This window comes from Saccopteryx leptura, chromosome 4 (assembly GCF_036850995.1).
Source record: "Saccopteryx leptura isolate mSacLep1 chromosome 4, mSacLep1_pri_phased_curated, whole genome shotgun sequence".
Taxonomy (NCBI): Eukaryota; Metazoa; Chordata; class Mammalia; order Chiroptera; family Emballonuridae; genus Saccopteryx; species Saccopteryx leptura.
Genome location: NC_089506.1, coordinates 5304882 through 5376970, shown reverse-complemented (window position 1 = coordinate 5376970; position 72089 = coordinate 5304882). Strand labels below are relative to the sequence as shown.

Genomic DNA, 72089 nt, shown 5'->3' with positions numbered 1-72089 from the left:
TGTGTTTATCCAGATAGACTCCCTCGATCTCGGAGCCAAAAAGAGGATGAGGGGAGGCACCCCTGCTGGTGTGACACTGAATGGGGGTACCCCAAATCCCATAACAGTAACAAAGGCACTCTGCAATATTTTTTATTGAAAATTTAATCCCATGACCACCCAGGATGCATCTGCCAGCTTCCTCTGCCTCAGAGGGTCCTGGGCTCAGTGTCATGTGAAAGCTCCCATTTCATGATTGCACTTGGGGTGCACTGGGCTCAGATCACCCCTCAGGCTGGGGATAGGGGGCACCATCTGTGTTCTATGAGGATTTCTGCCCTACTGTGCGCCTCCCCACACAATTGAACAAGAGTGAGTGACAGCATTGAATTCCGTTCCTGTCTGTCCCATGGGTGATGTTGTCACCAGTCTCTTCCTTACCACAAAGATGATTCTGTGGTCGCTTCAAAGAGATTTTACAGGTCATATTTTCAAGCATGAGTCTTCTCAACTACTTTAATAGTTTTCCTTAGCCCAGAAATTCAACCAACACTGTAGCATGTTATCTGTTTCCCAGTATCTATGCTTTTCCTAAATTTCCAAAAAATTATTAGTCTACTTCTAGTTTGTTTGTTTGTTTTTTCACGATCTTTCTTGTCCTGAATTCATTTTTATTAACAATACACTCTTTCCGTTGTGTAACTGCCTTTTCATCTCAATGCTTTTACTTCCTTTTTAATTTTCACTTAAATGTATTAGGATGACATTGGTTAATAAAATTATAGAAGTTTCAGGTGTACAATTCTATTGTATACATCATCCCTATATTGTATTGTGTGCCCACCATCCTCCGTGAAGTCTCCTTCCTTCACCATATGTTTGAACCCCGTTAACAATCAGTAACGCCCCAACCTCCTTTTCTCTCTGGTCACCGCCATATTGTTCCTTATTTATGAGATTTTTTTCTCATTAGTTGCTCTCACTTTTCCATCCCCCATACAAGTGACATCCATCTCACTGGTTTATTTACTATTATATCTCATACTCCCTATCTCATGTCCCACTTTGTACTTATTTTAAGTTTATTTTATTATCACATAATAGTTGTTTGAATTCAATTATAATTCGGTTAAGCCATTTATCTTACTTTTATCATCTTTTTCTTGGGGACTTTAATTGTTTCCAAACCCTAACATTTTACTCTGTAAAAGTCTGATCATGGCATCCCATGCCTGAGTGCTTTATACTGACCCCTGCCTGGGAGACATGCTCTCCTGAGTTCAGTCACAAGGATGGGACGGCTTTTCCACGTGAATCATGAACAAATGGGCTCATGCTGCAGCCTAAGGGCCACCTTCCTCTGAGTCCTGCTCCCTCCTTTACTGACTCATGGACTCTCACCTGCTCTTGATAAAAAGTAAAACGCCTTTTCTTTGACTCTATGTCATTAATAAGCCTTTCCTTCTTGTCTTGGCTTTGTTTTTGTTTCATCCCTGGAGACAGACCACAGCAAACCCAAAGTGAATTTTATAAGTTTTATTGCAAACCTGCACAGGGACTGCAGGCAACCCATGCAAGGGAACACTGTAGCCCCGAGCTTCTAAAATGGCTCCTTTTTATAGGGTGGCTATCTAGGTTGAGCAAGCAAGCAGTGTTTACAAGGGCGGGAGGGGTGCGATTAGCTGACCTTATTCTTGGCTAAGTCTCTAGGGTAGGGCTTCCTGGATGTTGGGGACATAGAGTTCTGTGGAAAATATTGCTACATTTCTAACGGTTGTTTGTCTTTTTTCCTCCAGCCATGTACTGGATGTACTCAGTTTTCATGGCTGGTGGTCTGCACAGCTTGTCCTAAGATGTCACAGTTTTGTCTCTTTAGGTTGTTGGGGTTTTTTCTTTGTTTGATTTGTTTTGAGCAAAACCTTTTGGAAGGAGAGTCTACACAGTCCCCACTTCCTGCTATTCTTCCCTTGGGGCAGAAAGGGCCAAAGGGGTTCGCAATCCAATGATGCCCCGAAATACGTGAGAAGTGATGAAGAGCACCCCTGACGGAAGCCCCGCGTGCACGGCGCACTCGCTTCACCAATAAGGAGGGAGACGCTCACAGAAATTATACAGGTTTTCCCAAGGTCGTCCTCCAGAACCAGGTGATAATAAGCCTGTAACTAGAAATGCTGACAGATAACATGTACAGGGGACGTCATAGCTTATGAACGACACATAATAATAGCAAACAATATCGACCTTGTTCTCTTAACCCAACGTCACCACAGAAGCTTTAACCTACTACCCACCTGTTCTCATCACAATATGGACAGGTACGGGGCAGATGTTCTTAGCCCTGTCTCACACCTGAGAATAAGAACAGAAGTAACTTGCTCCAACTCATGAGGACTATATGTAGGAAAGCCGTTCACTCAATTTCAAGTGGCTATAGATCCAAACGGCGAGTTTTTATTAACTATTCAACAATCTTCGAAAATAAATGTAACTTATTAAATTAAATATACACAACACATGCTTCTTAGTATGACTATGAAGCATGCAATACCTGGAACATACTTATACAGAAAGATTTTTCGTTGCTTATCTGAAAGTTCAAATTTAACGGAGTGTCCCATGTCCCGCCTGGCAACCATGTGTATCGTGAGCGTGTGCCAGGTTGTGCGGTGGTGACAGCCACGTCAGAATCATGAAAGAGCAAAGTGGACATGGTTGCTCATCCATATTGACTGTGGCCACAGGCGCTTTGCTCCCTGTAACTGCTGAGGTCCGGCCGACAGAGCCCCAAGCACTATGAATGTGGCTGGTCCTTGTGTTGAAGGACATTTTGGGGGGAGTTCCACTCTGGTAATGAAGGAGTCTGGCAGGATATGTCCCATCTGCTCAAACTTCATTCAGCAAGTAAGCCTTCCAGCCCCGCCCATCCACACAGCAGGTCAGTCCTACATTGTGTCATGAAAATAGACAGCTGGATGGACCTGGTGAACAGCCTGGTGGAAGTGGACACACAAGAGATATAAGTATGGATAGATAGATAGATGTAGATATCAGTGTAGGTGTGGAGGTACACAAATACATATTCATATTAATATAACCTAAATGATATATCATCTACAAATAGATATGAATATCACAATATCACATACTCATATATCCATATCAATATATATGAATCACATGTATAATGAGTAATTACCTTTATCTTTCCTTCTTATAAGAAATTAGGAGCCTCCGGGCTTCCAGGGGAAACTCTGGTTGTGGAGGAGGAGGAATCAGAAGCCGGGTCTCCTACCTCCTGGTGGAGGATGCTGACGTCACAACACGGTGCCTTCACAAGCGAATTCCGAAGGAAACTTCACAGTCCCCTCATGGCTGCCTGTCTTTGTCCCCTTCACTCTCTGTAGACCCTCCCTGCACCCACGGTGCTGTCAGAGTTGCTGGTGCCAACCTCCCTGACCTGTCACCTTCTGTGCGGCTTGTCTCACACGTGCTCACCAGAGCCGTGGCTGCGGCACTTGAGACAGATGACAATTTCTGAGCCAGCTCTCACTGCGTGGGTTGCGGGAGGCGCCGTGTGCAGGGGCAGAATGCTCAGGCCCACACCCACTGTCTCCCTGGTGCCATGTGCTTGGGACGTGCTGCCCTCTGACAAAGAAGAGGGCACTCACTTTCAGGAAGCTTTGATGACACACACGTAAATAATATGTGTCATCTGTGGTCCCACCACGTCGCAGGCTCTGTCTGAGGTAAAGTTTCTTCTTCTGTAAAGGACAGCACACTGTCCTGCAGAGGTCAAGCAGCTTTTTTGGGAAAGGGCCTGGTAATTAATATTTTATTCTTTGTGGACACAATCCTCTGTCATGTAAACTCACCTCTGCCGCAAACAACACGGGGACGAAGGGACCTGCTTGTCCTCCTATAAAACCAATAGTTATGGACACTCACATTCGAATCCAGATGATTCTCATAAATCACCCAATATGTTTATTCTTCTGGGTTTTTATTATTTGTCTAAATTTAAAAAAATGTGAACTATTCTACCCCCGCAGGTCCCAACAAAGCGGTGCTGGGCTGATTTTGTCCCGGGGACAGTAACTGCCAGAGTCTCGCTGTACAAGATGAACATGGGCTGATTTGGTTAAAATTACCTTTAGATTCCTTGTTTGTTTTTTTCTTTTTTTCCACCATACTTCCTGCACGGGAAATGAAAAAATAGAGAGAAACCTGGAATCTAAAATTATAGAAGGCGCCTGCAGGCACCAGAGAACCCACGGGTGCTCCGTCCTGCCCGAGGACTGCAGGAGTCGGTACAGACACTGCTGCAGACTCCGGGCACAGCTGAGGGTCCCCTGAAGTGAGGGAGACACACCAATGCTGAAGTCTGCAGAATAAACATGTTGCCACCACTCACACAGGTCCTGTGTCTGGTCCTTTCCAAGGTGTGCTTAAGTAACAGGTCACTGAACTGAGGGGCAGGGACCTTTCAGTCCTGAGTCTGCTCACATCACTAAGTAGCTGCCTGACACCCAGCGAGGTGTCTCCTTTTCTAAACCTCAGTGTCTGCACCTGCCACGGCTGAAACTGCTGTTCTCTGAGCCACCTGGAGCCTGTCTGCCCGTGTCCATAAACCGATGGACTGAGGAGAAGAGCTTTGAGAGTGTGTGTGTGTATGTGTGTGTGTGTGTGTGTGTGTGATTGTAGATTATTTGTTGAAAAGTCATTGAGAGTTTGTTGTTGTTTCCATGTCCCTGAGGGCTCCTGTGTACCCAGCAGTGGCTCTCGATTGATTAGTGAACAGCCTGGGAAGCCAGTTAGTCAGGGGCCACGAGGAGCAGGAAGATTTCAGCTGTCACTCAGACATCAACCTACAGAACCAGAACTCAGGGATTACAGAACCCAGCCCACTGTTTCACAGAGAGCCAAGACTCACAGACATGGGGATGACTTCTTCTCTCCAGAGGCACCTTCACAAATAGCCGGAGTCCTTGACAACCATTTCCTTAGAACCCATGGAATCATTTCCAGCACAGATGAAAGTTTAAATGACAAAGCGAAAGCCTGCTGACTAGACGACTGGGAAAGGTGTCTCAGCAGTAAAGGAGTAGCCCCCAGTTTGAAATAGTCAGGGTACAGGTTCTTAGTCACCTTTCTGCTGAGTGACTTTCTTCTTCTATCAGATCAAACTCCCATACACTGTTACTAGGAATGCAAAACAGTAAGTCTGCTTTGGAAGAGAGCTGAGCAAGTTAAATCTATGTTTGTAAAAGTGACACACATGCTGACGGCATGATTTATTAACCCCACTCCTGGGTAGTCACCCTGGGGAAGTTAAAATATATGTTCACATTAAAAGCCTGTATGAAAATGTTTATAGCAGCTTTACACATAATTGCCACAAAATGGGAAACAATACAGATGTCCTTCAATTAGTGAATTTATGGTGGTACTATTATTCTATCCTATTATTCTATTCTATAATAGAATACCATGCAGCAATGAAAAGGAACAAATGATTGATTCATGCACTAACCCTTGGAACACTACACCACAAAGGTTGGATTTTAGAGTACGTAAATTTTTAAAAATTTTAACTTGATGTGGATTGAAAAATGGGATGCAGACTGTGACATATAAAATTTGGAGATCATTAATCATATGACCACACTAAAGGCATTGGGGAAGAAAGAACTGACATAACTTTGAAAACTTGTTAAATATTTTCCAGTAAATGGAACCAGGGATTCTTGAACAACTGACTGACTTCTGGAAAGGGGGAGGAAAAAGCAGGATGAGTCTGGAGCATCTTCTAGAGCCAGAAAGTAAAAAAGTAGTCCCCCAAAATGTAGCATACTGTGATGAAAGTTCATAACAGAAATCTGAAAGAGCCCCCAATGACCAAAGTTGAAGCAATTTCCTTTTTATGTGAGAGGAATGAAGATTGTGAGACAGACTCCCACTTGTGCCCCCACGTGGGATCCACTGGGCTACCCTATCTGGAGCCAATACTTGAGTACTAAGGTATTTTTAGTGCCTAAGGCCAATGCTCAGATCAACTGAGCTGTTCTCAGTGCCTGGCCCATCCCTCAAACAAATCAAGGCACTTGCTGCAGGAATTAAAGGGAGAAAGGAGGGGGAAATAGAAGGGAAGAAGCAGATGGTCACTCGCCTGTGTCTTGACACGGAGATGAACCCAGGACAGCTATATGCTGGGCTGATGCTCTATCTACTGAGCCACCAGCTAGGGCAGCCGAAACACTTTTATAAAAACAAGAAAAGTATGGAAGTCTAACCCAGAGATAAAAGAAAGAGCCATGTGTCTATATTGAGAGAGTAATGGAGAAGGGATGATTTTTCATTACAGCAAAATGGCAGTGAGCAGACACAGACATGTTGGGGAAATACAAAATCAACATCAGAACACCACACACATAATTGTGGGCAAGATTTGCCATATTTTTTTAAAGCAGAAATAAAATATCTGCATAATCTCAAAATATCTCCAAATTACTTAGTAATTTTAAAGAGAAACTATTGCTTTGTAGAGAAGAATTTAGCAGGAACCACCTCAGCCAATAGATCGGCCATCTTTCAAAAGTATTTGGCTGCCCTGGCCGGTTGGCTCAGCGGTAGAGCGTCCGCCTGGCGTGCGGGGTACCCGGGTTCCATTCCTGGCCAGGGCACATAGGAGAAGCGCCCATTTGCTTCTCCACCCCCCGCTCCTTCCACTCGGTCTCTCTCTTCCCCTCCCGTAGCCAAGGCTCCATTGGAGCAAAGATGTCCCGGGCGCTGGGGATGGCTTCTTGGCCTCTGCCCCAGGCGCTAGAGTGGCTCTGGTCGCAGCAGAGCGACGCCCCGGAGGGGCAGAGCATCGCCCCCTGGTGGGCAGAGCGTCACCCCTGGTGGCCGTGCCGGGTGGGTCCCGGTCGGGTGCATGCGGGAGTCTGTCTGACTGTCTCTCCCCGTTTCCAGCTTCAGAAAAATACAAAAAAAAAAAAAAAAGTATTTGGCTAAGATGCTAAAAAGTAGTAGAATGCACAAAAACATTGAGGGTAAGTGAAGGGGACACTGAGCCCACTGAAAGCTCCTCAATGTCCAACGCTGGAATAATTGGTGCAACAAATGACACAGTATTAGATGATCAGTTAATGTATAAAACATCTGTAAATCCATAGAGATAATACATGAAGGATTCAACAACTAGAACAAAGAAAACTCTCCTCTAAATAATGTCCATAGATGCTCCCCTTCAAGGAGGTGGAGGATAACTCTACTCCTGAGCTCATGACTTCCTTTCAAAGAGGACAGTATGCGTGAGGGAAGAGGACACCTGCCCAGTGGAGAAATACCACGTCCAGCTGGACAGTCAAGGATCCAGCGTCAGTAATAAGACATGCTGACAGCGTGTACTGTTCTCTCATCTTGATGTGGTGAGGAGGGCACTTCACCTCCATGATCTTCCTCCCAAAATCCTATCACCCAGACTTATTATATTTTATATATATATATATCGCAATCATAAATCACAGTTTATCCTATTAAATCTCTTAATGGTATTCCGCAAAATTGCCAAGGTCTTTGAAAACAAGGAAAGCCTGAGACAGAGCCCAAAGATTAAGGGAACATCATGACTAAATGTAACAGGGCAGCCTGGATGGGAGCTTAGGCCAGAAAAAATAAAAAAGGATATGGGTGAAAATGAATGAAATCCAAATAAAGTGTGGAGTTTAGTTCATAATGATGTATCAACGTTGCGTCATGAGTCAGGACATATATCATGGTCACATAGGATGGTAACAATAGGGGAAACTGGACGCAGGTGTGGAGAAACCCTGTACTAGTCACACATTATATAACAGGGACCAGCGAGCAGGGAGACAGTGTGGCTGAAATCACGTGGAAGGGACTGAGAGTCTGAACAAGGAGGAGTCTGACCCTGGGTTCCTTTCCTCAGTTCGCCCAGCTCTCTCCCCACCTCCATTGATGGTGGACAGTTTACTTTCAGAAAGGCTGCACCAGAAAGGTTGTGGACTTGGAACCCTGGGCAGGGCTAAGGTGTCAACGAGGCTCTGAGCTGAAAACAGATGAATTAAAGGAAAACCTATAAAGGGGAAATCTCCAGCTTCCTTCCTCCCCTCAGCCTCAGGACCCTGGTGCCCCATCCATTGCTCTCCTGGCCGAACAGAGTCGGGGAAACAGACAGCTTCTCTGTCGGCCACAACCGAAGGTCTTAATGCTCGTCATGGTGGAGTTTATGTTCCTGAAAGACTCGGCTCAACTCTTACTATGTAGACTGCTGATTTACAATCCAAGTGAGATTTATAGCCTTATCAAGTCCGATGTCAAACACACAGAGCTTATCAAGGAGGAATGGGACCTGAAGCTGGAATGGGGACACTTGGGTAAATTTTGATAGCACGTACATCATAGACCTCAGAAAGAAACCATGAGTCTGCATGACCAATGCAGAGTCACTGAGAGTCCCTGCGATTTACACAAACAAATGAAAATTGGCAGGTCATGTCTGCGGTGAGTAGACATGTCCTCTCTCACAAGATCTCCATGAGGTCAGAGGTACCTCTCCTCCCTGTGCCCATCCCCAATGTCCCTGATCCCTACTCTTCCCTCCACAGGTGTTCAGAGAATACACAGAAGGACGTTGTTCCCTGTACTCACTGAATGACAGCTCTAGTCCTTGTCCTCTTTGAACACTAGAAGGTAAATACCCCAGCAGATGGCACACAGAACACACACCAGGTCCTCATCATCACTATCAACACGAAACAATTGTGGGAACTCAGCCCGCGGACGCGTGCTGCCATGAGGGGTGGGGACAGGAGCATCAAAGAGGCTGAAAGCCCTGGTGGCCTTGGCCCCAGTCCAGCCAGAGGCCCCGCTGCCCTCACTGCTCTGTGGTCGCTGAGCCCTGCCCACCCCACTCTAAGTGCAGGCTGGCTCTGCCCTGGACTAGCCCAGGACCAGCCTGAGGCCAAAGACCAACACGTGGCCATCTCCTTCACAGAGGAGGAGCATGTCCCTTGGAAGCTTCAGATGACACCTCCTGCTCACGTGCTACAGGGTCTGACCCCATCAGAGGGCCTGTCAGAGGGGTGTGGAGTCGGGGCTCACAGTCGGGGGTGGGATGAGGGGGGAGAGAAGCAGGCACCAGGAGGGGAGAGGAGGATGGGGGCGGGGTAGAGAATGAACACGGACGTGATAGACTCGGGTCAGAGATGGTCATGGGTCTGTGTGACCAACGCTGAGTCAGCCAGTGCTTGTGATTTACACAGACACGTGACCTTTCACCCTAACTTGGCAGCTGTGGTCTCCCATAGTAGACATGTCTCCTCTGAGTAGATGTCCCTGATACTGGCTGTGCTTCTATGCCCTGTGTACATCCCCTCTGTGCCTGACCCTCCTCTTCCCTCCACAGCCCTTTGGAGAGTGTCCGTCTGCACGTGCAGAAATGGAAGATGCAATAGAAATGAGCGTCGCTTTGGGAGTAGAAAAAATGGCCGTCTATACAATATTTGCTGTCGCTGAGCTTTGTGGACCGAGACCCAGAGCACTGTGACATTCCACTGAGGACCTGAGAATGCATTTAATCTGTGTACCTGTCCCTTCTCTGCTTTCTCTCTCCAGAATAAACTTCAAGCATAAACTCCATTTTCCTATTTTTTTTCATTCCATTTTTCTTAAGTGTGTGGTTCACCTGTATTAAGAATTATGCCATGAATGGTCTACATTATGTTATCCAGCTTTTCCATCCCAATAATGAACAATTTGAGCATTTACACAGCAATAACAAAAACAGCAAAAATAAACATATTTAGAAGAAGCTTAACAGATAAAATTTAATCCATTCATAATAAAACTCAAAGGAGAAAGGTATCTGGAGTGAACCAAAAGATGTTGTTGACTTCAGGAAAGGCGTTTTCAATGGACTGTGTTACATGTTCTTTAATTTTAAGATGGGAGAGGGCAGTGATATGTATATTTTCTCAGGATAAGCAAGTGTTTCAGTCATATGTGCATAATCCTAGCTGTATAAACCAGTTCAAGTGATCTAACGCTTCATGGAGCCACCAACAGAATAAGGTAAGAATGACACCAAAACCGGAGTGCAGTGGTCCCTCGACACACGAGCTCTTTAAATCAGAAGCAGTTTGAGAGACGAGCAGTCACCCACTGGACCTCTAGCTTTCATTCAAGAGCAGATATTTGAATCACCAGTTTCCACCACCCTCCACTAGATAGCTGCGGAATATTCAGTTTCACAGGTTACAGGAGTGTGTAAGGTCAATTTTTCATTTAAAAGTAGCATTAAGTGTGTAGAGAGTAAGTTATGTTGTTATAGCACACAAAATGAAAATCTCCTCTGCCAGTCTCCTCCTCTTCTGCAAGTCTCTTCCCCCTCAGCTAGTCTCCTCCCCCTCTGCCAGTCTCCTCCCCTTCTGCAAGTCACTTCCCCCTCTGCCAGTCTCCTCCCCCTCAGCTAGTCTCCTCCCCCTCCACCAGTCTCCTCCCCTTCTGCAAGTCACTTCCCCCTCTGCCAGTCTCCTCCCCTTCTGCAAGTCTCTTCCCTCTCTGCCAGTCTCCTCCCCTTCTGCAAGTCTCTTCCCCCTCTGCCAATCTCCTCCCCTTCTGCAAGTCTCCTCCCCCTCAGCCAGTCTCCTCCCCCTCTGCCAGTCTCCTCCCCTTCTGCCAGTCTCCTCCCCCTCTGCCAGTCTCCTCCCCTTCTGCCAGTCTCCTCCCCCTCAGCTAGTCTCCTCCCCCCCAGTCTCCTCCCCTTCTTCCAGTCTCCTCCCCCTCTGCCAGTCTCCTCCCCTTCTGAAAGTCTCCTCCCCCTCAGCTAGTCTCCTCCCCCTCCACCAGTCTCCTCCCCCTCTGCCAGTCTCCTCCCCTCTGCCAATCTCCTCCCCTTCCACCAGTCTCCTCCTCCTCAACCAGCATCTTTGCCTGAATTTAAAGGTAAATAACATTTCATAAACCAGTTTATATCTTAACATTCTCTCTTATTATGTATATATATATATATATACACACTTGTTATTTATAAAGTACATATACTTATTTAAAGGCATATAGAATAATAAATTGGTGTTGTTTTTGTGGGCCTGAATGGATTATTGCATTCCCATTAATTTAAATGGAAAAATTGAATTTGACACAAGAGCAAATTGAGTCACAAGCTCGGCCATAAAATGAATTAAACTCGTGTGTCAAGGTACCACTGTATACTGACCAGCATCGGTGGTCTCAAATAATGCACTGAGAAAGGGGAGTCCCAGAGCCATTGGTAAATCTCAGATACCCAGTGTATGTGACCTCAATGGTCTTAGTTTGGACCACAAATCGTAAATTGGTCAATGTCAAAGGAAACAGTTGGTCTGAACACTCTGTCTCTCCTTGAAGAGATTCAGTCTATTAGTTACAATAAGCATGTACTTACTCTAATATAATCTAGCAAGTAAAGATACGTTTTTAGCAATGCCACGGACAGGCGCTCGGTTCTGAGCTGAGAGGGAGGCTGAGGGAAGCCACCAAGACAGAGAATCTTTATTTCCAGATGACAAGCACCTCTCTGTCCCCCTCTCCCTGTTTCCAGGTCACCGCACACATCCTAAAGCCACAACCTTGGGTTCCACCCTGAGGCTGTGTTGTACTCATAGAAGCTTCTATGTGCTCTTTGTTCTGTGGTCACTTCAACCTCAGGTGACCTTTCCCTGCAAACAGTCAAACCGGAACACTTTATTTCAACCTTTACCATCTGTCACCATGACCCCCTGTCAGCTCCCACTGCCAGGACAGGAGAGCACTGACACGTGGGAGACCAGGCGTTACAGACTATAATGAAAAAGAGAGAACACTCAGAATTTACCAAAGTTTTCAAAAACCACATAAAATGCAAATTATCTGTAGAGAAAGAGAAAGAGGCAGAGGGGAAATGATACACTCTAATGATCTGCAGTACTTGGGACAAGAGGACATTTCCTGAATATAAAAATGGATTCTAAGAATCTACTGAAATAAATGGGCCAATTATTTCATTTTTAAAAACACATGCCAAAGAGAAAAGATATTTGGAGAAAATAAACACAGGCACTTCCTAGACATGGGAACCTGTTGTCCCTGCTGACTCGTGACAGAAATAAAGTCCAGACCTCATTAGGGTGGGAGTTCTTTCGGATCACATTGGAAAAGACCCCAAACCTCACAGTCCAGGTGCAGACTGCTCTCAGCCACACCAGGGCCCCGGAATCCCAGCCCCCCAGGGCCAGCAGAAAGTAAGGAGTGTGTTTTTCCTGAGTCACTGGAATCTGCATGCAGGCAGAACAGCAAGTTGGTTTCATCTCTCAACTTGGTCTCAGGACGGACATCTTAGACTTCCTGTTCCGCCATCCATATCTGGTAACTGTCCTCTTTCTGGTCAGAATAGAGCTGCACAAGTCCAGGTACAGATATGGAGCAAAATATTAAACACTAGCACTGTACAACTACTGTCAATAAAAACACTTTATTTTATTGTATGAAAATAGTAAAATTCTGTCTGAGCCGTGGTGGCACAGTGGACAGAGTGTTGACCTGGAACACTGAGGTCCTAGGTTTGAAAACCCAAGGTCGGTGATGTGAGTGCTGACTCACCAGCTTCAGCATGGGGTCAACAGCTCAGCTGGACTCATAGAGGTGATCCCAAGATGCAGGCTTGAGCAAGGGTTCACAGTCTTGGATTAAGCCCCCCGGTCAATGCACGTATGAAAGAAATCAATGAACAACAGAAGTGCTACAACAAGATGATGCTTCGCATCTCTCTCTTCTTTCTCTCTCTCTCTCATTAAAAATAAATAAATAAATAAATTAATTAATTAATTAGTAATATCCATTTTATTACTTTCAGGAGTTACGTTTTATTGGTCAGAACTCTGTCTGTTGGTCACTCTGAGCTACAAAAAAGCCTGGGACATGCTGCCCAGATCCTGGTCAGTAGAAGGAATAAAGACATTGGGGAGTCACAGGGCCACTGTCAAAAAAAAAAAGATGATAAAAATGGGGAGGCAAAGGGACTTTTATACCTGCCCTGTGCATGGGCAGTATTGGGCTCCCTTTCCCAGCCCCTCTTTCTCCTTTCTTCTCTCTCTATATAAAAATAAAATTAAGCCCTGCCCCGACAGCTCAGGTGGTTGTAGTACCAGCATGGAGCACAGAGGTGGTCAGTTCATTCCCCAGTATGGGCACATACAAGAGCAGGCAAGGTTTCTATTTCTTTTCCCAGCCAAGGAAGGAAGGAAGGAAGGAAGGAAGGAAGGAAGGAAGGAAGGAAGGAAGGAAGGAAGGAAGGAAGGAAGGAAGGAAGGAAGTGAGGGAGAGAGGGAAGGGAAGGGAAGGGAAGGGAAATGAAGGGAAGGGAAGGGAAGGGAAGGGAAATGAAGGGAAGGGAAGGGAAGGGAAGGGAAAGAAGGAAGGAAGGAAGGAAGGAAGGAAGGAAGGAAGGAAGGAAGGAAGGAAGGAAGGACAGAAAGAAAGAAAGAAAGAAAGAAAGAAAGAAAGAAAGAAAGAAAGAAAGAAAGAGTTGTAAAGTAACCAGCAAGTTCCAGAAAGACACCAAAATTACAGAACAATTTAAAGGATTTTTATTTTAAACCTGCGACTGCAGGGGTAGACAGACCCAAATCATGCAGCCCTGAACACTTAGGGTCTAAGGTTTATAAAGACAAAAACCACAAGCGGCAGTTTACAGAAGCAGGTTAGCTTATCAGGAAGTTTCTGCTGCCCAATTTCTGACATGTTACAGTATCTTTGCTGACAGTATGACTTGTGGTTTGCTCAGTTTACAAGTTTGCTTTTGCAAAAGTACAAATATTTCAAAATGGTGATTACAGAAGGTATATGAAATGACGTTGCTCATGCTAACAGTTTTACAGTTTCTTGGCACATTGTTACATTCCCCACTGGTTTTATTTAAGTTTTCATCAAATCCTTATTTATCTTTTAACCCTGTACTATAAGGTCATAATGACTTCTGAGTGTCATTAATTTGATAGAGTTTACCTTTTCTCAAATGCCTACAACCTGCACAAACCTTCTACAACTTACATAACCCTTAACTTTTTATGAACTTTCTTATCTATTTAGAAATAACTAGCTTTCATAACAACATACTTTCTTCCTTTTTCTTTCAAAAATATCTCTATACCTTATGCTTTTCATTATTAAAACTATAAAATTCTTTTCTTACTGATCAGAACATTTAATTTCAGAGCTTTTAATCTTTAGTGAGAACCAAGTTTGCAACAAGTAATTTTCTTTAAAATATACTTATTTTAGAGGTGTCCTCCCTATTTGTAGCTAATATTTATAGGGGTAGCTATAAGTACATGTACTTTTATTTACATCATAGCTTCCATTCTAGTGAAGGAACTTATATTTCCCTTTTGTATGACCTACAGCAGCACACGTATCAGACCTTAAGATGACCTGCTCTGGCATCTCCCTGATTTTAGTTTCCCTCCCTTCCCAAAGTTCAATTATGAGGAGACCCATGGCAAGGTTCCTTAAGCTTCTGTCATACGTAGACTAGTCAGCTTCCGGTTTGTGGCTGGAGCAGGGCATGTGGTCCTTCTCAGGGTCCACTTACAGGGTTTGGTGGGATCCGTTTACACTTTCTTTGTGGGGGTCTGTAAGGGGACTGAGGGAGAAACACTTGGGGTGTTGCCCTGCCTAATACAATTCTATACGGGGTGAATTTTGGGTGCATTTAGCTTATAGCAGAATTATGTGGGTAAGCTAGACCAGTTTAAGCCAGTTTTTAGAATGAATTTGGTCAGGATTCTTTCAGAGTTCAGTTTAATTTTCCCGAACTGTGAGGTCTGTGATCACAATGTAATTTTTAATTAACATTGAATGCCTTCCTTACTAGCTGTGAGACCTTAAATATAAACACAAGCCCATTATTAGAACTAATATTAGCAGGCAAGCTAAATCTAGGAATCATTTTATATAGTAATTTCTTAACGACTGTTCCTGTGTTCTCATTTCAAGTAGAGAAAGTTTCTACATATCCTGAAAAGGTGTCAATAAAAACTTACAGGTACTTATATACCTGTGCAAGTGGCTTTACTTTAGTAAAGCCTATTTCTAAATATTTACCTGGGAAAGTTTCTCTTCTCCTATTTCTTAATATCCTTACATTGCTTAGTATTTACTTGGGCTCAGACTGAACACTTGGACACTATGCCTTCAGCAGTAGAATCTAAGCCTGGCAAGGAGTAATTTTCTTAAATAATTCTATTTGCGAATGGGTACCTAATTATTGTTGTGTTTGGTAAACCGGTTATTAAAATGGCATTTTGTAATCAGGGTTCTCTCTAAGGTGGGTGCCTGGGAAGCTCCCAATGTGGAAATCATAATTTTACATTCCTTATTCTTTTTAACATTCATCTGTGCAACTGCCCAGATTACTGGAATACTGAAGATGTACTTGTTCCATAGAAAGCAGCTGAAGAACAATTGCTTGTCTTTAATGATGTTTCTGTTTACTATATTGATAGTAATGACTTTCTAGATTTCATGGAAAATGTTTAAAGGAATTCCCAAAACTATGCAATTACTGAAAGTGTTTAAAGAGCTAAAATTATTGTCAGAAATATTGTCAGAAATGGGTTTTTCAAAGATGAACATAATATATTCAGAGAAGGGAAGTCACCTTTTTCTAATATATCAGAAACAATGATTATTAGCCTACTCAGCCTGCCTCTAAAGGAATGGGATCCTACTCCTACAGGAAAAAGATGGTTAAGGATAAATCACACAGTCAGTGATGCTGGAATTAAAGTGAAGAAATTAGCAAGTGAGGATGCCAAACAAGAAGCAATATGGGGCCCTGGCCAGTGTGCTCAGTGGTAGAGCATCAACCTCCCATGTGGATGTTCTGGGTTCAATTCCCAGTCAAGGCAGACAGTAGAAGTTTCCATCTGCTTCTTCACATCCCCCCTCTTTCTCTCTTCTCTATCTCTCTGTCTCTATCTCTATCTCTATCTCCATCTCTATCTCTATCTCCATCTCCATCTCTATCTCTATCTCCATCTCCATCTCCATCTCTATCTCTATCTCCATCTCCATCTCTATCTCTATCTCTATCTCCATCTCCATCTCCATCTCTATCTCTATCTCTGTCTCTGTCTCCATTTCTATCTCTATCTCTATCTCCATCTCTATCTCTATCTCTATCTCTATCTCTATCTCCATCTCCATCTCCATCTCCATCTCCATCTCCATCTCTATCTCCATCTCCATCTCCATCTCCATCTCCATTTCTATCTCTATCTCTGTCTGTCTCCATTTCTATCTCTATCTCTATCTCCATCTCTATCTCTATCTCTATCTCCATCTCTATCTCCATCTCCATCTCTATCTCTATCTCTGTCTCTGTCTCCATTTCTATCTCTATCTCTATCTCCATCTCTATCTCTATCTCTATCTCCATCTCCATCTCCATCTCCATCTCCGTCTCCGTCTCTGTCTCCGTCTCCGTCTCCGTCTCTGTCTCTATCTCCATCTCCATCTCTTTTTCTGTCTCTGTCTCTATCTCCATCCCTATCTCTATCTCTACCTCTATCTCCATCTCTATCTCTATTCCTATCTCTATCTCTATCTATATCTCTATCCCTATCCCTATCCCTATCCCTGTCTCTATCTCCATCTCCATCTCCATCTCTATCTCTATCTCTATCTCTATCTCCATCTCCATCTCTATCTCTATCTCCATCTCTATCTCCATCTCCATCTCCATCTCCATCTCCATCTCCATCTCCATCTCCGTCTCTGTCTCTATCTCCATCTCCATCTCTTTCTCTATCTCTGTCTCTGTCTCCATTTCTATCTCTATCTCTATCTCCATCTCTATCTCTATCCCTATCTCTATCTCTATCTATATCTCTATCTCTATCTCTATCTTCATCTCCATCTCCATCTCCATCTCCATCTCCATCCCTATCTCTATCTCTATCTCCATCTCCATCCCCATCTCCATCTCCATCTCCATCTCCATCTCATCTCTATCTCCATATCCATCTCCATCTCTCTATCTCTATCTCTATCTCTATCTCTATCTCCATCTCTATCCCCCTGCCCTTCAGCAGCCATGGCTCACATTGGAGCAAGCTGGTCCCAGGCACTGAGGATGGCTACATGGCCTGTGCCTCAGGCACTAAGAAGAGCTCATTACTGAGCAAGAGAACCACACCCCAGCTGGGCAGAGCATTGCCCCCAAGTGGGCTTGCTGGGTGGATCCTGGTCGAGACTCATTCAAGATTATGGCTCTCTGCCTCCCCTCCTCTCAGGGAATTAAAAAAAAATGTAGCAATATGGAAATATCTTACATTCCAATTTTATTGAAACAACTCTCTGTTATGACATGATGTAGTTTTATATATCAATACTTCTTTAATTGTTCTTATTTAAGTATTAAATGCATGAAATAATAAACTATCTTTTGGCATATCTTTTTTAATACTTAAAACAGTTATTAGGACAGAGAACCAGTTTGGAAATTACTTGAATCCCACCACTGCAGATTCCAAATGAATGTCACCATCCACGGGAACCTTGGGGGCTCAGGTCAGGCCCTCTGTGTCCCTTGTTCCTTGCAACGAGACAGGCCTGGCTCACAGCGTGGCTGAGACTGTCCCCATGTGCTCTGGAAACACAGCGTGGGCTTGTTCAAAGTGTGGGGTGGGCAGGTACGTTCCAGAAAATCTGTTCCCACGCGGAAACAGCCCAGCCCGACTTCCATCCACGCACACATGAGCCCAGCGGCACAGGGAGATGTGGCTGGTCCCAAGGAAGGGGACAGGTGCCCTGGGGTTTCCCCATCCCTATTTGCATTAGGATTACTCAGTGCACTTGGAGCCCCAGGGCCTTTGTCATGGCACATGAGAGACAGACAATTTAATTACTGTGAAGTCAGCAGAGGTACAGCCCACAGAGAACCCTACGGGAACTGGGGTCCTTTATAAGGAGCGAATCAGAGCTCACTGTCCACTCAGCTGTGCAGCTCACTGGTGTCACCATGAGGATCTACCAGCTCCTGTTTGCTTTGCTCCTCGTGTTCCTGTTCACTGTTCCAGGTAAGAGGGGCTGACACCAGGGCCAGACAGGTGGACAGGATGGGACAGTCTCCCTCTGTGCCCCAGCTCTCCACCCTCCTTCCCTGTCTCTCCTTCTCTCTGTCTCTCCCTCTCTCCTCCTCTCTCTCTCCTGCTCTCTTCTGTCGTCTACACACACCTTTAGACCAGATAGACTGTCTGAAGAGCTCAGGAGAGCCAAGCACCCTGTCCCTCACCACGGAGGAGGGTCAGGGCCTGACTGGGCAATTCCCAGCCTTTCCTGAGCCCCCTGAATGGACCCGTGAGATGGTAAATGCCACATACTCACCGTCCTCCAAGATGAGGGGCTGCTTACAACGGACGCCTCTTGTCACATGGCTTTTCTTACGTATAGAAAGATATCTGATTTGGTTTGAAAACAGAAGTGCACAGTGTCACTTACTGACTCTTTAAACTAAAGGGCGGGGTCTCCCGTGACCTAGAGAACTGTGGAGAACAGCAAGGCCAGCCTGGACTTGGGGACACTGTGTGGGGGACACCACTGTGCCTGTGTCTTTTCAGCAAGAAGGTGTAGAGGACACACTGCTGACCAGGCTCCTCTTGGTTCAGGGCTTGAAGAAGTGGCTGAAGTCTGATCCAGAGACCACAGGCCCGTGTGTGACCCTGACTCAGCAGGGATACATGGGGACTGTCTCTCACTCGGAGGACCTGAAGTGCCAGGGACTCTCGACCAGCCTGTCCCTGTTCATGGCTCAGACCCTTTAATGTGCTGGTTCTAGAAACATACGGATCCTCTCGAACCTCAGCCATTCTAGTCTCTGTCCAAAATCTGGATCCTCATATTACATACTCATCTCTTATCATTGTCACGGAGCACGCGTGGCCTTGGGGGTGTGTCCAGGGGACACTGACCCGGTGCATACTTCTGCCACAGGGCTCTGATTTCTGAACATGTTTCTACCTTCTCTGTTTTCTCTGTAGGTCTTGCATTTAAGACCTGTTTCGACCGAGGAGGCCAGTGCTCACCCTTCCGTTGCTTTGGAGACAGAAGTCCGATAAGCAAGTGTGTCGTGCCCGGAATGATTTGCTGCAAATAAAAGCAATACACAAGCAAAGGGTCCTGTCACCAAGAGGACTAGAGACTTACCCTTCACGAAGACATAAAATGTAAATCAAATTAAATTCCGTGTTTCAAAGACCAGGAATATTGGCCTCTGGTCATTGTGGTTACTGTGCAGTGATTGACCTGACAGGTCTCTCTCTGAAATCCTTGAGGACCCCTTTCAAGCTCCTGACTAACCTTCAGGGACATCATGCCAGGGACCCTCCTGTGCTTTCCAGGGTAATGGTTCCCTCTGAGTCCCTTGTGCTCCCTGACGGCTCCCCGCACTCTCCTATGACACTCACTGTGCTCCTACTTCTTCCTGCCCTGCGTCACCTGCCCGCCCCACACCACCCCTCCCACGAGGCTCATTTACCCGGTCCCCACAGGAGCCCCTGCACCTCAGGGACACCACCTCCGGTCCCCACAGGAAGGGCGGGACCCCTCCCTCCTCTGCTCCGCCCGAGTCCTCACTCCCTTTAGCATCATGCTTCTCACTCTGTCCTGCCTGGTTAACACGAGGTCACCTGCTAATTCTCCGTCTGGCCCATAAAACCTCTACGGGAGTGGACTTGGTCCCGTTCCTTTATGAACTGGCCTGCGAGGGGAAACACGGCCTCGTTAATGGTTACCCTCTGGGTGGCACAGCTGAGCAGGATGAAGTGACTCCCTCCAGTGGACGTGGTGGAGCCAAGTCAGAGGTGTACAGAGCAGCCCTTTGTGAAAGGACAAGTAAACAGGACAGAGTAGCATGGACACAGGAGGAGGGCACTGACCACCAGAAGGAGGACAACATAGCCGGCAGGGGGCGTGCCGATGCTGACCCCGCCTGCTGTCTCTTTCCTGGGAGGCTCTGGGACTTAAACTCAGAGCTCTGTGGGGTGCCCTGTCCAAGTCAGCAGGGCTCTGTTTCTCTACATGAGCCCCTCACACAACACACATAGGGTTCCCCTCTGGGTAGATGCACTTTAGCTCTGAAACCTTCCCCTGAGGGTCCCAGAGCCTCCCGGTTGAAAAGGGAAGTTGAAGACTATTCCATTGAGCATGTGTTTATCCAGATAAACTCCCTCGATCTCGGAGCCAAGACAAGAATGAGGGGAGGCACCCCTGCTGGTGCGACACTGAAGGGGGTACCCCAAATCCCATAACAGAGACAAAGGGCACTCTGCAATATTGTTCATTGAAAATTTATTTAATCACATGACCACCGATGGTGCATCTGCCAGCTTCCTCTGCCTCAGAGGGTCCTGGCCTCAGGGTCATGTGACAGCTCCCATTTCATGATTGCACTTGGGGTGTACTGGGCTCAGGTCATCCCTCAGGCTGAGGAGAGAGGGTGCCGTCTGTGTTCTATGAAAATTTCTGCCTCACTGTGGCCTCCCCACACAACTGAATGGGAGTGAGTGACAGCATTGAATTCTGTTCCTGTCTGTCCCATGGGTCGTGTTACCACTAGTCTCTTCCTTATCCACCCAGAGAATTCTGTGGCCGCTTCAAAGAGATCTTACAGGTCTTATTTTCAAGCATGAATCTTCTCAAATCCTTCAATAGTTGTTCTTAGATCAGAAATCCAAGGAAAACTGTAGCATGTTATCTGTTTCCCGGCATCTAAGCTTTGCCTTGACTTCCAAAACTTATTAATATTATTCTAATTCTAGTTTAATGATTTTTTTTCATGATCCTCTCAGTTCTGTATTTCTTTAGGTTAACAAATGACTCATTCTGTTTTGCACTTACCTTTTCATCTCACTGGTTTTATTTACTTTTTAAATTTTTACTCAAATGTATTAGTGCCGCGGACCAGCGCAGCTCCAAATAACGGTGCGGAATTAAGGAAACACACTTGTCAAAACAAAACCGATGGGACCGGGAGGACTCTTCAAACTGCCTGGCAGTATCTGAGTGCCTCACAGCCCCAGTTCGCTTTATTATATGGACCTATGCAAATCAAGGACCCTGACACAAAGTTGCACATCAAAGGCTAAGACAGGAACTCTCCCAAGGCAAAACCAGGATACATTAGTGAAATTTACAAACATCTGAAACAAACAAAGAGTCAGAGGAAGGGCATGTATATTGCTTCCTGCAACCCAAGGAAGCAAGTGGAGTTGGTGCAAACACTCAGCATCAAAGCCAAATATGGAGATGGAGGGGGGAGAACTTAGCCCCCTGCCAAGCCTCGAATCTATAATGGCTTTTTGCCATTAATGGTCCACAACATATTAGGTTGACATTGGTTAATAAAATTAGAGAGGTTTCAGGTGGGCTATTGTTATTATTATTTTTTTACAGAGATAGAGATAGAGAGTCAGAGTCAGAGAAATGGATAGATAGGGACAGACAGACAGGAAAGGAGAGAGATGAGAAGCATCAATCATCAGTGTTTTGTTGCGACACCTTAGTTGTTCATTGATTGCTTTATCACATGTGCCTTGACCGGGGGGCTACAACCAACTGAGTAACCCCTTGCTCAAGCCAGCGTTCTTGGGGCCAAGCTGGTGAGCTTTGCTCAAACCAGATGAGCCTGCACTCAAGCTGGCAACCTCAGGGTCTTGAACCTGGGTCCTCTGCATCATAGTCCGATGCTTTATCCACTGCTCCACCACCTGGTCAGGCTCAGGTGTGCAATTCTATTATAGATTATCTGTATATTGTATTGTGTGTCCACCACCCAAAGCCAAGTCTCATTCCTTCGCCATATATTTGACCCGTTAACTTACAGTAACTCCCCAATCTCCCTTTCCCTCTGGTCACTGCCATATTGTTCTGTCTCTATGAGATTTTGTCTCATTAGTTGCTCTCACTTTTCCATCCCATGAATGAGTGTCATCCATCTCACTGGTTTAATTACTATTATATCTCATATTTCAAATCTCAACTCCCATTTTCTCCTTATTTTTAGTTTATTTTATTATCAATTAACTTGTTTGATTTTAATTATAATTTGTTTCTGCCATTTATTTTACTTTTATCATCTTCTTCATGGGGATTTTAGTTTTTTCTAATCTCTCACATTTACTCTATAAAAATCTGATCGTGTTCTGCTGGCATCACCTGCCTGAGAGTCTTATACTGACCCTTGCCTGGGAGACATGCTCTCCTGAGTTCAGTCACAAGGAGAGGACGGCTTTTCCACGTAAATCATGAACAAATCTGCTCATGCTGCAGCCTAAGGGCCACCTTCCACTGAGTCCTGCTCCCTCCTTTACTGACTCACGGACAAGACTCTCACCTGCTCTCGATAAAAACTGAACACCTTTTCTTTGACTCTATGTCATTAATCAGCCTTTGCTTTGTTTTGTAGTTTTAGGATGTTGTTTGTTTATAATTTTTTTTTTTTAGCAAAACATTTTAGAAGGAGTATCTAACACAGTCCTGACTTCCTCTTAATCTTCTTTCAGATGGTTTGATGGCTCTGAGGTCTGACCCATTCCTATCTCTCCACCAAAATGGGTCCTGTCCTAAGGGATCATAACGCATCCTGTTAACCTCCTTCAGCCCTCATCTGTCCACTGTTGATCTGACCCCTCATTATGTAGCAATGGGCAGCTGCCCTTAGGTGTCCCTGTCTGAATGGACAGGCAGCAGACTGCCTGGGAGGCTGAAGGAACCAGCTGCACGGTAGGTGTTTCTTCTACCCTGTGTGGTAGAAGAAGGGGTGGGGATATATGCGTTATATTTAGAAAGTCAATAAAAATGATTGTTTTCAATATATAAGAATAAGAGATAGGAATGTAGACAAAAGCTTTCAATTTTGTACTTTCTCTTCTGTTATTATTTTATTAATATTATTGTTATTATTACATCTATTGAAGTACTACTGTTGGAGTCAAGGTGTAAAACCCTCACAGCTACTATGTAGCATTAAGTGTAATTTATTCAAACAGATTACCACATTTATTTTATTTTTAGGTGAGTATCACTAAAGTGAAGTAGGTCTCTATATAGTGAAAAATGAAAATGCTGATAAAAAGATTCAACCCTTTTTTAACAGACCTCAAAGATAATTGTTTACTTTGTGGCTCAGATGATTTATTTGAGGTCTGCATGTCGTTTATAATAAATCTTTCTAATCCTCAATATTGGTGGCCATTGTTAGAAAAGTTAAGAAGACTGGTTCCTTGTGTATCCTTCCCTTCCTTCCTTCCATCCTTTCTTTTTTTTTCCTTTCCTCCTTCCTTCCTTCTTTCCTCCCTCCCTTCCTTTCTTTCTTCCTTCCTTCCTTCATTCTTCTTTCCTTTCTTCCTTTTTTCCTTTCTGCATCCTTTTTTTCCTTCCATCCTTCCTCTCTTTTTTCCTTCCTTCCTTCCTTCCTTCCTTCCTTCCTTTCTTTCTTCCATCCTTCCTTCATTTGTTTCTTCCTTCCTTCCTTCCTTCCTTCCTTCCTTCCTTCCTTCCTTCCTTTTTTTATTTTTTTATTTTTTTGTAGTTTTCTGAAGCTGGAAACAGGGAGACAGTCAGACAGACTCCCGCATGCGCCCGACCAGGATCCACCCGGCACGCTCACCAGGGGGCGATGCTCTGCCCATCTGGGGCGTCGCTCTGTTGCGACCAGAGCCACTCTAGCGCCTGAGGCAGAGGCCACAGAGCCATCCTCAGTGCCCGGGCCAACTTTACTCCAATAGAGCCCCGGCTGCGGGAGGGGAAGAGAGAGACAGAGAGGAAGGAGAGGGGGTGGGGTGGAGAAGCAGATGGGCGCTTCTCCTGTGTGCCCTGGCCGGAAATCGAACCCAGGACTCCTGCACGCCAGGCCGACGCTCTACCACTGAGCCAACCAGCCAGGGCCTTCCTTCCTTTTTTCATCTTTATCCTTCCTCCCTCTCTTCCTCCACATGTCTTTTCATCCCCTATCCTTTTTTCCTTCATTCCTTCTTTTCTTCATTTCTTCCTCCTTCCTTCCTTCATCCTTCCTTCTTTTCTTCCATTCTTCCTCCATTTCTTTCCTTCCACCATCCTCTTTCCTTCATTCCTAACTCCCTTTCTTCCTTCATTGCTTCCTTTTTTTCTTTCTTCCTTCCTTTCTTGATCCTTTCTTTCCTTCCTTCATTTTTTTCTTCTTCCTTCCTTTCTTCCTTTCTTCCTCCCTCCCTCCCTCCCTTCCTTCCTTTCTTCCTCCCTCCCTCCCTTCCTTCCTTTCTTCCTTCTTTCCTTCCTTCTTTCTTTCCTTCCTTTCTTCCTTCTTTTCTTTCTTCATTCCTTCCTTCCTTTTTCCATTGATTCTTTCTTTCTTTCTTTCTTCCTTTTTTTATTCCTTCTTTCCTTCATGCATTCTTTTTTCCTTCCATCCTTTCTTTCTTCCTTTCTCCTTTCCTTCCTTTCTTTCTTCCTTCATCCATCCTTCCTTATTTCCTTCCTTTCTTCCCTTCCTTCCTTTTTTCTTTTCTTCCTTTTTTCTTTTCTTCCTTTCTTTGTTTCTTTTTTCTTCCATCCCTTTCTTCCTTTTTTTCTTTCATTCCTTCTTTTTTCCTTTTTTCTTCCTTCCTTCATCCTTCCTTCCTTTCTTCATTCCTTTTTTTCTACCCCTCCTCTTTTACCTTCCTTCTTTCATCCCTTCCTTCCTTTATTCCTTTTTTCTTCCTTCTTTTATCCTTTCTTCCTTTCTACCTTCCTTCCTTCCATCCTTCCTCATTTTTTCCTTTTTTCTATTCAGTTGTACATACACTGGTTGCGTCCCCTGTGTGCCCTGAATGGAGATCGAAATCACAACCTTGTCATTTTGGGAAGACACTCTTCAATGACTGAGCTAATGGTCAGGGCCTATTGCAGTCTATTATACTTCATCAGTTCACTATTTCTTATTGATCATTACGTTCTGACAACTGACCAGGCACCCTCTCAGGACCAGCCTGAGGCCAAGAACCTGGACATGGCGATCTCCTTCACAGAAAAGGAACGTATTTCTCAAAAAGCTTCAGGTGACACCTGCCCAAATGCTACAGGGTCAGACCCCATCAGAGGGCCTGTCAGAGGGGCCTAGAGTCCAGGCTCCCCATCTGGGATGGAATGAGGGGGGAGAGAAGCAGGCTCCATGAGGGGAGAGGAGGATGGGGGCGGGGCAGAGAATGAGCACGGACGTGATGGACTCGGGTCAGAGATGGTCATGGGTCTGTGTGACCAACGCAGAGTCAGCCAGTGCTTGTGATTTACACAGACACGTGACCTTTCACCCTAATCCAGCAGGTGTGGTCTCCCATAGTAGACACGTCTCCTCTGAGTAGATGTCCCTGATACTGGCTGTATCTCTTCTCTCTGTGCCCGTCTCCACCGTGCCTGACCCTCCTCTTCCCTCCACAGCACTTCAGAAAGTGCAGATCTGCACGTGCCAAAAAAGGCCTCAGTGCAAAGAGTCTGAGCATCCCACTGAGAGCTGTAACGTGTTTGGCACTGGATACAAGCTATGCTGTCACTGAGCATTGTGGTCCCAGATCCAAAGCACTGTGACAGTCCCCAGAAGACCTGGATAAGGCTATAATCTTTGTTCTGGTGTCTTTTCTCGTTGCCATCCATAATACACTTTGAGCACTAAACTCACTATTAGGCTCTTTTTCCATTATATTCACTTGTGTGGTTTTGTGTACATATGAGAATTCTGTCTTGAATGGTCTACGCTAAGTTAACTGGCCTTTAACCACTGTGATACACAATTTGAGTTTATAGGGCAATAAAAAAAATGACCAAAAATTAACATAATTCTTACTTAAGACAATCTTAATCAAAACCCCCAATTTGTTTCTAGTGAAACTCAAAGAAGAGAAGTTTCTATGGAGTGTACTAAACTGTACTAATAACTCCAGGAATGGTAGATTCAATGAGCATATTACTTGTTCTTTAATTTTAAGAGGAGAGAAGGCATTGGTATGTTTAGGTATTTTCTAGGATAAACAGGTGTTTCAGTCACATGTGCATATTTTAAGCTTTATCAATAAGATGGAGTGACCTAATGCTTCAGGTGCCACCAACAGAGAAAAGTAAGAACTACACCAATTCAGAGCAGACTGAGCAGTATTGGTCATCTCAAATAATAGCCAGAGGGAAGAGGAGGCCAGAGGTCCGTCACTATAGCTCATCATGCCCAGTGGCCAGGGAAATGATGTCTCCTATGAACCCTAAAAAGGTAGATTACTTCAGCCTGACCTGTAGTGGAGCAATGGGTAAAGCATCAACCTGGAATGCTGAGGTTGCTGGTTCAAAACCCTTGGGCTTGCCTAGTCAAGGCACATATGGGAGTTGATGCTTTCTGCTCCTCCTCCTTTCTCTCTCTCTGTCTCACTGTCTCTCTGTCTCCTTTCTCTAAAATGAATAAATAAAATCTAAAACAAATAAGTAAATAAATAAATAATAAACAGAAAAGCAGATTACTTCATTGTCCATTAAAAGAGTTGTTTCAACTCTCTTTTTAAAGAAATTGAGTCTACTATTTTTTTTAAAGAATTAGTTATTTTTTTTTGTTTAAAATTTTTTTTTTATTATTCATTTTAGAGAGAAGAGGGAGAGACAGAGGGAGAGAGAGAGAGGAGAGACAGAGAGAGAGAAGGGGGGAAGGAGCTGGAAGCATGAACTCCCATATGTGCCTTGACCAGGCAAGCCCAGGGTTTCGAACCGGAGACCTCAGCATTTCTAGGTCGATGCTTTATCCACTGCGCCACCACAGGTCAGGCGGAGTCTACTATTTTAATTACAATAATTCCACACTGAGTCTAATATAATCTAATATAACCTAGCAAGAAACGATATGTTTTTAGCAATGCCACGTACAGGCGCTCGGTCCTGAGCTGAGAGGGAGGCTGCAGGGAGACAGAGAAACCTTATTTCCAGAAGACAAGGAGCTCTCTGCCCCCTTCTTCCCATTCCACGGTCTCCACACACATCCTAAAGCCATGACCTTGAATTGCACCCTGAGGCTGTGTTTTACTCATGAAATCTTCTATGTGTTTTTTGTCCTGTGTCCACTTCTATTTTGATATATTTTTTCCATGTGACACTGAGAATTTGAATCTTTACTACTAATCACCCAGGGCCCCTCTCAGGTGACATGACCAGGACACAACAGCACGAACACAAAAAGAACCAAGCTTTCAGATTTACTGGAAAAGAGATAGAACTCAGAAATCAACAACAAAAAAAATTTCTTTTAAATAGATTAAAAAGCCAAAGTATCTGTGCAGACAAGAGGAAGACTGAACAGGGAAATGATATACCTTGGAAATAATATGTAGTACTTGGGACACAAAGATTATGTCCTGAAGTTAAAAATGCATCTTAAAAATCTAAGAAATGAATCCACCAAGTATTCCATTTTCCCAAACAGATGCCAAAACAGAAAGAACATTCAGTGAAAATTAACACAGGCACTTCTCAGACATGGAAACGTGTTGTCCCTGCTGGCTCACGAGAGAACAAAGCCCGGACTCCACTGGGGTGGCAGTTCTTAGCCACCAGTTTGGGAAAGGTCCCAAACCACACAGTCCAGGCAGCAGACAGACTTGACAACACCAGGACCCCGGGATCCCGGCCCCCAGGGGCTGCTGAAAGTACGCAACACGGGTTTTCCAGGTCACATCAGTCTGCACACGGACAGCCTGGGAGCTGGGGGACAGGGCTCACCTGTGCTCTGAGGGACAGGGACCTCGCATCTTCCTGCTCTAGTCATTGTCCTTCTCACGGTCGAAATACAGCTTCCAGAATTCCCACAACTCCCTGCGTCCTCCAAGCTGAAGTATGGGGGAAAAGATAGAACAATAGCCTAGCACAAATACAAAGCAGTAACAGTAATTCATTCTATTGTTTAAAACGGTGACTTCCTAGGGGGAACATTGGAGTGATCAGAACTCCACTAATTGGCCACTCTGAGCTGGAAGAGAGTCTGGAACAACAAATTGCTTTGTTTTTCTTTTACAAACTACATGGCTGCTCAGATCCCAGACCAGAAGAAAAGAAGATAAAACGTGAATCACAGGGACCTTTAATCACCTTGCACTGTGTGTGGGCAGCAGCTGAGCTAATGTATTCTGGGGAGTGATGTCAGCACAGTCGCTTCAGAGAAAGGAAAGTACCGTCTGTTTAATGTATAAGACACATTCTTAGACTCCACAATTTCCTTCTACACCTTGATCTAGAAGACAGGCAAATAAACAAGATGATGTGTGTAAAAGGATATTCACTGCAGTTATGTTAATAACTGAAAATAGTTAGAAATAACCAAACTGTCAGAATTTAACGATCATTTAGGAATAGCTCAATGAGGACTTATAAACCCTGGGATGGTACAACGCGGTTCACACAGGTACACGGTCCTGTGCGTGCTGCTGGAACAGTGTCTGATGTAAAGCCTGAGGTGAGGAAGGACACTCAGAACACGGGGACCCTGGTGGCTCCTGCAGAGCAGGTGGAGGGCTGGCACAGAGAGGGGGACCAATAGTCTCACTCATCACTCAGCTCCTTTTGAATTTTCTGTTTTTTGTGCATGAATTCATTTTTTGATTGTTTAAAATCAGGAATTTCAAATAGGGCCCATGAGAACGTCATTATGTTTCTTACTTATCCAAGAGGACACAAGACCCGGTGAGCATGTTATACCCCACCTTTTCTAGATACTACTGACAGACTAAAACATCTGTCCTTCTGCATTACTCTGACCAAATCCTTCCCTCATGTCCCTCTGTGTTCAGGTCCCCTGATCCTAAGTCACAGTCCCCTCCCCACCAGAAGCACATGCACCCAGAACCTGAAAACCTCCCTTACAGGGTGGTGATGCCACTGAACCTGGAAGATGAACCCTCTACTCCAGTGGGGGAAGGTCTGGTCCCAGGGTCGGGGCCTCCAGAGTTGAACAGGGCCCCACGTCAGACAGAGAAGAACATTGTTCCCTGAACTCACTGAATGAGAGCTCTAGTCCTTGTCCTCTTTGAACACTAGAAAGTAAATATTCAAACAGATGGTACATGGAACACACACCAGGTCCTCATCATCACTATCAATATGAAACAAGTGTGGACACTGAGCCCACGGACGCATGCTGCCACAAAGGGGCGGGAGCAGGAGCATCAAAGAGGCTGGAAGGCCTGGTGGCCCTGGCCTCAGACCAGCCAGAGTCCCCACTGCCCTCACTGCACTGTGGTCACTGAGCCCCGCCCACCCCACTATAAGTGCAGGCTGGCTCTGCCTTCCCCACCACTCACTCTGCCCTCCCACCCGACCCATACCTCCAGGGGACTCTCAGTCATGAGGACCCTCGCCCTCCTCGCTGCCCTGCTCCTCCTGGCCTTCCAGGCCCGGGCTGAGCCCCTGCAGGAGACAGCTGACCAGGTGCCTGCCCAGGACCAGCCTGAGGCCGAGGACCAGGACATGGCCATCTCCTTCACAGAAGAGGAACGTGTCGCTCGAGAAGCTTCAGGTGACACCTGCCCACGTGCTACAGGGTCTGACCCCATCAGAGGGCCTGTCAGAGGGGCGCGGAGTCTGGGCTCACTGTCTAGGGTGGGATGAGGGGGGAGAGAAGCAGGCACCACGAGGGGAGAGAAGGATGGGGGTGGGGCAGAGAATGAGCACGGATGTGATGGACTCGGGTCAGAGACGGTCATGGGTCTGTGTGACCAACACAGAGACAGCCAGTGCTTGTGATTTACACAGACACGGGACCTGTCACCCTAACCTGGCAGGTGTTGTCTACAGTAAACAGACAGGTCACATCTCACAAGATCACCATAGTCTGGCTGTGCCCCTGCTTTCTGTGCCCATTCCCTCCGTGCCTGACCCTGTCCTTGTCCGCAGGCCTTCAGAAAGTCACCGTCTGCACGTGCCGACGCAGCCTCTTCTGTACTATCCTGGAACGTCACTCTGGGAGCTGTACGATCAATGGCCGTAAATACAGGCTTTGCTGTCGCTGAGCTTTGTGGACCGAGACCCACAGCACTGTGACATTCCACTGAGGACCCGAGAGTGCATTTAGTCTGTGTACCTGTCCCTTCTCTCCTTTCTCCAGAATAAACTTCAAGCATTAAACTCACTGGTCGGCTTTTTTTTTCCTTTACATTATTTTTATGTGTGTGGTCACCTGTTCTGAGAATTCTGCCCTGAATGGTCTACACTAAGTTAACTGGGCTTTGTATACCTTGATGCACAATTTGAGTTCACAGGGCAATAACAAAACCAGCAAAAAGAAACATAATTGCTAATTAAAGAAATGTTAACCTACACAATTTAATCCATTTGTAATGAAACTGAAAAGTAAATGGTTTCTATGGGGTGACTCAGAAGGTGTTGCTGATCCCAGGAAAGGTGGGTCTGATATGCATGTTTCTTACTCTTTAATTTTAAGATGTGAGAAGGCATTGATATGTGTAGATATTTTCTAGGATAGGCTGGTGTTTCAGTTACATACATTTTCCTAGCTGTATTAACAAGATCAAGTGAACTAATGCTCCAGGGTGCCACCAACAGAGAAAAGTAAGAACTTCACCAGAACCAGAGTAGACTGACCAGCACTGGTCATCTCAAATAACAGCCGGAGGGAAGGGGAGTCCCGATCTGGTCAGTATCACTGGTCCTGGTTACTCAGACTTACCCTTCCGGCTCCCAGAGGGAGAGGTTAGTCCACTGTCCAATGCAACAGCTGGTCTCAACTCTCTTTATGTCCTGCTCTCTCTTAAAGAGTTTGAGTTACAAGTTAAAAGAAACCTGTTACTAATTTTAATAAATTCCAGAAAGAAAGAAATATTTTAGTTTTGCCAATGACAGGCCCTTAACTCCGAACTGAAAGGTATCTGAGATGCAGAGAAGACTTGTTTGCAGAAGACAAGCACCTCTCTGAACCCCTCTCCCTGTTCCAAGGTCGCCACACATGTCTTATAGCCAGGACCTTGGATTCTACCCTGAGGCTGTGTTGTACTCATAGAACCTTCAATTTGATCCTGGCACTGTGGCCACATCGACTGTATTTCTCCATGTATAGCACACACCTGTTTTCGAGAAATTTGGAGTCTATATTCTCAGTGCGTCTTATACAGTGGTTGTGGCATTTCCAATGCCATAGATGGACCTGAGGATGGGGCAATATATGAAGATAGTGATTTGTCATCAGACACAGATGAGAACAAGCTCATGGATGGGAATTTTGACACTGATGAGGAGTTGTATGAATTTTATGATAAATAAAACTTGAGTTTAATAACTTTATGCAATACATTATTTTTTTCAAATTTTGCACCCCAAAGTAAAGGTGCATCTGTTACATGGGAAGCATCTTATATCTGGGAAAAGACAGTAATTCAAGAAAATTAGCCCTGTAAATATTTCAAATGATAAACAATTTAAAACTTAACCAGCAAGGACCATGCGCCCCTCTCAGATCCCCTCCCCTCCAAACACGAGAGCACTGACCCAGAGAAGAGTGCAAACAGTAGTAGAGAAGAGACAAAACTCACAAATGACCAAAAATTTTAAAAGCACATAAAAATGCAAAGCATTTGTCTAAAGAAGAGAAAGGGCCAAAGAGAAATGACAGACCATGCAAATGTTCCACAGTCCCTGGGACAGAGTGACAATTTCCTGAATGTATAAGTAAGCACTACAAACCAAAAGGAATACATCAACCAAGTATTCCATTTCCCAAAACCGATGCCAAGAAGAAAGGACATTCAGAGAAAATAAACAGAGGTACTTCTGTGATGTGGACACATGTTGCCCCGTGACTCAGGAGAGACACAAAGCCAGGACTCCATCCAGGTTGCAGGTCTTACCTGTCACTCTGGGAAAGATGTCAACCCTCACAGTTCAGGTAGCAGACTGCTTTCCGCCACGCCTGGACCCCAGGGATCCCACCAGCATGGGTTTCAGAGAGTCAGGAGCAGGTTATTACAGCTCACAGCGATTAGCATGCAGGCAGCACCGGAGGTGGGGGACGTGCCTCAACTGGGGTCTCAGAACGGGCATGTCCCATTGCCTGGCTACGCTGTCCACATGCAGTAACTGTTCTTCCCATGGGCAGAACAGAGAGGCCACAAGTCCAGCTGCTCCCGTCCTCCAAGTAGAAATAAGGGGGGAAATTATAAAACAATAATACAGTATGACTATAAATAGTGACAGTAATTCATTTTATTTTTTAATAATGGTTCAACTGAGAGGTTACATTTGATTGGTCAGAACTATGTATAATGGTCACTCTGAGCTGCAAGAGGGTCTGGGGCATCCAGTGTATTTTTAACAAAGCACAAGGATGCACAGAGCCCAGGCAGAAAAGAAGATGAAAAATTGGGGAATCATGGATGCTTTTAAACACCTCCCACTGTGCATGGGCAGCAACTGGGCTCAAATGTTTAAGGAGCGATGACAACAGGACCTAAGCAGACGGTAATATATTAATGTTCCTTAAATGTGTAAGATGTGTTACTTTGATCCTACAATCTACTAGGGACATTTCTATAGAAGACAGTCAGAAATAAGCAAGAGGATACTCATTGCAGTTATGCTTTTTATTGAAAATAGTTGGAAAAAACCAAACTGTCAGAATTTAGTGATCAAGGAGAGATTGCTAAATGATGACCTATAAACGCGGGAATGGGATAAGGCCATTCACACAGGGGTGCAGTCCTGTGTGCGCTGCTGGAACTGTGTGCGAGGTAAAGCCTGGCGTGAGGAAGGACACTCAGAACACGGGGACCCTGGTGGCCCCTGCAGAGCGGGTGGAGGGCTGGTGCAGGGAGGGGGACCGAGAGTCTCACTCATCACTCAGCTACCTTTAAATTTCTTTTTTTATGTAAGACTTATTTTCTTTTATTTTAAAGATATGAAATTTCAGAAGCAGACTCAATAACTTCACTGTGTGAGCTATTTCTCTCAAAGGACACAGGTGCCTGGTGAGCAGTTCATGCTAGTTTAGATCTTACTGAAGTCCGGAAATGAATAGATTCCACTGCTCTGACCAACACCTTCCCTCCTGTCCCTCTGTGCTCTCTTCACAGAGTCTGAGTCACTGTCCCCTCCACCTCAGGAGATCACCCAGCCAGGACCAGCAAACCTCCCTACAGTCCTTGAACCTGGAAGATGAACCCTCTACTCTAATGGGGGATGTTCTGGTCCCAGGGTCGGGGCCTCCAGAGATGAGCAGGGCTCTACATCAGACACAGAAGAACGTTGCTCCCTGTACTCACTGACTGAGAGCTCTAGTCCTTGTCCTCTTTGAACACGAGAAGGTAAATACCCCAGCAGATGGCACACAGAACACACACCAGGTCCTCATCATCATTAGCAACATGAAACAAGTGTGGACACTGAGCCCAAGAATGCGTGTTGCCACAAAGGGGCGGGGACAGGTGCATCAAAGAGGCTGGGAGGCCCCGGCAGCCTTGGTCTCAGGCCAGTCAGAGACTCCGCTGCCCTCACTGCGCTGTGGACACTGAGCCCCGCCCACCCCACTATAAGTGTAGGCTGGCTCTGCCCTCCCCACCACTCACTCTGCCCTCCCACCCGACCCGCACCTCCAGGGGACTCTCAGCCATGAGGACCCTCACCCTCCTCGCTGTCCTGCTCCTCCTGGCCTTCCAGGCCTGGGTTGAGCCCTTACGGGAAACATTTGACCAGATGCCCACCCAGGACTAGGTTGAGGCCAAGAACCAGGATGTGGCCATCTCCTTCACAGAAGAGGAACGCGTTGCTCGAGAGGCTTCAGGTGACACCTGCCACGTGCTACAGGGTCTGACCCCATTAGAGGACCTGTTTGAGGGGCCTGGACTCTGGGCTCACAGTTGGAGGTGGGAAGAGGGGGGAGAGAAGCAGGCACCACGAGGGGAGAGGAGGATGGGGGCGGGGCAGAGAATGAGCACGGACGTGATGGACTCGGGTCAGAGATGGTCATGGGTCTGTGTGACCAACGCTGAGTCAGCCAGTGCTTGTGATTTACACAGACACGTGACCTTTCACCCTAACCCAGCAGGTGTGGTCTCCCATAGTAGACACGTCTCCTCTGAGTAGATGTCCCTGATACTGGCTGTGCCTCTGCTCCCTGTGCCCGTCCCCATCGTGCCTGACCCTCCTCTTCCCTCCGCAGCCCTTCGGGGAGTCACCGTCTGCACGTGCAGAAATGCCAGATGCAATAGAGATGAACGTCCCTCTGGGAGCTGTAGGAAGAATGGTCGTCTATACAAACTTTGCTGTCGCTGAGCTTTGGGGACTGAGACCCAGAGCACTGTGACATTCCACTGAGGACCCGAGAGTGCATTTAGTCTGTGTACCTGTCCCTTCTCTCCTTTCTCTCTCCACAATAAACATAAACTATTAAAATCACTGTCAGGCATCCCCAAACTATGGCCCGCGGGCCACAATACGGCCCCCTGAGGCCATTTATCCAGCCCCCACTGTACTTCTGGAAGGGGCACCTCTTTCATTGGTGGTCAGTGAGAGGACACTGTATTTGGCAGCCCTCCAATGGTCTGAGGGACAGTGAACTGGCCCCCTGTGTAAAAAGTTTGGAGACCCCTGTATGGTCTACATTAAAAGAACTAGCTTTTCATTTCCAATAATAAACAATTTGAGCATATACAAGGCAATAAAAAAGAGCAAAAGTGAATATAATTCGAACAAGCCTAACAGACAAAATTAAATTTATTTATAAAAATCTGAAGGAGAAAAGTGTCTGGAGTGAACCAAAAAGTGTTGACTTCAGGAAAGGCGGTTCCAATGGACTGTTTCACATGTTCTTTAATTTTTAGACTGGAGAGGGCATTGATATGTATATTTTTTCAGGATAAGCAGGTGTTTCAGTCACATGTGCATTTTCCTAGCTGTATCAACAAGATCAAGTGACCTAATGCTTCAGGGTGCCACCAATAAGAAAAGTAAGAACTACACCCAAATTAGAGCACAGCTGTACCTCGACACATGAGCATATTAAACTATGAGAGGTTTGAGAGAAAAGCAGTTACCCGGGGCATTCTTTGCTTTCAGTCACAAGCGGATATTTGAATCACTAGCTTCTGCCACCCTCCACTAGATGGCCGCCGAATGTTCAGTTTCACAGGTTACATGAGTGTGTAAGGTCAATTTTGCAATTAAATGTAGTGTTAAGTGTCTACAGAATAAGTTATGATAAGCGATAGCGCACAAAATGAAAACCTCCTCCTTCAGTCTCCTCCCCCTCTGCCAGTCTCCTCCCCCTCCACCAGTCTCCTCCCCTTCACCAGTCTCCTCCCCTTCACCAGTCTCCTCCCCCTCCACCAGTCTCCTCCCCTTCACCAGTCTCCTCCCCCTCCACCAGTCTCCTCCCCTTCACCAGTCTCCTCCCCCTCCACCAGTCTCCTCCCCCTCCACCAGTCTCCTCCTCTTCACCAGTCTCCTCCCCTTCACCAGTCTCCTCCCGCTCCACCAGTCTCCTCCCCTTCACCAGTCTCCTCCCCCTCCACCAGTGTCCTCCCCTTCACCAGTCTCCTCCCCCTCTACCAGTCTCCTCCCCTTCACCAGTCTCCTCCCCTTCACCAGTCTCCTCCCCCTCCACCAGTCTCCTCCCCTTCACCAGTCTCCTCCCCCTCCACCAGTCTCCTCCCCTTCACCAGTCTCCTCCCCCTCCACCAGTCTCCTCCCCCTCCACCAGTCTCCTCCCCCTCCACCGGTCCCCTCTCCCTCCACCAGTCTCCTCCCCCTCTACCAGTCTCCTCCTCTTCACCAGTCTCCTCCCCCTCTACCAGTCTCCTCCCCCTCTGCCAGTCTCATCCCCCTCCACCAGTCTCCTCCCCCTCCACCAGTCTCCTCCCCCTCTACCAGTCTCCTCCCCCTCTGCCAGTCTCCTCCCCCTCTGCCAGTCTCATCCCCCTCCACCAGTCTCCTCCCCCTCCACCAGTCTCCTCCCCCCTCCACCAGTCTCCTCCCCCTCTACCAGTCTCCTCCCCCTCTGCCAGTCTCCTCCCCCTCCGCCAGCATCCTTGGCTGACCTTGAAGGTAAGTATCATGTCATAAATCAGTTTATTTCTTTACATTCTCTCTTTTTATGTATAAATATATATATATGGATTCGTTATATATAAAGTACATTTTCTTATTGAAAGCATATAAAAAGTAGTATTGTTTTGGGGGGCTAGAATGAATTAATTACATTCCTACGAATTTAAAAAAAGGAATTTGATTTGACATATGAGCAAATTGAGTCACAAGCTCAGCTATGAAATGATTTAACATTGTATGTCAAAATACCACTGCAGGCCCTGGCCGGTTGGCTCAGCGGTAGAGCATCGGCCTGGCGTGTGGGGGACCCGGGTTCGATTCCCAGCCAGGGCACACAGGAGAAGCGCCCATTTGCTTTTCCACCCCCCCTCCTTCCTCTCTGTCTCTCTCTTTCCCTCCCGCAGCCAAGGCTCCATTGGAGCAAAGATGGCCCGGGCGCCGGGTGGATCCTGGTCGGGCGCATGCGGGAGTCTGTCTGACTGCCTCTCCCCATTTCCAGCTTCAGAAAAATACCAAAAAAAAAAAAAAAATACCACTGTATATTGACCAGCATCGGTGGTCTCAAATAATGAACTGAGAAAGGGGAGTCCCAGAGCCATCGGTAAAGCTCAGATGCCCAGTGACTGTGACCTCAATGGTCCTCGTTTGGACCGCAAATGGTAAATGAGTCAATGTCAAAGGAAACAGTTGCTCTCAATGTTCTTTATCTCTGTTTAAAAACATTCAGTCTACCAGTTACAATAAGTGCATACATATTCTAATATAATCTAATATAATCTAGCAAGAAATGGAATGTTTCTAGCAATGCCAAGGATAGGAGCTCGGTCCTGAGCTGAGAGGGAGGCTGCAGGGAAGCCACTGAGACAGAGAAGCCTTATTTCCAGATGAAAGCACCTCTCTGCCCCCTCTCCCTGTTCCCAGGTCACCACACACATCCTAAAGCCACAACCTTGGATTCCACCCTGAGGCTGTGTTGTACTCATAGAACCTTCTACATGCTCTGCATCGTGACAACTTTTACTTCAGGTGATTTTTGTCTGCAAATGCTGAAGTGAGAAATGCTTTATTTTAAAACTGTACCATCAGTCAACAAGCACCCCTCTCTGCTCCCACCTCCAGGACAGGAGAGCAGTGACACAGGGGAGACCCGGCTGTGCAGACCTGGTGGGAAAGAGTCAAAACACAGAAGTTATCAAACCTTTTACAAACCACATAAAATGCAAATTATCAGCAGGAAAGAGAAAGAGGCAGAGGAGAAATGACATACTCTGCAATGATCAACGGTACTTGGGACGAAAAGGACATTTCCTGAATTTAAAAATGAATCTGAACAACCTACTGAAATAAATGGACCAACTATTTCAGTTTTCAAAACCAATGGCAAAAGGAAAGGACCGTTGTAAAAAATAAACACAGGAACTTCCTAGACATGGAAACGTGTTGTCCCTGCTGACTTGTGACAGGAACAAAGCCTGGACCCCATTGGGGTGGGAGTTCTTACGGATCACATTGGAAAAGACCCCAAACCTCACAGTCCAGGTGCAGACTGCTCTCAGCCACACCAGGGCCCCCGGGATCCCAGCCACCAGGGCCGGCAGAAAGTAAGGAGTGTTTTTCCGGAGTCACAGCAATCTGCATGCGGGCAGGACAGGGTGTGGGTGTCATGTCTCAACTTGGTCTCAGGACGGACATCTCACATTTTCCTGTTCCACCATCCTTATCCGGTAACTGTCCTCTTCCTGGTCAGAACAGCGCTGCACAAGTCCAGGTCCTTTTGTACTTCAATACAGATACGGAGCAAAATATTAACACTAGTATTGTACAACTGCACTCAGTAAAAACACTTCCTTTTATTGTATGAAAATAATAAAATTCTGTCTGAGCTGTGGTGGCACAGTTGACCTGGGACACTGAGGTCCCACGTTTGAAACACTAAGATGGCCGGTTTGAGTGCTGACTCACCAGCTTCAGCATGGGGTCCACAGTTTAGCTGGACTCATAGAGGTGATCCCAAGATCACTGGCTTGAGCCCAAAGTGGCTGGCTTGACCTCAAGGTCACGGGGTTCAGCCCAAAAGTGATGGACTTGAGCCCAAGATCACTGGTTTGAGGCCAAGGTCGCTGGTTTGAGCCCAAGATTAGCTGCTTATATAAGAGATCATTGAATTGGATTGAGCCCCATGTAAACGCACATATGAAAAAAGTCAATGAACAATGTAAGTGCTATAACAAGGTGATGCTTCTCATCTCTCTCTTCCCTCTCTCTCTCTCAATATAAATAAAAATAAATAAATAAATAAAATTCACTGTATTACTTAAACTCTAAGGAGTTACACTTTATAGGTCAGAACTCTGTCTATTGGTCACTCTGAGCTACAAAAATGCCTGGGACATGCTGCCCAGATCCTGGACTAGAAGAAGGAATGAAGACATTGGGGAGTCATGGGGCCACTGGGAAAAAGAAAAAACAAATGATAAAGATGGGAGGAAAGAGGGACTTTTCCACCTACCCTGTGTGTGCAGCGTGAGGCTCTCTTCCCCCTCACCTGTCTATTTCTTCTTCTCTCTATCTATAAAAATAAAAAAATAAATACAAATAATGAAGCCTGTGATTGGAATGCCAGCCTGGACCTCAGAGGTGGTCAGTTCATTCCCTACTAAGGGCACATACAAGAACAGGACAAGGTTTCTCTTTCTTCTCCCTGCCTCGGAAGGAAGGAAGGAAGGAAGGAAGGAAGGGAGGGAGGGAGGGAGGGAGGGAAGGAAGGAAGGAAGGAAGGAAGGAAGGAAGGAAGGAAGGAAGGAAGGAAGGAAGGAAGGAGGGAGAAAGGAAGGAAGGAGGGAGAAAGGAAAAAGAAAGAAAGAAACAAAAAAGAAAGAAAGAAATAAAAAAGAAAGAAAGAAAGAAAAGGAAAGAAAAGAAAGAGTTGTAAGGTATCCAGTGAGTTCCAAAAAGACACAAAAATTATAGAACAATTTAAAAAGTTTTATTTTAAGCCATCCACTGCAGGCCTAGACAGACCCAAAACCTGCAGCCCTGAACACTTAGGATCTAGGGTTTAAAAGGCAAAAGCCGCCTGACCAGGCAGATAGAGCATCAGTGGATAGAGCATCGAACTGGGATGTGGAAGACCCAGGTTCAAGACCCTGAGGTCACCAGCTTGAGTGCGGGCTCATCTGGTTTGAGCAAGGCTCACCAGCTTGAGCTCAAGGTCGCTGGCTCAAGCAAGGGGTCACTTGGTCTGCTGTAGCCCCATGGTCAAGGCACATATGAGAAATCAATCAATGAACAACTAAGGAACCACACAAAGAATTGATGTTTCTCATCTCTCTCCCTTCCTGTCTGTCTGTTCCTATCTGTCCCCCTCTCTGACTCTCTCTGTCTCTGCCAAAAAAAAAAAAAAAAAGAAAAAAGAAAAAAAAGGCAAAAGCCACAAGAGGCAGTTTACAGAAGCAGAACTAGCTGTTACCTTATCAGGAAGTCTCTGTTGCACAGTTTCTGACATGTTAAAATATCTTCCTGACAGTACGGCTTGCGTTTTAGCTCATTTTATAAGTTTTCACTTACAAAAATACAAAAATTTCATAATGGTGATTACAGAAGGTAGAAAAAAAATGGCTTTGCTCATGCTAACAGTTTTACAGTTTCTTGGCATATTGTTACATTCTCCACTGGTTTGATTTAAGTTTTCATCAAATCCTTGATTTAGCTTTTTATTACCCTGTAGTATAAGGGTATAGTGACTTCTGAGTGTCATTAATTTGATAGGGTTTATCTTTTCTCAAACTGCCTACAACCTGCACAAACCTTCTACAACTTACATAACCCTTAACTTTTATAAACTTTCTTACCTATTTAGAAAGAACTAGATTTCATAACAACTTACTTTCTTCCCTTTTTTATCAAAAGTATCTATATACCTAATGCCTTACCTTATTAAAACTGTACAATCCATTTCTAATTAATCAGAACTCTTAATTTAAAAAATTTTAAACTTTAATGACAACCAAGCTGGCAACAAGTAATTTTTTGAAAATATACTTCTTTTGGGAGGTGCCCTCCCCCTAAGTAGCTAATATTTATAGGTTACTTTATAGAGGTAGCTATAAGCACACACACATATTTTTTATTTACCTTGTAGCTTCCCTCCTAGTGAAGGGACTTATAAAAGTTCTACCGGAAAGTTCTGTCCATTTTTGGAATAAAACAAAATACAAATTTTTCTTGCCATCAATAAACTTTATTAAATAATATAATTGCCATTATTGCTAATGATTTCTTGCCAGTGTGAGGGCAATTTGTATATCCCATTTTTGAAAAATGTTTTATCTTTTGATGCAAAAAAATAAACCAGTGCTTGTTTGATATCTTTTTCATTTTTGAGTTTTTTGCCATTCAAAAAATTTTGAAAGGACAAAAACAAGTGATAGTCAGAGGGTGCTAAGTCCGGGGAATATGGTGGATGCGACAGAATTTCCCAGCCTAGTTCTGGGAATTTTTTGACGAGTCCCCAAAGCAGCATGTGGCCTGGCATTATCATGATGCAGTATGATGTTCTTCCTGTTGAACATCGCCGGCCTCTTTTCTAAACTTTGTTTTAGTTAATTTGCTACGTCAGTTTGTATACATTAAGTCAGGGGTCCCCAAACTATGGCCCGCGGGCCACATGTGGCCCCCTGAGGCCATTTATCCGGCCCCCGCTGCACTTCTGGAAGGGGCACCTCTTTCATTGGTGGTCATTGAGAGAAGCATAGTTCCCATTGAAATACTGGTCAGTTTGTTGATTTAAATTTACTTGTTCTTTATTTTAAATATTGTATTTGTTCCCGTTTTGATTTTTTATTTTAAAATAAGATATGTGCAGTGTGCATAGGGATTTGTTCATAGTTTTTTTTTATAGTATGGCCCTCCAACAGTCTGAGGGACAGTGAACTGGCCCCTGTGTAAAAAGTTTGGGGACCCCTGCATTAAGTGATAAAAATAGAGAGGCACATATGCGCCAAATAAACATGTGCTTACGTGTCAAAACTTGTTGTGATAGAAATGGACAGAACTTTCCAGTAGACCTTATATTTCCTTTCTGTATGACCTACAGCAGAACACGTATCAGACCTTAAGATGACCTGCTCTGGCCTCTCCCTGACTTTAGTGTCCCTCCCTTCCCAAAGTTCAATTATAAGGATTCCCACGGTGAGGTTCCTCAAGCTTCTGTCACATGTAGAGTAGCCAGCTTCCAGTTTGTGGCTGGAGCAGGGCATCTGGTCCTTCTCAGGGTCCACTTACAGGGATTGATGGGATCTGTTTGCACCATCTTCGTGGGGGTCACTAAGGGAACTTAGGAAGAAAGGGTGTTGCCCTGCCTAATACAATTCTATACGGGGTGAATTTTGGGTGCATTTAGCTTTTAAGAGAACTGGGGGTGGGGGTAAGCTAGTCCAGTTTTCACTAGTTTTTAGGAAGAATTTGGTCAGGACTCCTTTCAGAGTTCTGTTTAATATTCCTGAACTCTGAGGCCTGTGAGCACAATGTTATTTCTAATTATTCAATAATATTAAGTGCCTTTCCTACTAGCTGTAAGACCTCAGATATAAACACAGACCCATTGTTAGACTTAATATTAATGGGCAAGCTAAATCTGGGAATCATTTCATAAAGGAATTTCTTAACAACTATTACTATAGTCTCATTTATAGTAGAGAAAGCTTCTACCTATCCTGAAAAGGTGTCAAGAAAAACTAAGAGGTTCTTGTATTCCTGTGCCAGTGGCTTTATTTTAGTAAAATCTATTTCTAAATGTTCACCTGGGAAAGTTCCTCTTTCCCTATTTCTTAATATCCTTACATTGCTTAGTATTTACTTGGGCACAGACTGAACACTTGGACACTATGCCTTCCGCAGTAGATTCTAAGCCTGGCAAATAGTAATTTCCTAAAATAATTCTATTTGCGAACCAATACCTAATTTTTTGTTGAGTTTGGTAAACCATTTGTTAATATGACACTTTGTAATCAGGATTCTATCTAAGGTCAGTGCCCAGGCAGCCGCCCAATGTGGAAATCACAAATTAAATTCCTTATTTTATTTTAGTGTTCATCTGCACAACTGCACAGATTACTGGAATATCGAAGATGTACTAGTTCCATAGAAAGCAGCTGAAGAATAATTGCTCATCCTTAATGACATTTCTATTTACCATATTGATATGAATAGTTATCCAGAATTCATAGAAAACATTTTACAAAATTCCCAAAACTCTGCAGTTCCTGAAAGTGTTTAAAGAGCTAAAATTATTGTCAAAAATATTGGCAGAAAGATGTTTTTTAAAGAGGAAAATAATATATTCAGAGAATGAAGTCACCTAACTGTTTCTAATATATCAAACACAGTGACTATTAGCCTACTCAGCCTGCCTCTAAGGCAGGGGTCCCCAAACTACGGCCCGCGGGCCACATGCAGCCCCCTGAGGCCATTTATCCGGCCCCCGCCACACTTCCTGAAAGGGCACCTCTTTCACTGGTGGTCAGTGAAAGGAGCATAGTTCCCATTGAAATACTGGTCAGTTTGTTGATTTAAATTTACTTGTTCTTTATTTTAAATATTGTATTCATTCCCATTTTGTTTTTTTTACTTTAAAATAAGATATGTGCAGTGTGCATAGTGATTTGTTCATAGTTTTTTTTTTTTAGTCTGGCCCTCCAATGGTCTGAGGGACAGTGAACTGGCACCCTGTGTAAAAAGTTTGGGGACCCCTGCTCTAAAGGAATGGGATCCTACTCGTACAGGAAAGAGATGGATGAGGATAAATCACACAGCCAATGATGCTCGAATAAAAGTGAAGAGAATTGCAAGTGAGGATAGCAACGAAAAAGCAATGTGGAGCCCTGGCCAGTTTTCTCAGCAGTGCAACATTGGCCTCCCATGTGCATGTCCCGGGTTCAGTTCCCGTCAGTGCAGACCTGAGACGTCCCCGTGGGCTTCTCCACTCCTCCTCACCTTGCTCCTGTCTCTCTCTTTCCTTCTGTCTATCTCTATCTCTATATCTATCTTTATCTCTATCTTTATATCTATCTCTATCCCTCCCCACTATGTATGTAATACTCATACATATTACTGGTAGATACATAAATAATATATTATGTTTAGATGTATATCCACTCAACCATACAAAGTTCAAGCAAATTATTTTCTTTGCAATGAATCTTCTAGTTCAAATAAAATTCATAATTAAGCCATATAATTAGAGAAATAAGATTTTAAAACTTTTGTAAAATAATGAGTAACTATCTTAGATTTCTATGATTTCCTCACCAATACATATACAGTTGACCCTGGCTCAGTTGGAGCAAGTTGGCCTCAGGCACTGAGGATGGCTCCATGGCTTCTGCCTCAGGTGCTAAGAAGAGCTCGGTTACTGAGCAAAAAAGGAACTTTCCCGATGGACCCAGCAGTTGGCTTGCTGGGTGAATCCTGGTCAAGAAATATTCAAGAATAAATCTGTCTGCCTCTCCTCTTCTCAATGAATAATAATAAAAAATGTAGCAATATAAAAAAATCTTAAAACACTATTTTACCGTTTTTTGTCAGTTATAAAAGAGCACTTTCTTATAACAAAATCTGATTTTGTAAACCTCTTTTATTGTTTTTATGTAACTATGAAATGCATGAAATAATAAACTACCTTTTGGCATATCTTTTTTAACACTTAAAACAGTCAATTAGGGCAGAGAACCAGTTTGGAACGTATTTGAATCCCACCACTGCAGATTCCACGTGAATGTCACCATCCACGGGAACCTCGGGGGGTCAGGTCAGGCCCACTGTGTCCCTTGTTCCTTGCGATGAGACAGGGCTGGCTCCCAGCATGGCTGAGACCGTCCCCATGTGCTCAGGAAACACAGTGTGGGTTTGTTCAAAGTGTCACGTGAGTTGACAGGTGAGTTGACAGGCGGCAGGTGAGTTCCAGGAAGTCTGTTCTCACAGGGAAACAACCCAGCCTGCGTCCTGTCCACACCACATGTGAGCCCAGCAGAACAGGGAGATGTGGCTGGTCCCAAGGAAGGGGACAGGTGCCCTGGGGTTTCCCTATCTTGATTTGCATTAGAATGACTCAGTGCACTTGTTGCCCCAGGGCCTTTGTCATGGCACAAAGAGAGACAGACAATTTAATTACTGTGAAGTCACCAGAGGTGCAGCCCACACTGAACCCTACGGGAAGCAGGATCTTTCATAAGGAGTGAAGCGGAGCTCGCTGTCCACTCAGCTGTGCAGCTCACCGGCTTCACCATGAGGATCTACCAGCTCCTGTTTGCTTTGTTCCTCGTGTTCCTGTTCGCTGTTCCAGGTAAGAGGGGCTGACACCTGGGACAGACAGGTGGACCAGACAGGATAGTCTCCCTCTGTGCCCCCAGCTCTCCACCCTTCTTCTCTGTCTCTCCTTCTCTCTGTCTCTCCCTCTCTCCTCCTCTCTCTCTCCTGCTCTCTTCTGTCGTCTACACACACCTTTAGACCAGATAGACTGTCTGAAGCGCTCAGGACAACCAAGCTTTCTGTCCCTCACCACGGATGAGAGTCAGGCCAGGTCCGGGAATTCCCAGCCTTTCCTGAGCCCCCTGAAGAAACCCACAAGCCGGTAAATGCCACCTGCTCACCGTCCTTTGAGATGAGGGGCTGCTCACACAGGACGCCCCGGTCACGTGGCTTTTCTTACCTATAGAAACATCTGATTTGGTTTGAAAACAGAAGTGCACAGTGTCACTTATTGACTCTTTAAACTAAAGGTGAGGTTTCCCGTGACCTAGAAAACTTTGGAGAACAAACAGCCAGGCAGCCTGGACTTGGGAACACTGTGTGGGGGACACCACTGTGCCTTTGGCTTCTCAGCGTGAAGGTGTCGAGGACATGCGCTGACCAGGCTCCTCTTGGTTTAGGGCTTGGTGAAATGGCTGTAGTCTAATACAGAGCCCACTGGCCCACGTGTGTCCCTGACTCAGCAGGGCTTCCTGGGGACTGTCTATCACTCGGAGGACCTGAAGTGGCAGGGACCCTCGACCAGCCTGTCACTCCCCACGGCTCAGACCCTTTAATGTGCTGGTTCTAGAGACATATGGATCCTCTCGAACCTCAGCCGTTCTAGTCTCTGTCCAAAATCTGGATCCTCATATTACACACTCATCTGTTATCATTGTCACAGAACACCCGCGGCCTTGGGGGGGTGTCAAGAGGACACTGACCCGGTGCGTCCTTCTGCCACGGGGCTCTGATTTCTGACTCATTTCTATCTTCTCCTGTTTTCTCTGTAGGTCTTGCTCAGTCCTGCCAGAAAAAAGGAGGCCAGTGCTTTGCCCACCGTTGCTTTGGACGCAGGAGAAGGATAGGCAGCTGCCTCGTGCCAGGACTGATATGCTGCAGATAACAGCCATGCACCAGCAAAGGGTTCTGTCACCATGAGGAGGCAGAGACGTGACCTCCGCAAAGACATAAAATGTAACTCGAATTAAACTGCTTGGTTCAAAACCAACAATCTGGCTCTCTGGTCATTGTAGTTACTGTGCGGCAACTGACCATACAGGTCGCTCCCCCAAATCTTTGAGGACCCCTTTCACACTCCCCGACTAACCTTCAGGGACACCATGCGGGGACCGCCCTGTGCTTTCCAGGGTAATGGTTCCCTCTGAGTCCCCTCTGCCCCCTGAAGGCTCCCCTGCTCTCCTATGACAGCACTGCGCTCCTCTGTCTTCCTGACCTGCGTCCCCTGGCCTGCCCACAACACCCCTCCCACGGGGCCTCATTCACCTGCTCCCCACAGGAGCTCCTCCCCCTCGGGGACACCACCACTGGTCCCCACAGGAAGGGCGGGACCCCTCCCTCCTCTGCTCCGCCCAAGTCCTCACTCCCTTTAGCGTCACGCTTCTCACTCTGTCCTGCCTGGTTAACACGTGGTCACCTGCTAATTCTCCGTCTGGCCCATAAAACCTCTACGGGAGCGGACTTGGTCCCGTTCCTTTATGAACTGGTCTGTGAGGGGAAACACGGCCTCGTCAATGGTTACCCTCTGGGTGGCACAGCTGAGCAGGACGAAGTGACTCCCTCCAGTGGACGTGGTGGAGCCAAGTCAGAGGTGTACAGAGCAGCCCTTTGTGAAAGGACAAGTAAGCAGGACAGTGTAGCATGGACACAGGAGGAGGGCACTGACCACCAGAAGGAGGAAAACATGGCCGGCAGGGGGCGTGCCGATGCTGACCCCGCCTGCTGTCTCTTTCCTGGGAGGCTCTGGGACTTCAACCCAGAGCTCTGTGGGGTGCCCTGTCCAAGTCAGCAGGGCTCTGTTTCTCTACATGAGACCCTCACTCAACACACATAGGGTTCCCCTCTGGGTAGATGCACTTTAGCTCCGAAATCTCCCCTGAGGGTCCCAGAGCCTCCCAATTGAAGGGAGAAGTCAGAGATTGTTTCAACGAGCATGTGTTTATCCAGATAGACTCTTTCAATCTCGGAGCCAAGAAGAGGATGAGGGGAGGTACCCTTGCTGGTGTGACACTGAAGGGGGCCCTAAAATCCCATAACCGGGACAAATGGCACTCTGCAATATTGTGCACTGAAAATTTATTTAATCAAATGACCACCCATGATGCATCTGCCAGCTTCCTCTGCCTCAGAGGGTCCTGGGCTCAGTGTCATGTGAAATCTCCCATTTCATGATTGCACTTGGGGTGTACTGGGCTCAGGTCACCCCTCAGGCTGGGGAGAGGGGGCACCATGTGTGTTCTATGAAGACTTATGCCCCACTGTGTCTCCCCACACAACTGAATGGGAGTGAGTCACACCATTGAATTCTGTTCCTGTCTGTCCCATGGGTCATGTCCTCACCAGTCTCTTCCTTTATTCACACGGAAAATTCTGTTGTCTCTTGAAAAAGATCTTACAGGTCTTATTTTCTAGCATGCATGTTCTCAAATCTTCAATAGTTTCCTTAGAGCAGAAATCCAAGCAAAATTGTAGCATGTTATCTCTTTCCCAGCATCCAACCTTTCCCTTCTCTTCCAAAAATTTTTATTCTGCTACTACTTTAATGTTTTTTTTTTCATGATCCTTTCAGTTCTGAATTCCTTTTTGTTAACAACCAACTCATTCTGTTGTGCACTTACCTTTCCGTCTCACTGGTTTTATTTATTTTTTTAAATGTTTATTTAAATATATTGGGGTGACACTGGTTATTTAAAATTATTGAGGTTTCAGGTGCACAATTCTATAATACATCATCTGTCTATTGTATTGTGTGCCCATCATCCAAAATCAAGTCTCCTTCCTTCGCCGTATATTTGACCCGTTTACTTTCAGTAACGCTCCAAACTCCCATTCCTTCTAGTCACCGCCATATTGTTCTGTGTCTATGAGTTTTTGTCTCATTAGCTCTTACTTTTCTATCCCATGAGTGAGTGACATCCATCTCACAGGTTATATTTATTATTATATCTCATACTTCACACATCATATACCACATTGTCTTTATTTTTAGTTTATTTTATTATCACTTAACAGTTATGTGATTTTAATTATAATTTGGCTCTGTCATTTATTTTACTTTTATCATCTTCTTCATGGGGATTTTATTTTTTTCTAATCTCTCACATTTACTATATAAAATATCTGGTCATGTTCTGTTGGCATCACCTGCCTGAGTACCTTACACTGACCCTTGTCTGGGAGACATGCTCTCCTGAGTTCAGTCACAAGGAGGGGACGGCTTTTCTTTCCTTTTTTTTTTTTTTTTGTATTTTTCTGAAGCTGGAAATGGGGAGGCAGTCAGACAGACTCCTGCATGCGCCCAACCGGGATCCACCCGGCACGCCCACCAGGGGGCGATGCTCTGCCCATCCGGGGCGTCGCTCTGTAGTGACCAGAGCTACTCTAGCACCTGGGGCAGAGGCCAAGGAGCCATCCCCAGCACCCAGGCCATCTTTTGCTCCAATGGAGCCTCAGCTGCGGGAGGGGAAGAAAGAGACAGGAAGGAGAGGGGGAGGGGTGGAGAAGCAGATGGGCGCCTCTCCTGTGTGCCCTGGCCAGGATTCAAACCCAGGACTTCCATACGCCAGGCCGACGCTCTACCACTGAGCCAACCGGCCAGGGCCGAGGGGACGGCTTTTCGATGTGAATCATGAACAAATGAGCTCATGCTGCAGCCTAAGGGCCACCTTCCACTGAGTCCTGGCTCCCTCCTTTACTGACTCACGGACAAGACTTGCACCTGCTCTCGATAAAAACTAAACACCTCTTCTCTGACTCTACATCATTAATCAGCCTTCGCTTCTTGTCTTTATTTTGCCTTTTTGGGTTGTTGTTTGTTTGTTTGTTGTTTTTTTAGCAAAACCTTTTGGAATGAGTGTCTACACAGTCCCCACTGCCTCACATTCTTCCCTCAGGGGGTTTGATGGCTCTCAGGTCTGACCTATTCCTGCCTCTCCTCCAAGATGACTCCTGTTCTAAGGGATCATAATGCATCCTGCATGACCTCCCTCAGCCCTCATCAGTCCATTGTTGACCTGACCCCTCATTATGTAGCAATGGGCAGCTGCTGTCAGGTGTCCCTGTCTGAATGGACAGGCAGCAGACTGCCTGGGAGACTGAAGGAACCAGCTGCACGGTAGGTGTTTCTTCTACCCTGTGTGGTAGAAGAAGGGGTGGGAATATATGCGTTATATCTAGAGAGTCAATGAAAATGATTGTTTTCAGTATATAAGCATAAGAAATAGGAATGTAGACAGAAGCTTTCAATTCATACTTTCTCTTCTGTTATTACTTTTATTAGTATTATTCTTATTATTATATTTATTAAAGTACTAATGTTGGGGTCAAGGTGTAAAACCCTCACAGCTACTATGTAGAATTAAGTGTAACTTATTTAAACAAATTACTACACTTATTTTATTCTTAGTTGAATATCACTAAATTGAAATGTGACTCTATATAGTGAAAATAAAAATACTGATGAAAAGATACAAAAGCCTCTTTTAACTTACCCCAGAGATCACTGCTTACTTCATGAATCAGATGATTTACTTTAGGTCTGCATGTCGTTTATATTATATCTTTCTACTCCCCAATATTGGTGGCCATTGTTAGAGAAGTAGGAAACTCAGGTTCCTTATGTCCCATTCTTTTCCTTCTTTCCTTCCTTCCTTCCTTCCTTCCTTCCTTCCTTCCTTCCTTCCTTCCTTCCTTCCTTCCTCCCTCCCTCCCTCCCTCTCTCCCTCCCTTCCTTCTTTCCTTTCTTTCTTCTTTTTTTCCTTTGTTTTCCTTCTTTTCGTCCCTCATTTATCTCTTACATACATGCATTTTATCAATCATCCATGAATTGTATATCTTATACTAGTACTTATTCACTTAAACATATATTTGACTATCTTCTTGACACCAGGCACAGTGTTCAAGGTGCTGAGAATGTGAGATAGTCACAGGACTTGTTCCTTTAGAAATTCATGGCTTGGTAGAAAAGAGATGCATATAAACATTATAAAGTAAAACTGACATGAAGAGGCATTTCAGTACTTTCCTCGTATTCTTCTGTGCTTTACCACAATAATGCAGTGTACAGCCTGTGTAGGACATACTCTGAAAGAAATACTGTCATTTATGACCACATGGTTGGATCCTGAGTATATCACACTAAGTGAAATAAGTGAGGTGGGAAAGGACAAGAACCCTCTGATGTCACTCATGTGGGATATAACACAAAAAACAACAGACAAACTCACAGACACAGACAACAGTATGGTGGTTACCAGAGGGAAACGGGGTGGGAGGGGTTTGAATAAGGTCAAGGGGGTCAAATGTATGGTGAGGAAGAGAGACTCGACTCTGGGTGGCACACCGTGCAGTGTACAGATGACGTGTCATAGAGCTGTGCACTTGGAACCCATGAACCTCATTGAACCAATGCCACCCCAATAAAGTTAGCTTTTTAAAAAAGTATTAAAAATATACTCTTGTACCCAGATTCTCTCCTGGGTGTGATCTATTCAAAAGATTGGCAGATTAATATCGTTGACTAGTATGGATCCACTCTCCTTTAAACCGGTAGCAAAAATGTTTTTACTGAGATTAAAATAGGGAGAGATGATTATCATTTACAGAATTTCTCCTCATCTGCCTGCTAAAAAGGTGATTTCTTCACAGCCTTAAATAGGTAGCTGACATTCAGTGAAGATAAATCAATAACTGGATGATTTGCAAAAACTGCTCTGTTTTGAAGTTGCTTTATTTTCTCAAACAGAAAAAGCACCAAACCTCAAAGCCATAGCAGAAGTGAGAGTCAGCTACAAAGTGCTGACGTTACTATGAGGGCCTTCCTTTGACTCAGGCAGGAGCTTGGACCTGCGAGCATGTGTCTATAGAGGAAACATTCTCCAATCACAGCCACGCCCTCACTGAGCACCTGCATTAGGAATATGTGCTGCTTCTCTCCAGCTGATGGCTTCCACCTCTGTCCCCAGGTGACCTGCCTGCATCGGGGCACACTGGAGAAAGAGCCACCACCTGGCCCTGCCCGTTCCTCCTGTGACCCCAGACACTCATTTCCATGATGAAGTCACTATTCCTTCTCTTCCTCCTACTCTTGTGTCTTACGCAGGTGGTAACAGGTAAGCTGAGGGTCCCACTGGTAAGATGATTACAGGGCGTGACCTTGGAGCCCGAGGCAGAAAGGGCCAAAGGGGTTCGCAATCCACTGATGCCCCGAAATACATGAGAAGTGATGAAGAGTGCCCCTGACAGAAGCCCCGCGTGCACGGCGCACTCGCTTCACCAATAAGGAGGGAGACGCTCACAGAAATTATACAGGTTTTCCCAAGGTTGCCCTTCACGACCAGGTGATAATAAGCCTGTAACTAGAAATGCTGACAGATAACATGTACAGGGCACGTTATAGCTTATGAATGACACATAATAATAGCAAACAACATCTACCTCTTCCCCTTAACCCCACGTCACCACAGAAGCTTTAACCTACTACCCACCTGTTCTCATCACAATATGGACAGGTACGGGGCAGGTGTTCTTAGCCCTGTCTCACACCTGAGAATAAGAACGGAGGTAACTTGCTCCAACTCATGAGGACTATATGTAGGAAAGCCTTTCACTCAATCCTAAGTTTCTTTGGCTCCTAACACCAAGTTTTTATTAACTATTGAAGAATCCCCAAAATTCAAAGTACTTATTAGATTAAATATAAACAATGCATGCTTCTTAGTATGACTATGATGCATGCAATCCTTGAAACATACTTATACATTAAGATTTTACATTGCTTATCTGAAAGTTCAAACTTAACGGTGTGTCCCATGTCACGCCTTGCAACCGTGTGCATCTGTCAGCATGTGCCAGGTTGTGCGGTGGTGACAGCCACGTCAGAATCATAAAAGAGCAAAGCGGTCATTGTTGCTCGTCCATATTGACTGTGGGCACCGGCGCTTTGCTCCCGCTAACTGCTGAGGTCCGGCCGACAGAGCCTCCAGCACTGTGAGTGTGGCTGGTCCTTGGGTCGAAGGACAGCGTTCGGGGAGCCCCACACTGCTAATGAAGGGCTCCGGCAGGACATGTCCCTTCTGCTCAAACTTCATTCACCAAGTAAGCCTTCCAGCCCCGCCCATCCACACAGCATGTAAATCCTACATTGTGTCATTAAAATAGACAGCTGGATGGACCTGGTGAACAGCCTGCTGGAAATGGACACATAAGAAATATAAGTATCGATAAATAGATAGATGTAGATATCAGTGTAGGTGTGGAGGTACACAAATACATATTCATATTAATATAACCTAAATGATATCAACTACAGATATATATGAATATCACATCCTCATATATCTATATCAATATATATGAATCACATATATAATGAGTAATTACCTTTATCTTGCCTTCTTATGGGAAATTAGGAGCCTCTGGGCTTCCAGGGGAAACTGTGGTTGTGGAGGAGGAGGAATCAGAAGCCGGCTCTCCTACCTCCTGGTGGAGGATGCTGACGTCACAACACGGTGCCTTCACAAGCCGTGAACTCTGACAGAAACACGTCCCATTTTTGGTCCCCTCGTGGTTGCCTGTCCGTCTCCCCCTCACTCTCTGTAGACCCTCCCTGCGCCCACGGTGCTGTCAGAGTTGCTGGTGCCAAGCTCCCTGACCTGTCACTTTCTGTGCGGCTTGTCTCACACGTGCTCATCAAAGCCGTGGCTGCAGCACTTGAAGCAGATCACAATTTCTGAGCCAGCTCTCACTGCGTGGGTTGCAGGAGGCGCCGTGTGCAGGGGCAGAATGCTCAGTCCCACACCCACTGTCTCCCTGGTGCCACGTGCTTGGTAGGTGCTGCCCTCTGACAAAGAAGAGGGCACTCACTTTTAGGAAGCTTTGATGACACACACGTGAGGAATGCGTGTCATCTTGTGGTCCCACCACGTCGCAGGCGCTGTCTGAGCTAAAGTTTCTTCTTATGTAAAGGACAACACACTGTCCTGCAGAGGTCACGCAGCTTTTTTGGGAAAGGGCCTGGTAATTAATATTTTAATCTTTGGGGGCACAATCCTCTGTCACGTAAACTCACCTCCACCACTAACAACACAGGGACAAAGGGACCCACTTGTTCTCCTATAAAGCCAATGCTTATGGACATTAACATTTGAATTTCAGATCATTCTCATAAATCACCCAACATTTTTCTTTTTCTAGTTTTAGGGGTTATTTTTTTTTTACTATTTAAAATAAGTGAAAACTATCCTACCCTCGCAGGTCCCACCGAGCGGGTACAGGCCTGATTTTGTCCCGGGGTCAGTAACTGCCAGCGTCTGGCTGTACAAGATGAACATGGGCAGCTTTGTTTAAACTTGCCTTTGTTTCCTCTTTGTTTGTTTTTTATTTTTCCCACCACCCCTTCCTGCTCAGGAAATGAAAAAATAAAGAGGAAGCTGGAATGTAAAACTATGGGAGGCGCCTGCAGGCACCAGAGAACCCACGGGTGCTCCGTCCTGCCCGCGGACTGCAGGAGTCGGTACAGACACTGCTGTCGACTGTAGACACAGCTGAGGGTCCCCGGCAGAGAGGAAGATGCGACAATGCTGACGTCTGCAGAATAAACATGTTGCCACCACTCACACGGGTCCTGTGTCTGGTCTTTCCCAGAGTGTGCCTGAGTGACAGGTCACTGAACAGGGGGCTGGGGGAAAGACATTTCAGTCCAGTGTCTGCTCACACCACTAAGTAGCTGCCCGACACCCAGCAAGGTGTCTCTTTTCCTGGGCCTCAGTGTCTGCACCTGCCACGTCTGAAACTGAAACTGCCGTTCTCGGAGCCACCTGGAACCTGTCTGCCCATGTCCATACACCGATGGACCGAGGAGAAGAGCTTTGAGAGGTCCTGTGTATAAGTGTGTGTGTGTGTGTGTGTGTGTGTGTGTGTGCTGTCTGTAGATTATTTGTTGAAAAGTCGCTGAGAGCTTGTTCTCATTTTCATGTCCTGTGAGGGCTCCTGAGTACATAGCAGTGGCTCTCGTTTGATTACTGAACAGCTGGGGAAACCAATTAGACAGGGTCCTCAAGGAGCAGGAAGACTACTATAGCTCCCTCTCAGAAATCACCCGAAGAACCAGAACTTGGGGATTACAGAACCCAGCCCACTGTTTCACAGAGAGCCAAGACTCACAGACATGGGGATGACTTCTTCTCTCCAGAGACGCCTTCCCAAATAGCCTCAGTCCTTGACGACCACTTACTTAGAATTCACGGAATCGTTTAAGGCACAGACGAGATTTGAATGGCAAAGCCAAAGCCTGCTGACTAGACGACTGGGAAAGGTGTCTTCAGCAGTAAAGGAGTAGCCCCCAGTCTGAAATAGTCAGGGTACAGGTTCTTAGCTTTCTGCTGAGTGTCGTTCTTCTTCTAACAGATCAAACTCCCATACACTGCCTCTAGGAATGCAATACGGCACGTCTGCTTTGGAAGACCATCAGGCAAGTTAGACCTATGCTTGTAAAAGTGACACACATGCTTACCAAACAATTCATTATCCCCCCTCCTGGGTAGTCACCCGGGGAAGTCAAAGTGTATACTCACACTAAGAACCTGTATGAAAATGTTTATAACACCTTTATGCATAATTGCCAAAACCTGGGAAAAAATAGAGATGTCCTTCAATTAGTGATTAACAGTGGTATTATTAATTTATCATATTATTCTATCCTATAATAAAATACTATGCAACAATGAAAAGGAACGGATGATTGATTCATGCAATAACCCTTAGAACACTATACCACAAAGGTTGGATATTAGATTATGTAAATTTTTAAAAATTTAAACTTGATGTGGGTTGAAAAATGGGATGCAGACTAAAATAAAATTTGGTTATGATTAATCATATGACCACACTAAAGGCGGTGGGGAAGAGAGAACTGAAATAACTTTGAAAACTTGTTAAATGTTTTCCAGTAAATGGAAGTAGGGATTCTTGAAGAACAGATTGACATCTGGAAATGAAAAGGAAATGCAAGATGAGTCTGAAGTATCCTTTAGTACCATAAAGTAAGAAATTGTTCCCCTAAACTGTAGCATACTGTGATGAAATTTCATAACAGAAATCTGAAAGAGCCCCCAATGACCAAATATGAAACAATTTTTTAGGTGAGTGGAAAGAAAATAGTGAGACCGAGTCCCACTTGTGCTCCAACTGGGATCCACCTGGAAACCCCATCTGGGGCCACTGCTTGAATACTGAGGCATTTATAGTGCCTAAGGCCAATGCTCAGATCAGCTGAGCTATTCTCAGTGCCTGGGTGATCCCACAAATCAATTGAGTCACTGGATGCAGAAAGCAAAAAAAGAAAAAAAGGGAAATAAAAGGGAAGAAGTAGATGGCCACTTGCCTGTGTGTCCTGACCGGCAAGCAAACACAGGACAGCTATATGCTGGGCCAATGCTCTATATACTGAGTCACGAGCTAGGGCAGCCAAAGCACTTTATAAAACAGAAAAGTACGGAAGTGTAACCCAGAGATAAAAGAAAGAACCACGTGGACACATTGAGATGAGTAATGCAGAAGGGACAACTTTTCATTTCAGCAAAATGGCAGTGAGCAGAGTCAGATGGGTTGGGAAAACAAATTCAACATCAGAACACCATACACATAATTGTGGGCAGGATTTGCCATGTTTGTTAAAGCAGAAATAAAATATCTGAGTAATCTCAAAATATCTCCAAATTACTTAGTAATTTTAAAGAGAAACTGTAGCTCTGCAGAGAAGAATTTAGCAGTAGCTACCTCAGCCAAGAGATCGGCCATCTTGCAAAAGTATTTTGCTAAGATGCTAAAAAGCCATAGAATGCACAAAACTGTTGGGAGTAAGTAAAAGGGACACCGAGCCCACTGAAAGCTCCTCAATGTCCAACGCTGGAAGAATTTGTGCAACAAATGACGTAGTATTACACGATCAGTTAAAGTATAAAATATCTGTAAGTCCATAGTGACAATACATGAAGGATTCAACAAATAGAAGAAAGGAAAATCTCCTTGAAATAATGTCCACAGATGCTCCCCTTCAAGGAGGTGGAGAATAACTCTACATCTGAGCTCATGACTTCCTTTCAAAGAGGACAGCATGCATGGGGGAAGAGGACACCTGCCCAGTGGAGAAATACCACCTCCAGCTGGACGGTCAAGGTTCCAGCATCAGTAATAAGACATGCTGACAGCATGTACTGTTCTCTCATCTTGATGTGGTGAGGAGGGCACTTCTTCTGTGTGATGTTCCTCCCAAAATCCTATCATCCAGACTTATATATATATATATATATATATATATATATATATATATATATATATATATTCATTAGGCAATCATAAATCACAGGTTATCCTACAAACTCTTTCAACAGTATTCCTCAAAATTGCAAAGGTCTTTTTTTTTTTTTTTTGTATTTTTCTGAAGCTGGAAACAGGGAGAGACAGTCAGACAGACTCCCGCATGCGCCCGACTGGGATCCACCCGGCACACCCACCAGGGGGCGACGCTCTGCCCACCAGGGGGTGATGCTCTGCCCCTCCGGGGCATCGCTCTGTTGCGACCAGAGCCACTCTAGTGCCTGGGGCAGAGTCCAAGGAGCCATCCCCAGTGCCCGGGCCATCTTTGCTCCAATGGAGCCTTGGCTGCGGGAGGGGAAGAGAGAGACAGAGAGGAAGGAGAGGGAGAGGGGTGGAGAAGCAAATGGACACCTCTCCTGTGTGCCCTGGCCGGGAATCGAACCCGGGACTTCTGCATGCCAGGCCGACGCTCTACCACTGAGCCAACCGGCCAGGGCCGCCAAGGTCATTGAAAACAAGGAAAGCCTGAGACAGAGCCCAGAGATTAAGGGAACATTGTGACTAAATGTAACAGGGCAGCCTGGATGGGAGTTATTTCAGAAAAAATAAAAAAGAATATGGGTGAAAATGAATGTAAACAAAATAAAGTGGGGAATTTAGTTCATAATGATGTATCAACGTTGCATTATGCCTGACCAGGTGGTGGCACCGTGGATAGAGCATCAGACTGGGATGTGGAAGGACCCAGGTTCGAGACCCCGAGGTCACCAGCTTGAGTGTGGGCTCATTTGGTTTGAGCAAAAAGCTCACCAGCTTGGACCCAAGGTCACTGGCTCGAGCAAGGGGTTACTTGTTCTGCTAAAGGTCCACAGTCAAGGCACATGTGAGAAAGCAGTCAATGAACAACTAAGGTGTCACAACAAAAAACTGATGATTGATGCTTCTCATCTCTCTCCATTCCTGTCTGTCTGTCCCTATCTATCCCTCTCTCAGACTCTATCTCTGAACCTTTAAACATATATGTGGGGACATATATGATGGTCACACAGGATGGTAACAATAGGGGAAACTGGATGCAGGTGTGGAGAAACTCTGTACTAGTCACACATTATTTCACAGGGACCAGCGAGCAGGGAGACAGTGAGGCTGAAGTCACGTGGAAGGGACTGAGAGTCTGAACAAGGAGGAGTCTGACCCTGGGTTCCTTTCCTCAGCTCACCCCGCTCTCTCCCCACCTCCATTGTTGGTGGACTGTTTACTTTCAGAAAGGCTGCACCAGAAGGGTTGTGGACTTGGATCCCTGGGCAGGGCTAAGGTGTCAACGAGGCTCTGAGCTGAAAACAGATGAATTAAACAAAAACCTATAAAGGGGAAATCGCCAGCTTCCTTCCTCCCCTCAGCCCTCAGGACCCTGGTGCCCCATCCATTGCTCTCCTGGCCCAAACAAAGTTGGAGACAGACAGAGTCTCTGTCGGCCACAATCGAAGGTCTGAATGCTTGTCATGGCAGAGTTTATGTTCTTGAAAGACTCGGCTCAACATTTACTATGTAGACAGCTGATTTACAGTCCATATGAAATTTATAGCCTTATCAAGTCTGATGTCAAACACACAGAGCTTATCAAGGAGGAATGGGACTTGAAGCTGGAATGGGGACACTTGGGTAAATTTTGATAGCACGTACATCATAGACAGTACAAAGAAACCATGAGTCTGCATGACCAATGCAGAGTCGCTTAGAGTCCCTGTGATTTACACAAAGTCATGTAAACTGACAGGTCTGGTCTACGGTGAGTAGACATGTCACCTCTCACAAGTTCTCCATGAGGTCAGAGGTACCTCTCCTCCCTGTGCCCGTCCCCAGTGTCCCTGATCCCCCTCTTCCCTCCACAGGTGTTCAGAGAATAAACATCTGCATGTGTTGAGATGGACATGTTTGAAATATTCTTGAGCATCATTCTGGGAGCTGTAGGATCAATGACCATCTGTACAAGCTTCTCTGTCACTGAGCTTGTGGACCGATACCCAGAGCACTGAAGACCTAGGAAGTGTTTAGTCCTTGTACCTGCAATTTCTGTTAATTCTGTCTCCATAGGAACCTTCACTCTAAGCTGCAAAATATTCTGAGACATTAAGTATTGTTTTAAAAAGCAACATCACAGCCAAATAGCCGACAAGAACTGGGGAATCATGGCATCTTTTAAAACCTTTGCCTGTGTGTGGGCAACAGTTGGGCTCGTATATTTTGGTGAGTGATGCTGAGATGACTTCTGCAAAGAACAATAAATCAATGTCTGTTCAATGTCTGAGACATGTTTTTGAACATGGCCATCTAATTACAGACATTTATCTAAAAGACAGTCGGAAATAAGCAAGATGACGTGAGTAAAAGGATACTCACTGCAGTTATGCTTGTAACTGCAAATGTTTAGAAATAACCAAACTGTCAGAATTTAACTATCAATGGGAGACTGCTAAAAGGTGACATATAAACGCTGGGATGTACAAAGTCATTCACACAGGGACCTGGTCCTGTGCGCTGCTGGAACCGTGTGCGGGGTAAAGCATGAGGTGAGGAAGGACACTCAGAACACGGGGACGCTGGTGGCTCCTACAGAGCAGGTGGAGGGCTGACGCAGGGAGGGGGACCGATAGTCTCACTAAGCTTCCTTTGACTTTTCTCCTTTGTACATTAATTCATTTTTTATTGTGAAATATCAGAAATTTCAGAAGTACATTGCAGGAATGTCAATGTGCTATCTCTGTCTCCAAAAGGACACATATCATTAGACAGTAGTTTATGTGATATGTTTAAATCCTATTGACTTCCTGTAATAAACCTGTCTTTCAGCTTAACTCTGACCAATTCCTTCCCTCGTGTCCCTCTGGGATCACTGCACCTGAGTCACTGTCTTTCCACCCCTGTAGTCTATCCACCTTGTACCTAAAAACTTCCCTCAAAGGGTACCCAAGCAGATGGCACACAGAACACACACCAGGTTCTCATCATCACTATCAACATAAAACAAGTGTGGACACTGAGTCCATGGACACATGCTACCATGATTTGGCAGGGACAGGAGCATCAAAGAGGCTGAAAGGCCCAGTGGCTCTGGCCCCAGGCCAGTCAGAGGCCCCACTGCCCTCACTGTGTTGTGGTCACTGAGCCCCGCCCACCCCACTATAAGTGCAGGCTAGCTCTGCCCTCCCCACCACTCACTCTGCCCTATCACCGACACGCACCTCCAGGGGACTCTCATCCATGAGGACCCTCACCCTCCTCGCTGTCCTGCTCCTCCTTCCAGGCCAAAGCTGAGCCCCTGTGGGAGACAGCTGACCAGGTGCCCGCCCAGGACCAGCCTGAGGCCCAGGGCCAGGATGTAGCCATCTCCTTCACAGAAGAGGAACGTGTCACTCAAGAGGCTTCAGGTGACACCTGCCCACGTGCTACAGGGTCTGACCCCATCAGAGGGACTGTCAGAGGGTCATGGAGTCTGGGCTCATGGTCGGGGGTGGGATGAGGGGGGAGAGAAGCAGGCACCACGAGGGGAGAGAAGGATGGGGGCGGGGAAGAGAATGAGCACAAATGTGATGGACTCGGGTCAGAGACGTCATGGGTCTGTGTGACCAAGGCAGTCAGGCAGTGCTTGTGATTTACACAGACACATGACCGTTTCCCCTGACCTGGCAGATGTGATCTCCCATAGTAGACACGTCTCCTCTGAGTGGATGTCCCTGATAAAGGCTGTCCCCGGCTCCCTGTGCCCGGATCCACTGTGCCTGACCCTCCTCTTCCCTCCACAGCCCTGCAGAGAGTCACCGTCTGCATGTGCAGAAAAGGTTTATGCAAAAGAAATGAGCGTCTCTCTGGGAGCTGTAGGAAAAACGGCCTCCTATACAATCTTTGCTGTCACTGAGCTTTGTGGACCGAGACCCAGAGCACTGTGACATTCCACTGAGGACCCGAGAGTGCATTTAGTCTGTGTACCTGTCCCTTCTCTGCTTTCTCTCTCCACAATAAACTTCAAACATTAAACTCACTGTTTCCCTATTTTTTTTAATTCAATTTTTCTTACGTGTTTGGTTCTCCCCTATGGAGAATTCTGTCCTGAATGTTCTACATTGAGTTATCCAGCTTTTCCATCCCAGTAATGAACAATTTGATCATTTAAACGGCAATAACAAAACCTCTAAAATGAACATAATCAAAACAAGCTTAAAAAACAAAATTTGATCCTTTCATAATAAAACTGAAAGAGAAAGGTGTCTGGAGTGAACCAAAAGGTGCTGCTGACTTCAGGAAAGGCGGTTCCAATGGACTGTGTTAAATGTTCTTTTATTTTAAGAAGAGAGAGAGCATTGATAAGTATATTTTCTCAGGATAAGCAGGTGTTTCAGTCACATGTGCATTTTCCTAGCTGTATCAACAAGATCAAGTGACCTAATGCTTCAGGGTGCCACCAGCAGAGAAAAGTGAGAATGACACCAGAACTAGAGCACAGTGGTACCTCGACACAGGAGCACATTAAATCGCGAGCAGTTTGAGAGAGGAGCAGTTAGTTACCCAGGGCATTCTTTGCTTTCAGTCACAAACGGTTATCTGAATCACCAGTTTCCGCCACCCTCCACTAGATGGCTGTCGAATATTCAGTTTCACAGGTTACAGGAGTCTGTAAGGTCAATTTTGCATTTGAATGTAGTTAAGTGTGCAGAGAGTAAGTTATGTTAAGCCATAGAGCATAAAATAAAAACCTCCTCTGGCAGTCTCCTCCCCCTCCCCCAGTCTCCTCCCCCTCCCTCAATCTCCTCCCCCTCCCTCAATCTCCTCCCCCTCCCCCAGTCTCCTCCCCCTCCCTCAGTCTCCTCCCCCTCCCTCAATCTCCTCCCCCTCCCCCATCTCCTCCCCCTCCCTCAATCTCCTCCCCCTCCCCCAGTCTCGTCCCCCTCCCCCAGTCTCCTCCCCCTCCCTCAATCTCCTCCCCCTCCCCCAGTCTCCTCCCCCTCCCTCAGTCTCCTCCCCCTCCCTCATACTCCTCCCCCTCCCTCAATCTCCTCCCCCTCCCTCAATCTCCTCCCCCTCCCCCAGTCTCGTCCCCCTCCCCCAGTCTCCTCCCCCTCCCTCAATCTCCTCCCCCTCCCCCAGTCTCCTCCCCCTCCCTCAATCTCCTCCCCCTCCCTCAATCTCCTCCCCCTCCCCCAGTCTCCTCCCCCTCCCTCAGTCTCCTCCCCCTCCCCCAGTCTCCTCCCCCTCCCTCAATCTCCTCCCCCTCCCTCAATCTCCTCCCCCTCCACCAGACTCCTCCCCCTCCCCCAGTCTCCTCCCCTTCTGCAGACTCCTCCTCCATCACCAGTCCCCTCCCCCTCTGCCAGTCTCCTCCCCCTCCCTCAATCTCCTCCCCCTCCCTCAATCTCCTCCCCCTCCCCCAGTCTCCTCCCCCTCCCTCAGTCTCCTCACCTTCCCCCAGTCTCCTCCCCCTCCCTCAATCTCCTCCCCCTCCCTCAATCTCCTCCCCCTCCCTCAATCTCCTCCCCCTCTGCCAGACTCCTCCCCCTCCCCCAGTCTCCTCCCCTTCTGCAGACTCTTCCTCCATCACCAGTCCCCTCCCCCTCTGCCAGTCTCCTCCCCCTCCCTCAATCTCCTCCCCCTCTGCCAGTATCCTTCTCCTTCCACCAGTCTCCTTCTCTGCCAGCATTTTTGCCTAAATTGAAAGATAATTAACATTTCATAAACCAGTTTATTTCTTTACATTCTCTCTTATTATGTATATATATGTATATGTATATATATGTATAGGTATATATGTATATTTGTTATTTATGAAGTGCACTTTCTTATTTAAAAGCATGTAAAACAATATTCATGTTTTTGCAGGCCAGAATGGATTAATTGCATTTTCATTCATTTAAATGGGGAAATTAAATTTGACACAAGAGCAAATTGAGTCATGAGCTCGGTCATGAAATGAATTAAACTCGTGTGTCAAGGTACCACTGTATACCGACCAGCAACGGTGGTCTCAAATAATGAACTGAGAAAGGGGAGTCCCAGAGCCATTGGTAAAGCTCAGATGCCCAGTGACCTTGAACTCAATGGTCCTTGTTTGGACTACAAATCGTAAATAGGTCAATGTCAAAGGAAACAGTTGGTCTGAATGCTCTCTCTTCAAAGAGATTCAGTCTATTAGTTACAATAAGCGTGTACATATTCTAATATTATCTAATATAACCTGTCAAGAAAAGATATGTGTTTAGCAATGCCACGGACAGGAGCTGGGTCCTGAGCTGGGAGGGAGGCTGCAGGGAAGCCACTGAGACAGAGAAGCCTTATTTCCAGATGACAAGCACCTCTCTGTCCCCATGTCCCTGCTTCCAGGTCACCACACACGTCCTAAAGCCATGACCTTGGATTCCACCCTGAGGCTGTGTTGTTCTCATAGAAGCTTCTATGTGCTCTTTGTTCTGTGGTCACTTCTACTTCAGATGACCTTTCCCTGCAAACAGTCAAACCGGAACACTTTACTTTCAACCATTACCATCAGTCACCATGCCCCCCTCCCAGCTCCCACCGCCAGGACAGGAGAGCACTGACACGAGGGAGACCAGGTGTTACAGACTATAATGAAAAAGGGAGAACACTCAGAATTTACCAAAGTTTTTAAAAACCACATAAAAATGCAAATTAGCCAGACCAGCTGGTTGTGCAGTGGGCAGAGCATTGGACTGGATTGTAGAAGGACCCAGGTTTGAGACCTCGAGGTCGCCAGCTTGAGCGTGGGCTCATCTGGTTTGAGCAAAGCTCACCAGCTTGGACCCAAAGTCAGTGGCTGGAGCAAGAGGTTACTCGGTCTGCTGTAGCCCCATGGTCAAGGCACATATGAGAAAGCAATCAATGAACCACTAAGGTGTCGCAACAGAAAACTGATGATTGATGCTTCTCATCCCTCTCCATTCCTATCTGACTGTCTGTCTCTATCTCTCTCTCTCTCTCTGACTCTTTATCTGTCTCTGTAAAAAAAAAAAAAAGAAAAAGAAAAAGAAAAGCAAATTATCTGAAGAGAAAGAGAAGGAGGCAGATGGGAAATAACACTCTGAAATGATCTGTGGTACTTGGGACGAAGAGGACATTTCCTGAATTTAAAAATGGATTCTAAGAATCTACTGAAATAAATGGGCCAATTATTCCATTTTTAAAAACCCATGCCAAACAGAAAGTATCAGAAACAAAGTCCGGACCACATTAGGGTGAGAGTTCTTATGGATCACATTGGAAAAGATCCCAAACCTCACAGTCCAGGTGCAGACTGCTCTCAGCCACACCAGGGCCCCCGGATCCCAGCCACCAGGGCCGGAAGAAAGTAAGGATTCTGTTTTTCCCGAGTCACAGCAATCTGCATGCGGGCAGGACAGGGTGTGGGTGTCATGTCACAACTTGGTCTCAGGACGGACATCTCACATTTTCCTGTTCCACCATCCTTATCCGGTAACTGCCCTCCTTCTGGTCAGAACAGAGCTGAAGAAGTCCAGGACCTATTATACTTCAAGTACAGATACAGAGTAAAATATTAAACAACAGCACTGTAAAACTGCACTCAGTAAAGCATTGTATTTTATTGTATGAAAATAATAAAATTCTGTCTGAGCCGTGGTGGCACAGTGGACATAGTGTTGACCTGGAAAACTGAGGTCCCATGTTTGAAAATCCAAGGTCACCGGTTTGAGTGCTGACTCATCAGCTTCAGCATGGGGTCAACAGCTTAGCTGGACTCATAGACGTGATCCCAAGATTCTGACCTGAGCATAGGTTCACTGGCTGGATTGAGCCCCCTGGTCAACACACGTATGAAAGAAATCAGTGAACAACAGAAGTGCTGCAACAAGATAATGCTTCCCATTTCTCTCTTCTCTCTCTCTCTCTCTCTCTCTCTCTCTCTCTCTCTAAAAATAGATAAATCAATCAATCAATTAATTAATAAAATCCATTTTACTACTTAAACTCTCAGGAGTTACATTTTATAGGTCAGAACTCTTGTCTATTGGTCATTCTGAGCAACAAAAAAGCCTGGGACATGCTGCCCTGATCTTGAGCCAGTAGAAGTAATGAAGACTTTGGGGAGTCACAGGGCCACTGGCAAAAAGAAAAGATGATAAAAATGGGGAGGCAAAGGGCCTTTTACATCTGCCCTGTGCATGGGCAGCATTGGGCTCCCTTTTCCAGCCCCTCTTTCTCCCTTCTTCTATCTATAAAAATTAAAAAAACTAAGCCCTGGCCCGACAGCTCAGGTGGTTGTAGTACCAGCGTGGAGCACAGAGGTGGTCAGTTCATTCCCCAGTACGGGCACATACAAGAGCAGGCAAGGTTTCTATTTCTTCTCCCAGCCAAGGAAGGAAGGAAGGAAGGAAGGAAGAAAGGGAGGGAGGGAGGGAGGGAGGGAGGGAGAGAGGGAGAGAGGGAGGAAAGAAAGAGAGAGAGAAAGAGAGAAAGAAAAGAAAAAAAAAGAAAGAAAGAAAGAAAGAAAGAAAGAAAGAAAGAAAGAAAGAAAGAAAGAAAGGAAGGAAGGAAGGAAGGGAAGGAAAAGGAAAGGAAAGGAAAGGAAAGGAAAGGAAAGGAAAGGAAAAGGAAAGGAAAGGAAAGGAAAGGAAAGGAAAGGAAAGGAAAGGAAAGGAAAGGAAAGGAAAGGAAAGGAAAGGAAAGGAAAGAGTTGTAAGGTAGCCAGTGAATTCCAGAAAGACACAAAAATAACAGAACAATTTAAAGGATTTTTATTTTAAACCGGCTGCTGTAGGGGTAGACAGACCTAAATCACGCAGCCCTGAACACTTAGGGTGTAGGGTTTATAGAGACAAAAACCACAAGCTGCTGTTTACAGAAGCAGAACTAGCATGTAGCTTATCAGGAAGTCTCTGCTGCACAGTTTCTGACATGTTAAAATATGTTTTCTGACAGTATGACTTGTGATTTACTCAGTTTGCAAGTTTGCACTTATAAAAATACAAAAATTTTAAAATGGTGATTATAGAAAGCATATAAAATGGCTTTGCTCATGCTAACAGTTTTACAGTTTCTTGGCACCTTGTTACATTCCCCACCGGTTTTATTTAAGTTTTAATCAAATCCTTGATTTAACTTTTTATTACCCTATAGTATAAGGGTATAGTGACTTCTGAGTGTCACTAATTTGATAGAATTTACCTTTTCTCAAACTGCCTACAACATGTACAAACCTTCTGCAATTTATATTACCGTAACTTTTATGAACTTTCTTATCTATTTAGAAATAGCTAGCTTTCATAACAACTTACTTTCTTCATTTCTCTTTCAAAAGTATCTCTATACTTTATGCCTTACATTATTAAAACTATACAATCCCTTTCTAATTAATCAGAACTCTTCATTTGAAAATTTTAAACTTTAGTGACAACCAAGCTGGCAACAAGTAATTTTTTAAAATATACTTCTTGGAGGTGTCCTGCCTCTAAGTAGTAATATTTATAGGGGTAGCTATAAGCATCCACATATATTTTTCGTTTACCTCACAGCTTCCCTTCTAGCGAATGGACTACATATATGTTTCTTCTGTATGACCTATAGCAGCACACGTATCAGATCATAAGATGACCTGCTCTGGCCTTTCCCTGATTTTAGTTTCCCTCCCTTCCCAAAGTTCAGTGACAAGGAGACCCACTGCAACGTTCCTTAAACTTCTGTCTTATGTAGACTAGCTAGTTTCCAGTTTGTGCCTGGAGCAGGACATGTCGTCCTTCTCAGGGTCCACTTGTAGGGATTGGTGGCATCCGTTTGCGCAGTCTCTGAGGGTGTCTGTAAGGAAATTTAGGGAGAAGGGGTGTTGCCCTGACTAATACAATTAGATACGGGGTTAATTTGGGGTGCATTTAGCTCTTAGCAGAAGTAGGGGGTTAAGCTAGTCCAGTGTTCACCAGTTTTTAGAATGAATTTGGTCAGGACTTCTTTCAGAGTTCAATTTAATTTTCTTGAACTGTGAAGCCTGTGAGCACAATGTAATTAATAATTAATATGGAGTGCCTTTCCTACTAGCTGTGAGATCTTAGATACAAATGCAGACCCATTAATAGACCTAATATTAATGGGCAAGCTAAATCTGGGAATTATTTCATACAGTAATTTCTTAACAATTGTTACTGTGGTCTCATTTCTAGTAGTGAAATCTTCTACCTATCCCGAATGGGTGTCAGTAAAAACTAGAGGTACTTGTATTTCTGTGTTGGTGGCTTTACTTTAGTAAAATCATTTCTAAATGTTCACCTGAAAAAGTTCCTCTTTCCCTATTTCTTAATTTCTCTACTTTGCTTAGTATTTACTTGGGCACAGACTGAACACTTGGACACTATGCCTTCACCAAAAGATTCTAAGACTGGCAAATATTATTTTCCTTAAATAATAGTATTAGGAAAAAATACCTAATTTTTTGTTAAGTTGATAAACCAGCAATTAAGATGACACTTTGCAATTAGGGTTTTCTCTAAGGTGGGCGCCGGGGCAGCTGCCCAATGTGGAAATCTCAAATTGACATTTCTTATTCTTTTTTAACATTTATCTACACAGCTGCCCAGATTACTGGAACACTGAAGATGTACTAGTTCCATAGGAAGCAGCTGAAGAGCAATTGCTCATCTTTAATGACATTTCTATTTACCAAATTGATATTAATGATTTTCTAGATTTCGTACAAAATGTTTTTATAAATTGCCAAAACTATGCAATTTCTGAAGGTGTTTAAAGAGCTAAAAAAGTTGTCAAGGCTCTGGCTGGTTGGCTCAGCAGTAGAGTGTCAGCCTGGTGTGTGGAAGTCCCAGGTTTGATTCCCGGCCAGGGCACACAGGAGAAGCACCCATCTGCTTCTCCACCCTTCCCCCTCTCCTTCCTCTCTGTCTCTCTTCCCCTCCCGCAGCCGAGGCTCCATTGGAGCAAAGTTGACCCGGGCACTGAGGATGCTCCCTAGCCTCCACCTCAGGCTCTAGAATGCTCTTGCTGCAATGGAGGAACATCCCCAATGTGCAGAGCATCGCCCCCCCCCAATGGGCATGCCAGATGGATCCCGGTCAGGCGCATGCAGCAGTCTCTGAATGCCTCCCTACTTCTAACTTTGGAAAAATACAAAAAATAAAAAATAAAATAAAATAATTGTCAGAAATATTACCAGTAAGGGATTTTTCAATGATGAACATAATATATTCAGGAAAGAGAAGTCACCTAACTGTTTCTAATATATCAAACACTGACTGTTAGGCTACTCAGCCTGCCTCTGAAGGAATGGGATCCTACTCCTACAGGAATAAGATGGTTAAGGATAAATCACAGAGCCAATGATGCTCGAATAAAAGTGAAGAGAATTGCAAGTGAGGATGCCAATCAAGAAGCAATAGGGGGCCCTGGCCAGTGTGCTCAGTGGTAGAGCGTCAACATAATATGTGAATGTCCTGGGTTTGACTGCTAGTCAGGGCACACAGGAGAAGTCCCCATCTGCTTCTTCACTCTGCTCCTTCTCGTCTCTCTTTCTCTCTCTCTCTCACTCTCTCTCTCTCTCTACCTCTCTATTTCTATCTCTATCCCCCCCCATTCCTTCAGCCATGACTCAATTGGAAAAAGTTGGCCCCAGGCACTGAGGATGGCTACATGGCCTCTGCCTCAGGCACTAAGAGGAGCTCCATTAATGAGCAAAGGAGCAACTCCCCCGATGGGCAGAGCATCACACCCAAGTGGGCTTACTCTGTGGATGTCACTCGGGGCACATGCAGGAATCTGTCTGTCTGTCTCACTTCCTCTCAATGAATTAAAAAAAAGTAGCAATATAGAAATATCTTAAATAACAATTTTATTCTTTTTTGTCAAGTATAAAACAACTTTTTCTTATAACATAATCTAGTTTTGTAAATCTATATTATTATTCTTATGTAAGTGTTAAGTGCATGAAATAATAAACTACCTTTGGTGTATCTTTATAAAATACTTAAAACAGTCATTAGGACAGAGAACCCATTGTAAAGGTATTTGAATCCCACCTCTGCAGGTTTCCGCATGGATGTCACCATCCATGGGGATCTCAGAGGATCAGTCACACTGTGTCCCTTGCTCCTTACCATCAATCAGTCAGGCCTGGCTCCCAGCGTGGCTGAGACCGTCCCATTGTGCTCAAAAACACAGCTGGTCTTGTTCTAAGTGCTACGGGGTGGGCAGTGTGTTCCAGGATGTCTGTTCCCACACGGAAACAACCCAGCACATGTCCCGTACACGTCACACGTGAGCCCAGCGGCACAGGGAGATGCGGCTGGTCCCAAGGCAGGGGACAGATGTCCTAGGGTTTCCCCATCCTGATTTGCATTAGGATGACTCGGTTCACTTGGTGCCCCAGGGCCTTTGTCATGACACATGAGAGAGAGACAATTTAATTACTGTGACGTCACCAGAGGTGCAGCCCACACCGAACCCTACGAGAACCGGGGTCTTTTATAAGGAAGAAAGTGGAGCTCACTGTCCACTCAGCTGTGCAGCTCACTGGTGTCACCATGAGGGTCTACCAGCTCCTGTTTGCTTTGCTCCTTGTGTTCCTGTTTGCTGTTCCAGGTAAGAGGGGCTGGCACCAGGGGCCAGACAGGTGGATAGGATGGGACTGTCATCCTATGTGCCCCCAGCTATCTACCTTCCTTCCCTGTCTCACCTCTCTGTCTCTCCTTCTCTCTGTCTCTCCCTCTCTCCTCCTCTCCCTCTCCTGTTCTCTTCTGTCGTCTACACACACCTTCAGACCAGATAGACTGTCTGAAGCGCTCAGGAGAGCCCAGCACCCTGTTCTTCCCTACGGAGGAGAGTCAAAGGTATTCCGGGCAATTCCCAGCCTTTCCTGAGCCCCCTGAAGGGGCCCACTAGCCCATAAATACCACCTGCTCACTGTCCTCTGAGAAAAGAGGTTGCTCACAGGTTATGCCTCTGTCATGTGGCTTTTCTTATGTACAGAAAGATATATGATTTGGTTTGAAAACAGAAGTGCACAGTGTCACTAACTCTTTAAATTAAATGGCGAGGTCTCCCATGACCTAGAGAACTGTGGAGAACAGCAAGGCCAGCCTGGACTTGGGGACACTGTGTGGGGGACACCACTATGCCTTTGTCTTCTCAGCATGAAGGTGTTGAGGACACTTGCTGACCAGGCTCCTCTTGGTTCAGGGCTTGGAGCTGCCCGTCCCATTGGCTCTGACCTCGATGCTGATGTTTGACTGTCTCCTCAGTGTTATGAGAATCGAGTAGAAGTATGAAGGAAGAAAGGAGACAGGAGGGAGAGAGTAGCGTGAGACTGAGACTTGAGGTCACCAGTTAAGACATCACTAATTATTCTGAAAATGTCCATTTTATCTGGTTCCTTTCTGGCTGTATTCCAGTAAGGAGCAGGACCATGGAAGGGCGGGGCAGGGCGGAGCATGGAGAGGAGGCAGGGAGACTAGAGGGAAGGCGGAAGAGACCCAGGGCAGTCGGGAAGGGCCGTCCCAGGAACAGTGAGAGCGGGACAGGGTTGGAGAGGTTCTCAGGGACCAAAAACATGACCACCATTTTCAGTTGTAAGTTTCGCCGATGTGAAGTCCTCCTTAAACAGTTCTTGGACATTAAAGAGGCTGCTCAGCTCAAATCCTTAGCTGACAAAACAAAGATAAAATACACACCCACCTGCTGTGTCTGATTCAGAGACCACTGACCCCCGTGTGTGTCCCTGACTCAGCAGGGCTACGTGGGGACTGTCTCTCACTCGGAGGACCTGAAGTGGCAGGGACTCTTGTCCAGCCTGTCCCTCCCCCCGGCTCAGACCCTTTAACATGCTGGTTCTAGAAACATACGAATCCTCTCGAACCTCAGCCATTCTAGTCTCTGTCCAGAAATGTAGATCCTCATATTACACACTCATCTCTTATCATTGTCACAGAACACCCGCCGCCTTGGGGGTGTGTCATGGGGACACTGACTCAGTGTGTTCTTCTGCCACGGGGCTCAGATTTCTGACAGTTTCTGCCTTCTCTGTTTTCTCTGCAGGTCTTGCTAAGTCCTGCAAGGAAAAAGGAGGCGTATGCCAGCCCCTCCGTTGCTTTGGAGGCAGAAAACGGATATCCATATGTCTCTTTCCGGGAACGGTATGCTGCAAGTAACAGCGATGCACCAGCAGAGGGTCCTGTCACCTTCAGGAACGAGAGACGTGCCCTTTGCACAGACATAAAATGTAAATCAAATTAAACTGCATCTTTCAAAGACCAAGAATGTTGCCCTCTGGTCATTGTGGTTACTGTGCAGAGACTGACCTGACAGTTGCTCTCCAAAACCCTGAGGACCCCTTTCACGCTCCCCGACTAACCTTCAGGGACATCATACGAGAACCTCCCTGTGCTTTCCACGGTAATGTTTCCCTCTGAGTCCCCTCTGCTTCCGGAAGGTTTCCTGTGATTTTCTGTGACATGCACTGAGCTCCTATATCTTCCTGCCCTGCGTCCCCTGCCCGCACCACACCACCCCTCCCACTGGGCCTCATTCACCCGGTCCCCACAGGAGCCCCTCCACCTCGGGGACACCACCGCCGGTCCCCACAGGAAGGGCGGGGCCCTCCCTCCTCTGCTCCACCCGAGTCCTCACTCCCTTTAACGTCATGCTTCTCACTCTGTCCTGCCTGGTTAACACGGGGTCACCTGCTAATTCTCCGTCTGGCCCATAAAACCTCTACGGGAGTGGACTTGGTCCCGTTCCTTTATGACCTGGTCTGTGAGGGGAAACACGGCCTCGTCAATGGTTACCCTCTGGGTGGCACAGCTGAGCAGGACGAAGTGACTCCCTCCAGTGGACGTGGTGGAGCCAAGTCAGAGGTGTGCAGAGCAGCCCTTTGTGAAAGGACAAGTAAACAAGGACAGTGTAGCATGGACACAAGGAGGAGGGCACTGACCACCAGATGGAAGACAACATGGCCAACAGGGTGCGTGCCGATGCTGACCCTGCTTGCTGTCTTTTTCCTGAGAGGCGTTGGGACTTCAACCCAGAGCTCTGTGGGGTGCCCTGTCCAAGTCAGCAGGATTCTGTTTCTCTATGTGAGCCCCTCACTCAACACACATAGGGTTCCCCTCTGGGTAGATGCACTTTAGCTCCGAAATCTTCCCCTGAGGGTCCCAGAGCCTCCTGATTGAAGGGAGAAGTCGGAGAGTGTTCCAGTGAACATGCGTTTATCCAGATAGACTCCTTCGATCTCAGAGGCAAGATGAGGATGAGGTGAGTCAGCAGTTGCTGGTGTGACACTAAAGGGGGTGTCCCAAAATCCCATAACTGAGACATAGGGTACACTGTAGTATTTTTTTATTGAAAATGTATTTAATCCCATGACCACCCATGGTGCATCTGCCAGCTTCCTCTGCCTCAGAGGGTCCTGGGCTCAGTGTCATGTGAAAGCTCCCATTTCATGATTGCTTTTGGAGAGTACTGGGCTCAGTTCCACCCCCTGGCTGGGGAGGGGGGTGCCATCTGTGTTCTATGAAGACTTCTGCACTAATGTGTGCTTTCCTACACAACTGAATGGGAGTGAGTGACAGACAGCATTGAATTCTGTTCTTGTCTGTCCCATGGGTCATGTTGTCACCAGTCTCTTCCTTATCCATACAGACAATTCTGTGGTCACTTCAAAGAGATCTCACAGGTCATATTTTCAAACATGAGTCTTGTCAAATCATTCAATAGGTTTCCTTAGCCGAGAAATTCTGCTAAAACTGTAGCATGTTATCTGTTTTCCTGCATCTAAGCTTTCCCTTGACTTCCAAATATTATTAGTCTACTTCTTGTTCACTTGTTTGTTTTTTCATGATCCTCTCCCTCCTGAGTTCCTTTTTGTTAACAAACAATTCCATTGTTCACCTACATTTTGATCTCACTGGTTTTATTTCCTTTTTAATTTTTTACTTAAATGTCTTGGGATGACAGTGGTTAATAAAATTAGAGAGGTTTCAGGTGTGAAATTCTATTATACATTATCTGTGTTTTGTTTGTGTGCCCATCATTCAAAGTTATGTCTCCTTCTCTCACTGTATATTTGACCCCTGTTACTTCTCACCAACGCCCCAACCTCCTTTTCTCTCTGGTCACTGCCA

At 45.7% G+C, this 72089-nt stretch overlaps 1 protein-coding gene across 3 annotated transcripts; it reads left to right on the top strand.

Annotated features, from left to right (window-relative positions):
- The first annotated feature begins 29338 nt into the window (after positions 1–29338).
- Positions 29339–59988, top strand: LOC136402583 (alpha-defensin 1-like). Of its 3 annotated transcripts, none has more exons than XM_066380089.1 (2): positions 29339–29575; positions 29953–30187. In XM_066380089.1, exons 1-2 carry the CDS (start codon positions 29404–29406, stop codon positions 30066–30068), a joined length of 288 nt encoding a protein of 95 aa, XP_066236186.1. In that variant the 5' UTR covers positions 29339–29403; the 3' UTR covers positions 30069–30187. The 3 variants fall into 3 exon arrangements, 1 of the variants encoding a protein (XP_066236186.1); XR_010750997.1 differs by lacking the exon at positions 29953–30187 and adding an exon at positions 59757–59988 and having other exon boundaries at positions 29436–29575; XR_010750996.1 differs by lacking the exon at positions 29953–30187 and adding an exon at positions 34226–34461 and having other exon boundaries at positions 29451–29575.
- Positions 59989–72089: the final 12101 nt, after the last annotated feature.

What these genes read in the sequence shown, in the direction of transcription:
- LOC136402583 (XM_066380089.1), top strand. Translation starts at nt 29,404, where the DNA reads ATGAGGACCCTCGCCCTCCTCGCTGCCCTGCTCCTCCTGGCCTTCCAG. An exon ending in TGTCGCTCGAGAAGCTTCAG is followed by an intron (nt 29,576 to 29,952) that starts GTGACACCTGCC and finishes CCTTGTCCGCAG; the next exon opens with GCCTTCAGAAAGTCACCGTC.